This window comes from Lethenteron reissneri, chromosome 31, assembly GCF_015708825.2.
Source record: "Lethenteron reissneri isolate LAM-NWPU_2019-01 chromosome 31, ASM1570882v1, whole genome shotgun sequence".
NCBI classification, from domain to species: Eukaryota; Metazoa; Chordata; class Hyperoartia; order Petromyzontiformes; family Petromyzontidae; genus Lethenteron; species Lethenteron reissneri.
In genome coordinates, this window is record NC_083809.1 from 12,096,003 (window position 1) to 12,167,564 (window position 71,562).

The window sequence follows — 71,562 nt, forward strand, 5'->3', positions numbered from 1 at the left end:
CCCCCCACCCCCCAAAGCCCCCCCTCACTCTTCTTCCCAGGCCCCCTCCCCTTGCACCTTCACCTCGAGCCAAGCCCGGGTCACAGAGTTCCCAAGGTGGTAAAGGCGCAGGCCTGCAATGACTTCTCACGGCCACTGCTGCGGGAGGGAGAGAGCCCCTCCGGAGAGGGGGGGGGGGGGTCAGGGTGGAACTGCTGCGACTCCTTCTTCCACCACCGCGTCTCCCACGCGGGCCCAGAACACCTCGACAAGAAGTGTTCAGCACCCCACCCGTCACCACGCCACACACCTCCTGCCGGTCACACACCAACCTTGTGTGTGGAGCCACTGGCACTGCCACTGAGAAGTCGGGGAGTGTGAGATGGTGATGGGAGTGTGAGTTGGTGATGGGAGTGTGAGTCTGTGATGGAAGTGTGAGTCGGTGATGGGGAGTGTGAGTCTCGTGATGGGGAGTGTGAGTCTGTGATGGGAGTGTGAGTCTGTGATGGGAGTGTGAGTGGGTGATGGGAGTGTGAGTCGGTGATGGGAGTGTGAGTCTGTGATGGAAGTGTGAGTGGGTGATGGGAGTGTGAGTCGGTGATGGGAGTGTGAGTCGGTGATGGGGAGTGTGAGTCTGTGATGGGAGTGTGAGTGGGTGATGGGAGTGTGAGTGGGTGATGGGAGTGTGAGTGGGTGATGGGAGTGTGACTGGGTGATGGGAGTGTGAGTCGGTGATGGGAGTGTGAGTCGGTGATGGGAGTGTGAGTCGGTGATGGGAGTGTGAGTCGGTGATAGGAGTTTGAGTCTGTGATGGGAGTGTGAGTGGGTGATGGGAGTGTGACTGGGTGATGGGAGTGTGAGTCGGTGATGGGAGTGTGAGTCGGTGATGGGAGTGTGAGTCGGTGATGGGAGTGTGAGTCGGTGATGGGAGTTTGAGTCTGTGATGGGAGTGTGAGTCGGTGATGGGAGTGTGAGTCGGTGATGGGAGTTTGAGTCGGTGATGGCAGTGTGGGTCGGTGATGGGAGTGTGAGTCGGTGATGGGAGTGTGAGTCGGTGATTGGAGTGTGAGTCTGCGATGGGAGTGATTCTCGGTGATGGGAGTGTGAGTCGGTGATGGGAGTTTGAGTCGGTGATGGGAGTTTGAGTCTGTGATGGCAGTGTGAGTCGGTGATGGGAGTGTGAGTCGGTGATGGGAGTTTGAGTCTGTGATGGGAGTGTGAGTCGGTGATGGGAGTGTGAGTCGGTGATGGGAGTGTGAGTCTGTGATGGGAGTGTGAGTCTGTGATGGGAGTGTGAGTGGGTGATGGGAGTGTGAGTCGGTGATGGGAGTGTGAGTCGGTGATGGGAGTTTGAGTCTGTGATGGGAGTGTGAGTCGGTGATGGGAGTGTGAGTCGGTGATGGGAGTGTGAGTCTGTGATGGGAGTGTGAGTCTGTGATGGGAGTGTGAGTCGGTGATGGGAGTGTGAGTGGGTGATGGGAGTGTGAGTCGGTGATGGGAGTGTGAGTCGGTGATGGGAGTGTGAGTCGGTGATGGGAGTGTGAGTCGGTGATGGGAGTTTGAGTCGGTGATGGGAGTTTGAGTCTGTGATGGCAGTGTGAGTCGGTGATGGGAGTGTGAGTCGGTGATGGGAGTTTGAGTCTGTGATGGGAGTGTGAGTCGGTGATGGGAGTGTGAGTCGGTGATGGGAGTTTGAGTCGGTGATGGGAGTTTGAGTCTGTGATGGCAGTGTGGGTCGGTGATGGGAGTGTGAGTCGGTGATGGGAGTGTGAGTCGGTGATTGGAGTGTGAGTCTGCGATGGGAGTGTGAGTCGGTGATGGGAGTTTGAGTCTGTGATGGGAGTGTGAGTCTGTGATGGGAGTGTGAGTCGGTGATGGGAGTGTGAGTGGGTGATGGGAGTGTGAGTCGGTGATGGGAGTGTGAGTCGGTGATGGGAGTTTGAGTCGGTGATGGGAGTGTGAGTCGGTGATGGGAGTGTGAGTCGGTGATGGGAGTTTGAGTCTGTGATGGGAGTGTGAGTCTGTGATGGGAGTGTGAGTCGGTGATGGGAGTGTGAGTCGGTGATGGGAGTGTGAGTCGGTGATGGGAGTGTGAGTCGGTAATGGGAGTTTGAGTCTGTGATGGGAGTGTGAGTCTGTGATGGGAGTGTGAGTCGGTGATGGGAGTGTGAGTCGGTGATGGGAGTGTGAGTCTGTGATGGGAGTGTGAGTCTGTGATGGGAGTTTGAGTTGGTGATGGGAGTTTGAGTCTGTGATGGGAGTGTGAGTCTGTGATGGGAGTGTGAGTCGGTGATGGGAGTGTGAGTCGGTGATGGGAGTGTGAGTCTGTGATGGGAGTGTGAGTCTGTGATGGGAGTGTGAGTCGGTGATGGGAGTTTGAGTCTGTGATGGGAGTGTGAGTCTGTGATGGGAATGTGAGTCGGTGATGGGAGTGTGAGTCGGTGGTGGTGAGTGTGAGTCTGTGATGGGAGTGTGAGTCTGTGATGGGAGTGTGAGTCGGTGATGGGAGTGTGAGTCGGTGATGGGAGTTTGAGTCTGTGATGGGAGTGTGAGTCGGTGATGGGAGTGTGAGTCAGTGATGGGAGTGTGAGTCGGTGATGGGAGTGTGAGTCTGTGATGGGAGTGTGAGTCGGTGATGGGAGTGTGAGTCGGTGATGGGAGTTTGAATCTGTGATGGCAGTGTGAGTCGGTGATGGGAGTGTGAGTCGGTGATGGGAGTGTGTGTGGGTGATGGGAGTGTGAGTCTGTGATGGGAGTGTGAGTCGGTGATGGGAGTGTGAGTCGGTGATGGGAGTGTGAGTCCGTGATGGGAGTGTGAGTCGGTGATGGGAGTGTGAGTCGGTGATGGGAGTTTGAGTCGGTGATGGGAGTTTGAGTCTGTGATGGCAGTGTGAGTCGGTGATGGGAGTGTGAGTCGGTGATGGGAGTGTGTGTGGGTGATGGGAGTGTGAGTCTGTGATGGGAGTGTGAGTCGGTGATGGGAGTATGAATCGGTGATGGGAGTGTGTGTGGGTGATGGGAGTGTGAGTCTGTGATGGGAGTGTGAGTCCGTGATGGGAGTGTGAGTCGGTGATGGGAGTGTGAGTCCGTGATGGGAGTGTGAGTCGGTGATGGGAGTGTGAGTCGGTGATGGGAGTGTGAGTCGGTGATGGGAGTTTGAGTCTGTGATGGGAGTGTGAGTCGGTGATGGGAGTGTGAGTCGGTGATGGGAGTGTGAGTCGGTGATGGGAGTGTGAGTCGGTGATGGGAGTGTGAGTCTGTGATGGGAGTGTGAGTCGGTGATGGGAGTGTGAGTCCGTGATGGGAGTGTGAGTCGGTGATGGGAGTGTGAGTCCGTGATGGGAGTGTGAGTCTGTGATGGGAGTGTGAGTCGGTGATGGGGAGTTTGAGACTTAACTCAGAGGTCACGAACCAAAATAACATGAAGAGGCATTTTTTATTCCAATTGAATCCGGTAACAACAGCAACAACAGCAACAACAGCAACAGCAACAACAACAGCAACAATAGCAGCAACAACAGCAGCAACAACAACAAACCCCACTCAATATCTCAAGAGTGGCCATGCAGTGTGATAATGAATCCGAGACGGTGGTGGTGGTGGTCCCGCTAATAAATCACGGTGACGACTCCAGGCCTTGCGGCTGCTGCACCGCAGCTTGCCGGCCCGTGGTCTCTCCCGCTTACCTACGAAGCGGTATTCGCATAACGTGCCGCTGCTGATGTGCGCCGTGGAATCGAAGTGCACCGATGAAGTCCGGCACGGCACACGAGGTAATGTGGAGTGGCCAGCACCACGCCCGGCCACGCACCCACCAACGAACCCTCTGACACGCGACTGTGGGGGCCGTTGGCCCCCGGGGTCCCTCCCGCCTGCATCCCCTATTGTGTTTACGTTACCCCACCTCCCTATTACTCGCTACGGTTTCGCCGGCATTCGGATGCGACGCCCCTACTGTTACAGCCTCGCGCCGCGCTCCCACGCTGCGAGCATACGTGCGCACATCATCGTCAATCAAACGCCGTGCTCGCAGTATAGCCCTGTGCGGCACGTTACCAATGCGCATCCGTATCCGACATGTAACGAACGTATGCACACACACACACGCCGCTCCGTGCACTCCAATTCCACACCAACTACGCAAGTTATGATCGCGCACCTGTATCACACACGGAGTGAACACACGCGACACCCACTCTTGCGCCGCTCTGCGCAGCGCTCGCCGTCTGCTGGCCGCTTGCGTTATGATCGCGCACCTGGGGTACGCCTATTACGCACGCCGCGGGCTTACGCACACACAGTACCACACGCGTTCCCACACGCTCACACTGCACGACAAGATCACGCGAGACCACGCTTCGCTATTAATGATTTATTATCCGCTACCTGGAACTAGATGTTAAATCAGTGAGTCGACGAGGCTGGCCTACGCTGATACCTCTATACCTATTCCCGATTTATCTGCTATGATTCTAATTCACCTTCTTACTCACTGTTAAGTGTCCACGGCGATCCGCTGATCCTTGTGCTCACCGCGTGCCTCGGTGCGTCGCACGGACGTCCGGGTCGCTGGCTAGAGCTGCGTCTGGTCGCCTGGCGCTGGAGTAAGAGAGCGATTTCCCCTCTGCGCTCCTCTATTTATCCTCCCTACCTCCAAAGGGGATGCTGCGCTGAACAATGGGCTCGTGCACCCCAAGCCCGCGCACGGCAGTCCCCAGGCGCTGTTGATATGCTAATCAGTGTGCTGCGTGCAAGGCGTAAATCCTAATTAATCCCTTACCCTCCCTAACAATGGGGCCTGCGCGCTCAAGCGCAATTATCCCAACCCTCCATGACTATGCGCAACAGCCCCTGTGAGCCCGCTATTCATGCTGTCCCGTGCCTCCCCTGCTTGCCCCGTCGACTCGTGGGGGTGTGTGTGGGGGGAAATGCGCCTCAACCGCGGTGGCCGAATGCCCCACGCCGCGACCACACCATATTAAGGCCGGCCGCAGCGCCGCGGTGCCACGTAGCACGGGGAGGTCATCCAATTCCCTGATCGCCGGAAACCGTGAGAATTAATCCCGATAAGGGTCTCTCGGATAAAAACCGGTCGATCAGGTGACCTTCCCTTCCAGCTCTATGGGGGGGGGGGAATGCGTGCGGGTGTGTGCTTATGTGGGGCGGGTGATGGGGGGCAGTGCGGTGGGGGAAGCCGGGCGGCTCCCTGGTTCGGCAGAGCGGCCCCGTCGTTGTGGCACCACATAGCCCCCCGGGGTGCCAGTCCCCGTCCCGGGTTGACTGGAGCACCTCGCCTGGGTTGCCCCCACGAGGTATCGCCGCGGGGTCCGCGGGATTCGCCCGGCCCTTGTGGCTGGCCTCGGGGGTGGCGGCTCCGTCTCCTGGGGCTCCGGCGGTGGTCTCCTCCTCCATTCCAACGGCTCCCCTCGGCCTCTGGCACCTGCGGGCTGGGGAACAAACTCAGAGGCGGTGGGGTTTAAGGGTCGCCGTCCTCGTCGCCCCCGGCCCCGCCCGGGCCCCCTCGGAGCCCGGGGCTCCGTGGGGCCCATGTACTGCGCGAGGCCCCCGGGCACGGGGGGTGGGGGGGACCCCGGGGTTTCGGGGTACTTGGACGGCGGGGCTCCCTCCCTCGGGGGCTGCTCGCCACGGCTTCAGTCGGCGGATGTTGACCACCATCTCCCGGCCCCTCTCTCCTCCCTGAATTAGCACCGTCCAGGGTGAGATCTGCCGTCTCACAATCCAGGGTCCTCGCCAGTAGGTGGTCAGCTTCCCCACCTGTCCGGCACCGACGCGGGGAGTGTACAGCCACACCTCGGAGCCCGCAGTGTAGAAGGGGGGCTCCATACGGGGTCGGGCGCCCTGCTCTTGCCGCTGGTGCGCGGCCTCTCCGTGCGGGTAGGCTCGGCCCCTGGCCCCTCGCAGGGTCTCCAGCAAGTGCTCCACGGGGTGGCTCCCTTCCTCCCGTTGCGGCGGAGGGACACCGAACAGCAGATCTGCGGGCAGGCGAGACTCGCGACCAAACATCATTAGGAACGGGGTCTGTCCTGTAGAGGTGTGAACGGCGGTGGTGTAGGCGAACAGGGCATAGGGAAGGTGTTCGTCCCAGTCCTGTTGATTCGCGGCCGCCATGCGTTTAAGCTTCCCGGCCAGAGTCTGGTTCATCCTCTCTACCATCCCGTTCGCCTGGGGGTGATATGCCGTGGTTCGATCCTTCTGGATCCCGAACTCTCGGCACAGCGCCTGAAATAGTTCGGCCTCGAATTCACTACCCTGGTCGGTAATGACTCGTTCGGGGATCCCGCACTTAAGTACGTAGTTTTCCACGAAGGCCCGGGCCACTACGAGGGCTGTTTTATCCGGGATAGCCACCGCCACGGGGTAGCGGGTGAAGTATTCCACCGCTACGAGAATATATCGGTTGCCCCGGTGGGATCGTGGAAAGGGCCCCTGCAGGTCGATTCCGACCAACTGATTCGTCCGACTGACTCGGAACGGCCTCAGGGGTACCTGGTACCTCGCCGGCTTTTGCCCACACTGCTGACAGGCCCGGCAGCCCTGCACCCAGGCGGCCACATCTTGCGCCAATTTAGGCCAGAGATACTGGCGACGCAGAGTCTCCCGGGTGCGCCGTTCCCCATCGTGGCCCCCGAGTGGGTGGTCATGCACCAGCCGTAGCAGCTGGGGTCGCACCTGGGCAGGAACACAGATGCACCCCGGCTGGCCGGCCTCGGTTAACTCCCGTACCACTCCGTTCTGCACACACAACCGGGCATACAAACCGCTCCAGGGTCCTGGTAGGGCGCTCTTTTCCTCCCGCAGTGCCGCCTCCACTGCCGCCAGATCCGGATCTCGCTGCTGGGTCTGTCTCAGCTGCTCGTCGTTTAGGCCCAGGAAGGCGCAGCCGACGTCCTCCTGGATCCGTCCGATCGGGTCCCGAGCCGCGGGTCCCGCGCTTGCCGGGCGGTCGACGGGATCCTCAGTGCCACCTGTGAGGGTCTCTGTGGCGCACACTGCACTCTCTCTCGCTGGGGGGGGGTCAGTGGCCGCGGCCTCTCGGGGGTCCGTTGCCTGCCGGCAGCGTCCCCCCGTGAAACACGGGCAGGCCTCCTCCACCCTCGTCTCGGCGTACACCGTGGGTCGCCTCGACAAGGCGTCCGTGTTTGCATGCGTTCGGCCAGCCCGATACTCGATTTGCAGGTTGTACTCCTGCAACTGCGCCAACCACCGGGCCATCTGCCCCCGTGGCTCCTTGAATGTAAGAAGAAACTGCAGAGCATAATGGTCAGTGCGTACGCGACATCTCCTGCCGTACAAATACGGCCGGAACTGTTTGCATGCGAAAATCACGGCGTACAACTCTTGGCGGGTCACGCAATAGTTCAGCTCGGCCCCACTCAAGGTCCGGCTGGCGTACGCGATGACTCGTTCCGTCCCATCCTGTACCTGTGACAACACCGCGCCCAGCCCGCTGCTGCAGGCGTCGGTGTCCAAAATAAAATCGGTGGTAAAATCGGGGAAAGCGAGGGTGGGGGCGTGGGTGAGGTGGTCTTTGAGAGTGGTGAAGGCCGTCTGGCAGGCCCCCGTCCACTGATAGGGGTGCTTAGGGGAGGTGAGTTGGGTGAGGGGGCGTGCAATCTCGCTGAATCCCTTTACAAATCGACGATAATAGGTGGCGAGCCCCAAAAATGATCTGATCTCCGTCAGATTCCTTGGCCGTGGCCACTCCACTACGGCGCGTACCTTCTCCGGATCGGTGTGCACGCCTGCCTCGCTGACGCGATGCCCGAGGTACCCCACCTCGCGTTGTGCGATGTAACACTTACGTGGCTTGAGCTTGAGATGAGCCGCTCGCAGTCGCTGGAACACCTCTCGAAGCCTGGACCAATGCTCAGACAAAGATCTACTGAACACTATCACATCGTCCAAGTAAATCAGGCACTGTTCCCACTGCAAGCCCCGCATCACCAACTCCATCAACCGCTGGAACGTCGCGGGCGCGTTAGTGAGTCCGAACGGCAACACTCGAAACTCAAACTGGCCCATCGGGGTGGTGAATGCTGTTTTTGGCCGATCCTCCTCCGTCATCTCCACCTGCCAGTAACCGGACGCCAGATCGAGGGTGGAAAAATACCGCGCTCCTGCGAGACTGTCGAAGGTGTCGTCGATGCGAGGTATGGGGAAGGCATCGCCGAGCGTGACTGCATTTAGTTTACGGTAATCGACGCAGAACCGGGTTGACCCATCCTTTTTCGTTACTAGTACCACCGGGGCTGACCAGGGGCTCGCCGAGGGCTGAATTATGTTATCGCGAAGCATGTCCCCAACTGCCTCTTTGATTTGGGCGCGTTCGGGTGCGCCCACTCGGTACGCAGGGAGTTTGATGGGTCGGGCTGCACCGGTGTCAATTTGATGCTTAACAAGGTCGGTCCGACCCACGTCCGAGTCGTGTTCGCTGAACACGTCGGCATACTCCCGCAGTAACTCGCGCAGCCGATCGGCCTCTCCCTTAGGTAAGTCCGCCCATGGTACATGTAACGCGTCGAGCAGGGGAACGACCTCGGCTCGGGGAGTCGGGCCGACTCGCCAGGCCAGGTCCTGCTCACCCTCAGGACGACCGGGGTCCTCAGCCCAGAGTGCGAACACCGAGTCGTTAGAGTGGCGTGCGTGCAGGGGGTGTACTGTGGCTATCGGGGTGCGCCGTCGCAGTATCGCTGGGGTATTGTGGGGGTTAAACATCCGCATAAACAATCGGTCCCCATCTGCGTTTACCAACGTGGCGGATCCCACAACCCCATACCGTTTTGCCAACTCCGGGTGAGGAGTTAGCATTACCTCCCCTGATGGTCGGAGCGCGGGGTCGGTGGGGGATGTTGCCACCGGCACCAGCATCTCGGTGAGCGGGCCGATGGTGACTGCCGTCGCCAGGATAGCGGCCACAGGTGCAAAGCGGCGGCGCGTTGGTTCTCGTCCCAGGAACGGTATCCGCTCGCCATTGCTCTCCATGGTGGCGCATCGCTGGCGGGGTTGCACGTTGAGTCCCAACCGTTCTAGGAGGTCGGTGCCTGCGATACACTCGTGACACAACGCACTCGACACGTAGAACTCCTGCGTGCACACCTGGCTGCCTATGCGGACCTCTAGGGTGGCTCTCCCCAGCAGCCCCATTCCGGCTCCGCTCGCCGTGTGCAGCGCGCGGTCCGGTGCCTGCAGGTGACGCACGTCGACTCCGATCGCGCTGCAGTGCGCTGCGCTCACGAGCGAGGCCACCGCCCCCGTGTCCAGCAGGATTCGGATACGCACTCCGTTAACCTCTCCTTCCACCAGCGACGTGGCTCCCGTGATCCCCGCCACCAGCTCCCGCAGTCAGTCGCCAGGAGTCACCGTTTCCGTGGGCGTTGTTGCTAGAACCTGTGTGGAGATCACTCGCTCGCCATTATCACTACAGCTTGTTCGTGTCGGGGCTACGTCGATTTCACCCCCCGGTGGTCCCCTCTCTAGGGGGGCCTTAGTGTTTGACCTTAGCTCTTGTCTAGCTCGGGCGACCTGAGGACAGTCCCTCCTGAGGTGCCCTCGCCGATCGCAAACATAACACGTCCGGGGAGGGGTGACGGCTCCGTAGTGGGTCCCCTGCCCGCTCCCTCTCCCTGTACGCAGTTGTTCCAACTCGGACTCTAATTGGGATACCTTCCCGGCCAGCCCCCCTACTGTGGAGTGTAGCTCACCCATCTCAGACTGGATGGTCTTCATATTTTTATTTGCTTCCTCGCGTATATCTCCTATGCCGGTCTGTAGCCCGGCTACCCAACCCGGGGTCGTCTCGCTGGGTCTCTGTGGCTCTCTTTCCCGGCCCCTTACCGTCCTCGCGAGCTCCTGTTCCTCCTCCTCGTCTTCCGAGAACAGGCTCACAATGGCGCGCTCTCGTCCCAGCCCCCGGAGCTGCGCGCGTTCGCTGTGAATTCTTTCACACTTACGTGCGCGCTCGACAAGGGTGTTAAAGGGAAGACGTGGGCAGCTCATGTCTGGCTGCCACCACGCCGTGCGAGACAGGTACCGCTGGATTTTCTCGGCGGCCAGTTCCTCAATAACATCAGTTGCGTACCCCGGGCGTGCGATCTTTGTTAACTCGCGCACATCCTCGGCGTAATCACGTAGATCTTCGCCAGGTTGGCGACGGCGCGCCTCTAAGGCCGATTTTGCTTCCTCCTCGTCATGCGTGCCAAAACGCTGATCGAGTCGGCGCATCAGCTCCTCTAGCTGTGTCTGTGCGCTCGCGGGTAACGCTTCTACAAAATCGGCTGCCCGCCCATCAAGATTCATATTAAGTTGACGTACTGCCTGCGCGTCCGTCCATCCATTAATTTCCTTGGCCCCTAAGAGATTGCGGGCGAATGCCTTCCACGAAGGGGCCCCCCGGCCGGTAAATATTAGTCTTATTTTAGCGTGAGGTAACGCGGGGGTCCGTACCGCTTCCGACACCAATTTGTGGGGGCCGTTGGCCCCCGGGGTCCCTCCCGCCTGCATCCCCTATTGTGTTTACGTTACCCCACCTCCCTATTACTCGCTACGGTTTCGCCGGCATTCGGATGCGACGCCCCTACTGTTACAGCCTCGCGCCGCGCTCCCACGCTGCGAGCATACGTGCGCACATCATCGTCAATCAAACGCCGTGCTCGCAGTATAGCCCTGTGCGGCACGTTACCAATGCGCATCCGTATCCGACATGTAACGAACGTATGCACACACACACACGCCGCTCCGTGCACTCCAATTCCACACCAACTACGCAAGTTATGATCGCGCACCTGTATCACACACGGAGTGAACACACGCGACACCCACTCTTGCGCCGCTCTGCGCAGCGCTCGCCGTCTGCTGGCCGCTTGCGTTATGATCGCGCACCTGGGGTATGCCTATTACGCACGCCGCGGGCTTACGCACACACAGTACCACACGCGTTCCCACACGCTCACACTGCACGACAAGATCACGCGAGACCACGCTTCGCTATTAATGATTTATTATCCGCTACCTGGAACTAGATGTTAAATCAGTGAGTCGACGAGGCTGGCCTACGCTGATACCTCTATACCTATTCCCGATTTATCTGCTATGATTCTAATTCACCTTCTTACTCACTGTTAAGTGTCCACGGCGGTCCGCTGATCCTTGTGCTCACCGCGTGCCTCGGTGCGTCGCACGGACGTCCGGGTCGCTGGCTAGAGCTGCGTCTGGTCGCCTGGCGCTGGAGTAAGAGAGCGATTTCCCCTCTGCGCTCCTCTATTTATCCTCCCTACCTCCAAAGGGGATGCTGCGCTGAACAATGGGCTCGTGCACCCCAAGCCCGCGCACGGCAGTCCCCAGGCGCTGTTGATATGCTAATCAGTGTGCTGCGTGCAAGGCGTAAATCCTAATTAATCCCTTACCCTCCCTAACAATGGGGCCTGCGCGCTCAAGCGCAATTATCCCAACCCTCCATGACTATGCGCAACAGCCCCTGTGAGCCCGCTATTCATGCTGTCCCGTGCCTCCCCTGCTTGCCCCGTCGACTCGTGGGGGTGTGTGTGGGGGGAAATGCGCCTCAACCGCGGTGGCCGAATGCCCCACGCCGCGACCACACCATATTAAGGCCGGCCGCAGCGCCGCGGTGCCACGTAGCACGGGGAGGTCATCCAATTCCCTGATCGCCGGAAACCGTGAGAATTAATCCCGATAAGGGTCTCTCGGATAAAAACCGGTCGATCAGGTGACCTTCCCTTCCAGCTCTATGGGGGGGGGGGGAATGCGTGCGGGTGTGTGCTTATGTGGGGCGGGTGATGGGGGGCAGTGCGGTGGGGGAAGCCGGGCGGCTCCCTGGTTCGGCAGAGCGGCCCCGTCGTTGTGGCACCACATAGCCCCCCGGGGTGCCAGTCCCCGTCCCGGGTTGACTGGAGCACCTCGCCTGGGTTGCCCCCACGAGGTATCGCCGCGGGGTCCGCGGGATTCGCCCGGCCCTTGTGGCTGGCCTCGGGGGTGGCGGCTCCGTCTCCTGGGGCTCCGGCGGTGGTCTCCTCCTCCATTCCAACGGCTCCCCTCGGCCTCTGGCACCTGCGGGCTGGGGAACAAACTCAGAGGCGGTGGGGTTTAAGGGTCGCCGTCCTCGTCGCCCCCGGCCCCGCCCGGGCCCCCTCGGAGCCCGGGGCTCCGTGGGGCCCATGTACTGCGCGAGGCCCCCGGGCACGGGGGGTGGGGGGGACCCCGGGGTTTCGGGGTACTTGGACGGCGGGGCTCCCTCCCTCGGGGGCTGCTCGCCACGGCTTCAGTCGGCGGATGTTGACCACCATCTCCCGGCCCCTCTCTCCTCCCTGAATTAGCACCGTCCAGGGTGAGATCTGCCGTCTCACAATCCAGGGTCCTCGCCAGTAGGTGGTCAGCTTCCCCACCTGTCCGGCACCGACGCGGGGAGTGTACAGCCACACCTCGGAGCCCGCAGTGTAGAAGGGGGGCTCCATACGGGGTCGGGCGCCCTGCTCTTGCCGCTGGTGCGCGGCCTCTCCGTGCGGGTAGGCTCGGCCCCTGGCCCCTCGCAGGGTCTCCAGCAAGTGCTCCACGGGGTGGCTCCCTTCCTCCCGTTGCGGCGGAGGGACACCGAACAGCAGATCTGCGGGCAGGCGAGACTCGCGACCAAACATCATTAGGAACGGGGTCTGTCCTGTAGAGGTGTGAACGGCGGTGGTGTAGGCGAACAGGGCATAGGGAAGGTGTTCGTCCCAGTCCTGTTGATTCGCGGCCGCCATGCGTTTAAGCTTCCCGGCCAGAGTCTGGTTCATCCTCTCTACCATCCCGTTCGCCTGGGGGTGATATGCCGTGGTTCGATCCTTCTGGATCCCGAACTCTCGGCACAGCGCCTGAAATAGTTCGGCCTCGAATTCACTACCCTGGTCGGTAATGACTCGTTCGGGGATCCCGCACTTAAGTACGTAGTTTTCCACGAAGGCCCGGGCCACTACGAGGGCTGTTTTATCCGGGATAGCCACCGCCACGGGGTAGCGGGTGAAGTATTCCACCGCAGCGCCGCGGTGCCACGTAGCACGGGGAGGTCATCCAATTCCCTGATCGCCGGAAACCGTGAGAATTAATCCCGATAAGGGTCTCTCGGATAAAAACCGGTCGATCAGGTGACCTTCCCTTCCAGCTCTATGGGGGGGGGGGGAATGCGTGCGGGTGTGTGCTTATGTGGGGCGGGTGATGGGGGGCAGTGCGGTGGGGGAAGCCGGGCGGCTCCCTGGTTCGGCAGAGCGGCCCCGTCGTTGTGGCACCACACGACACGGCCACGCACTCACTCCGCACAACAGGCGGAAACGTACAACCTCGACGCAGAAAGGCGTCCGAGTCACGACTTAAACCGCGGTGCTTCGTGACGTGAGGCCCCAGGGTGTCCACGGCAGCACGCAGACGCCTGCAGCCTCATCCCCGTGGAGCTCTCGCACAGGGCAGCGCTGCCCTCTACTGAATGTACCAGCGCGTCACTCGGAATAATACATGGATCTCAGAGGTAGCTCTGTGAGATCCATTGCCACACTTGTTTTGGGAAAACGACCAACACGGGAATCATCAGCATCACCGTCAGCTACGAAAGCGACGCTATGGAGAAAACGCGCACAGTGTAACCAAACACGCCGGCGGGTGTCGCCTCCTCCCCCTCATCATCTCCGTCTCTCCACGTAAAACAAGTGCGAGTCTTCCTGACGCCACGGGGCCTTCCGGCAGTGCATCACCTTCAGCAGCATTCATTCAAAGCAAGCAAACTCTCGAGCGGTTTCGACCCACGGTGTCTCATCAGCAGAGTTCGCCTCGCTTGAACCGATGCGAGAGGCAGGGACCGTCTGCTTCACAACATCGGGTGCCTCGTTCTCGGTATGCTTCGTGCGTTACGTGTCGTGACAATTAACGAGCACTGACATGTGGGAGGGAACCGAAGCACCCAGAGAGGACAACCCACGCGGCGTGCCAGGAGCACCAACACTCCATCCCACACAAATGGAACAGAGACCACATTTTGCTGGACCGCCACCTTCTCCTCCTGGGCGAGCCAAGGTACCTCCTCGACGCCCACTCATGGGTAGGGAGTTTCATAGCCCGTCTGTGCCTGATCCACTAACCCTCGCTGCTGCTACCTGCTGCCTACACAGCGCCGGATGCCAGGCAGGAGCCACGAGCAGCATCAGCGCAGCCGCCGCTGACTCAGACTCACACTCCACACCTCCCGTGTGGTGGATAAATGACTCCCCCCCCCCCCACTTGTTGCAGAGTTTCGCGGTTCGAGGCCAGTGGCCGACCTGATGAACCCTTTTTCCATTTCAAAGACGTACGTGTATGTACGTGCACGTCACCGATTCCATTTCCGATGACGTACACAGATAAAATAACTTTATCGGTGCCGAGGCTCCCACGAGGCTATGCGGGAGGGCGCGTGTGGCACAGTTTGACGCCAGCTATCAAAGAGTGCGGCGGTCGTGTCGCTACAGATCTCTGCGGTGAGATCTGCACGTTCGTCAGCTTTAGCCTCGGGTCAGTGGCGAGATGTTAACTACATAGCCTGGTGTACAGGAGGTCGTGATTTCGATCCTGACCTTCAGGCCTGCTGCTGTATATTTGGAGTTTGCTGTGTCTCTCTCCCCGTGGACACGTGAATTTTCCCCCGGGTCCTCTGGTTTTTCCCTCCACATTTAGAATCAACGTACATTTCCACACTCTTTGGTTCTTTCGGTAAAGTCACGTAGGTCGACAAATAAAATAAAACAAAAATAATATATCACGATGTTTCGATCGCAACACAAGCGGTCGTCCTCAGGCGGAAAAAATAATCCAGCAGTGGAGCTGCTGAACCAAGAAGACCACAGGGAGAGAGCAGCTACAACAAGAGGTTATATACGTGGCGAAGGGCAAGCAGGCGGGGTCCGAGCTGGAAAGGAATCCCATCCCCGCACACAAGCACGTTAGCTGTGTTAATGGGGGAGATTATGGAGAGATTATGGAGAGAGATTAGCATGAAATGAGCTTCCGTCGCCGCAGAAGAGTATCGTCCCCGCATATGTGCACAGCAGCAGTGTTGATGGGAGATTAGCACTATGTTGATGGGAGAGGTTAGGCAGAGAGATGAGGGAGATCAGCACGTTAATGTATGATGATAAGCCACTTCGTTGAGCTAAAAGTTGTAATAGCCCGGTCGCTTCTGAGAAAAGAGCTATAACAGCTCGGTGGGCCTTAACTGACAAATAAAAAAAATAGTTTAGAGCTAAAAAATTCATCCTGCTTCTGTATTTGGACTTGAGGGCGGCAAGTGATGAAAATTCCGTCTTGCACGTGGCATCGGACAGTGCACCACATTTGTCCGCGCGTTCTGGCCACCCTCCACGTGTCTCTGAATCCAAAACTTCAATTAGCGAATCATCTTCTAAATCCTGACCGTAATGTTCCCGCGCAAAATCACTCTCGTCCCCTGGAGCAGCTGCTCCCAACCCTGTCGAGTGTGCGGACCCCTTTTTCAACCTCCAAACATTTCGCGGATCGCCACACGCTTCCAGTAGTTATTTGTTTCCTTGGTGAGGACCCTCTGCCTCCCGTCCCGACCTTGCAGTGGCCTCACGGAGCACCAGGGGTCCCGCGGGAACACAGCTCGGGGGTTCTCTCTCTGCCTTGGAGGGTGAACGAAGCGGCAGCCCGCTGCTTCCGATGCCGGCTGGATTACAAATCCCAGTTGTTGGGTTCCGCTTCAACTGGAATTGCTCACGACCCTTCAAACTGTTTCACAACGGCACACATCGTGGTCTTCGATCTCATCTCTTAAATATAAACACGCGTCTAGATTATTTCGATTATTTTTTGCTGCAGTAAATGTTAAACGTGGTAATAAGCTACTTCGCTGAGCTTCTGAAGAAAGACGTTAATAGCTAGTGAGCTTTACCTGGTACAATAAAAAACATAGTGACGTTTTATTTGTATATTTTAAGTGATTTGTTTACGTTTCCTACACTTTGCACTCCTATCGTGTTTTGCTAATGTTTGTTGCTGTAACGTTCTGGCCCCGTGCCCCTACTGGACATCTGCGAAAAATAGCTCATCGGATTCCTCCAGCACAAATACACACTCAGATTCTGATGGTGTTGTTCTTCTCAGGAAACCATTTCGCCTTCACACAGAAAACCCCTCCAATGCTGTAAATGTGCTGAAGTCATCGTTATTTACGCGGCCTGCAATCAGGTCAAGTTTCTTTGATCATTGCATTGATCTTTTTATGTCTCTCTCCGAGACTTCAAAAGCAGTCACTGGAACTCCCTGCAGCTCCCACGCTCGGGTCATCAAGGCGCGTGCATGTATCGTGAGGGCCAGGGTGAATCGTCAACGCAGCTAGTGATTCGGAAGGGATGGTCTGCTAGAAACACACGGCGAAGTGCTTTGCCTCTTGACAACCACCGGACTTCTGTGTGAAGAGGAAATTGGACATGGGCAACTACCCACTTCATTTAATGGTACGCTGAACATTCGAGCATTTGTACTGCGTGCTTTTGTTGAATTACGTCTTCAAGTCGAATCAAAAACGGCCTTCATTTCCACTGGCATTGAATTGCCTGTGAGTCTATCTCAATGAGATGCCACGTCGTGGATACGAGCCATCACCAGCGAGCGAGATGTTAACTACCTCGCCTGGTATACAGGAGGTCGTGGGTTCGATCCCCATCCCTGACGCCTGTTGCTGTATATTTGGAATTTGCGTGTTCTATCTCTCTCCCCGTTGTCGTATGGATTTTTTTCCAGGACATCAGATTTTTTCCCTCCACGTTTAAAACTAACATCACGCGTTTAGAGTATTGGGCTGCTGTACATGTCCACACGATAAGCCGTTTCGTTGAGCTATCATCTGTAATAGCCAAGTCGCTTCTGGAAAAGAGCTCTCTACACTGTAAAAACTGAGACTGGGGTTAATTAATGTTTAGTAAATATATAAGAGTAGCCTATACATAAAAATAATGACTATGTGTAGTTTGGAATCACATTGAGCTGAATTCAACACTTTTCTATTAGTTATTAATTGTATTTTACTCAGTTTTGTTCGAATAAAATCAGCCATCAATAACTGAGTAGAATTTAATTGTATTTTATCAGGAATGTCAAAAATGCCAAAAATTGATTAATTTTACTAACCGGGAGGTTTTTGAATTTAATAACGTTACACTCCCGCCCAAACTCGAGGCATTTTTTCGCGCCACGTGCAAGTCAACCATCTTCTTCAACAGACACGTTTCAGGGACCGCCGTTCTCCCAAAGGTAAGACATGTTTTATTATTTTAGCGAACATTTTTTTAACAAAGGTGTGGTAGCAGTTGAACATTGTTTTATGTTACTGCATATTACCAGCATGCCAATATCAGAATTAACTAGCACAACGTTAGGCCTTTGGAAGTCAGTCTGATTCGACTAAAAGCACGAGACTATAATTTTTGTTCCACACACGAAAAAGTAACGTGCGTGATTAAAACTAGACTATATTCATTCGGATCACAGCGCGTACCGAACCAAAAGTCCTGTACCTGCCGTTACACCTCCAGTATATTATATCTTGGTGTTGATGTACGTACAGTATGCTAACGTTAGCTAGCTTGCCACCAGTCAGTTAGTGTCACCTTTACGTTGTGGCTAGCTTGTTGTGTAGTTGCTAGCTAGCTAGATGATGTGAGTGACAAGAAGTTGATGTGCTAAATTTGAGCATGAAAATTTTAATATTAAAAACAATAAAAAATTATCTTGTAAATGCGATTCTATTGTCCTCATGTGATTAGAGACCTGGTGGCCTTGCATCTGATACATGTGTAGTAAGTAGAGGAGGAGACGATGTCGAAGTTGAGGCACACTCTGTTTATTAACTCCGGGACAGGCACAATAGTTGAAGGGGTATCGGCCCCTTCACCCGTACTATGGGAAACCCACCCTAGTACTAAGCCCTCTGTCCTGTCCCCCAGTCCTCCTCTACTGGGCTACGGGAGGCTGACTGATCTGGCCCTGGCAAGCACAGATCTCGGCACCAGCTAACCAGCCTTGCCCTGATAAGGGCAGCGGTCTGGAAGCTCTTGGGCCGCGCCACTGGCTTACCCGGCTCGGCCCTTATAAGGACGGCGAGACCGGGGAGTCCCAGGGCCTAATCTCCGAGTCTTGGATCTTCACTGGTCAGCTTCGTGTCGAACTGAACTCGAGCTCTTTGGGTTCCACCTTTTATAGGGATCGCCTCCGAGGGCTGGGGGCGTGGGCAATAACTGATGCGGACGTCGGTGTGACCCCCCGTGTATGTGAGTGCCGACAGCCCTGTGTTTGTTGTCCGCCGTTTCTCCCGTAATAACCCCTACATCACCCCCCCCTGTACAGCTCGCAGCCGTCCCGGCTGCAACAATCCCTCAACCCCCAAGAATAAAGATTAACACCGTCAATACACGTGTGCCTCGTAACAGTAACAATACCAAGAACAAGCGTAACATCAACCGATGGTTCCCTATAAAAAAAAACCCCACCCGGAACCGCAACACATATACAGAACGGTATAACAGCACATGCGTACATTGAAGCACAATAGCAAGCAAATCTGCAGGCGACCAACACACCATCAATCCCGTCGTAACTTTTCAACCACAACACAGTTATTCCCTCTCATGCAACGACCGCATCGCACACAGCACCTCGCAGCACAATACAGCCCAAAAAAAACATTTTTTTTCTTTCTTTTTTCAATTAAGCCCATCGCGCACGGTGACCCACGAGATGGTACAGCACAGGATACCCGACGCTCCCACGTTAATAATTAACTTTACCATCAAGATAACAACTCCACGCAGCAGCGCACACACTCCCTTTGAAACTCAGCAACCACAGCAGACTCTCCGTCCATTCCCAACACACGCACACACTTACATGGACAGCAAGCAACAAGCAGATAGCGTGGTCATCGTTATTACACACACATACAACCATTAAAAAAACATATATACAATGAGCGGGTTCCGCAGCAACGGAACACGCGCGGAAAGCTAATCATAACAACCGGCGCGTTTTGGCGCGAGTCCGTGCAGCGGGCCCGTCACAAGGGGCCGGCTTGGTAGAGTCGGTGGCAGGTGTCGCATCAGCAGGTGCCTGGTCGTCCGGTTTCCCGGACGTGCCAGCGCCGCCCCCCACGGGGGAGGCTGGCAGCCAAGAGGGCTTCAGTCCTGGGGCTCCTGAAGACGGGACAGTCATTAGTGGATCAGAGGCTGGCATCGATCCCGCCCCCCCGGAGTCAGAGGACTCCCCACATGTTCGGCCATTTACGTGGGAGGAAGCGTGCGGAGCAAAAAATGGCTTTAACCGTGAAGGGTGCACAAACCACCGACGCTTCCCCCACTTAATGCGCACACATTGAGGCCACACAACCTGCACAATTTCAACGGGGCCCCTCCATGGTCGCAACAACTTAGCCGAGGTGGCCAATGGCACCTGGGGGCAGTGCAACCATGCTCGGTCGCCCGGGTGCCATTCGTGCGTGTGAGTCCGGCGCGACCGCAATCTCTAGTTTTGTTTCTGGCGAGAGTCAGAGTTTTGCATGGCCGCCTGCCGTGCCTCCGCCAAGCGAAGGATGTTAAATTTAACATGGTCGGCGATTTTCGACTTAGCATGAGGCGCGGCAATCGTCAGCTGAGTCGCGACAGGCGGGTCAACCTCGCGACCATACATCAAAAAAAATGGCGAGAACCCGGTCGCCGCGTGAGGAGCCATCCTGTATGCCGCCAGGACTCCCCCGATCCGTAGATCCCAATCGTTTTGGGACTCAGATACCTGGTGGGATAGCATGGACGTAAGAGTCCTATGCAAGCGTTCCACCATCCCATCCGTTTGTGGATGGTAAGGCGAGGTACGAACTTTCTTTGTACCCAGAAGGCCACATACCTCGTGTAAAAGGGTACTAGTGAAATTCTTTCCCTGATCGGTCAACAACCGTTCCGGAGCGCCCTTGTCGAGGACGTAGCCCTGAACAAAAGCCTCCGCAACGGCCGCTGCGGACTGGTTGGCGAGGGGCCAAGCCATAGGCCATCGCGTGAAATATTCCACGCCAACCAGCAGGTACTTATTACCCCTCGGCGTGGAAGGAAACGGTCCCAAAATATCAAGGGCGACCAGCTCGTTAACCCGGGTGACCGAAATGGACTGGAGCGGTGGACTGGCTCCCTTCGCCGGCGGCTTCCGTTGTGCACACTGGGTACAGGACCGCAGCAGATCGTCCACGTCTCTTGCCATGCCCGGCCAAAAGTAGTTAAGCTGGAGCATGGCAAGTGTTTTGAGGGTACCCAGGTGCAGGAGCCGTTCATGAGCAGCCCATACAGCCCTACCCCTCAACGTGGAAGGCACCACCAGCCTGTGACGGCGGATCGTCCCGTCCCAATGCATGAGTAAGCCCTGGCACCACCCCCATGAGTCAACGCCCGACTTCCCTTGACCTGATCCTTCCGCGCGACGTCGTAGCGCCAGGAGGGTCGCATCCTCCATTTGGAGGCGACCCCACTCAGCACTCGACAAGCCAAGTAGGGAATCACTCCCACCCTCCGAAATAGGACCAGCGTCCGAAGGAGTATCAACTGCGGCCGCAAGAACCCGATCCTGGCCGTCACTTGCCGATTTGCAACGGCCCGAACCCAAGAAACAAGTGCAATCCGGGGCGATCGGCAGGCGTGATAGGGCATCGGCATTGGTGTGGCGAATCCCCTTCCGGTAAGTTGTCTCAAAATCGAAATCCTGCATGATCTCGAGCCATCGGGACAACTGCCCCGATGGCTGGTTAATTCGTAGGGCATACTGCAACGCTGCATGATCTGTACGGACGGTGAAATGCCGGCCGTACAGATATGGCCGGTACTGTTGGATAAAGAACACGATAGCCAACAGTTCGCGGCGGGTGACGCAGTACCGCTGCTCGGCCGGGGACAGTACTCTACTACCATAAGCCACAACGCGCTCCACGCCACCCACAATTTGTGACAGCACGCCTCCAATCCCGGTATTGCTTGCGTCCGTGTCGAGCACGAACGGCATGGAAAAATCGGGGTAGCTTAACGGCGGGGCCCCCACCAGGGCATCCCGAAGAGAGACAAAAGCGGCGTTCTCCACCGGCCCCCAATGAAATTTGACCCCTTTTGACGTCAAGGCATGTAGTGGCTTAGCGATGGAAGCAAAGCCCGCAACAAACCGGCGGTAATATGAAGCAAAGCCGATGAAGCTTCTAACCTCCCCCACCGAGGTGGGAATAGGCCAGGAGCTGACACAACGCGTTTTGGCGGGATCGGTTGAGATACCTGACCGGCCGACGATGTGACCCAAATATTTAACAGATTCGCGCAGCAAATGGCACTTTTGTGGCTTGAATTTCAAATTAGCAGCGCGCATCTTGAGAAAGACGGCCCGAAGCCTATCAAGGTGTTCCTCGAACGTCTTACTGAATACGATAACGTCATCCAGGTAAATCAAACACACCTCCCATTGCAAGCCAGCGAGGACCAATTCCATCAGGCGCTGGAACGTCGCGGGAGCAGAGTGTAATCCCATGGGTAAGCGATTGAATTGGAAGAGGCCGTGCGGCGTTCGGAAAGCTGTTTTGGGCCTAGATTCGTCGTCCAAGGGAAGTTGCCAAAATCCTGAGAGCAAATCCAAAGTGGAAAAGAATCGCGATCCCGCGAGGGCATCCAGCGATTCGTCCATTCGAGGAAGCGGATAAGCATCGGCCACCGAGATCTTATTTAATCGCCGGAAATCAACGCAGAACCTTAGGGACCCATCGTAGGCTTTTTAACCAACACTATGGGTGCACCCCAAGGGCTGGTCGAGGGAGAAATGATGTCCGATTTCAACATGTCATCTACAGCCGATTTGACATGATCCTTTTCGGCGGGACTTAACCGAAAAGGATTTTGGCGGATAGGAGCGTTGTCACCGGTGTCAATATGGTGGCGTAGCAATTTGGTACATCCGATATCGTATTTGTGTTTACTGAAGACGTCGGAAAATTCTCGCAATAAGGCGCGTAATCTAGCACGTTGTGCGTCGGACAGGTCAGGTGACTCAGCACACAACGCATCCAGCCAACCCTCGTCAGCGTCTGAGGCTAATCGCGTTTGAGAATCGGTGGCCACCTGGCCAATGATCGGCGTTTCCGCAGGTACCGGAACCGCATGTGCGAACACGGTACCTTGCGAAACCACTGCCGTCCGTGTCCCGACATTGAGGACCGCGATAAACGGGTCCCCATCCCCTTTAACAATAGTCTGGGCCGTCACCAGATCTGGCCCACTCACCCCGGCTCTAGATGGTCCCAAAATAACGCCCCGGTCAGAGACCCCTTTATCGAACGGTCGACGCAAGCGCAGGGGTACCAACATCTGTGCCCCCGGGGGTACACGCACCGTCCGAGCAACAAGCGCCTGTACCGTAGCACAGGCAACACGCAAGGCAGGGGTGGCAGGTAGGAACGTCATACGTCGGCCCGATGGAAGCTCGATGCATTGCTGGTCAATCAGAATTTTGATGGGCAATTTGGCCAAAAAGTCTGTCCCCAACAGGCACGGAATAGCCAGCGAGGAGGAGACGAACACCGGGCCAGATAGTTTAATGTCCCCTATCGAAATTTGCGCTCGAATTTGACCGATAATACCCAACGAGCCCCCATTCGCAGCGTAAAACGGTATATCGACAGGGAGCAACGGGCGACTCTGAACGGGCAGGATATTATAAATCAAATCCGAAATGATAGTTGCCGAAGCTCCCGTATCGACCAATAGCCGTACCTCCACCCCGTCAATATGCCCCGCGACAACGGACGACCCCGCCGATGCAGCCACAACTCGGTGAGCCAACTCGGACCATTGGCCCGGTTGGAGCGCCCTCCCCGACATGCCGCGACCCGACGCACCAGCACCCAAACCCCGAGAATCGTGTGTCGGACCTTGTGATAGGAAAGTGGGTGTGTGTGCAGGCCGAACATGTGGGGTGCCATGACTTGCCCGAGGATGCTGCGAAGGCTTGTGAGGAGGGCCGTCCGCAGCTCCAGGTCTCGCACCGCGCTGTCGAGGAGCCCGGCATCCGGACGCCACGTGGCCCCGGAGGCCACAATTATAGCAGACGACGAGCGTTCCAGAGGACTTGGGCTGGTCTCGGTGGCTTGGAACGTCCCGAGCCGGTCGCTCGGCAGATCGCCATCCTGCAGAACGATCCGCAGCGAAGGCTCCCTCCATTCCGGAAGAGGTCGCCGCCACGGTGTGTCGTGCAGCTGCTTTGTTCGCCTTCCTCCGCTGGGAGATGAGATTGGCGTGAATGTGCCTTGCAGCCCGCAGTGATGACATATCCGCATCGTCCTGCGCTAAGATGGTGAAGTCCAAATCGTCAGCCAGCAGCAAAATTTTCTCGGCCACCATCGCATCGATCCCCTCTTCATCCATATGCGGGAAAGCGTCCTTCGCCAATGACAGCAGGGCCGTGCGATAAGCGAGTGGCGATTCCTTGTCACCCTTCTGCCGTTCATAGAAGAGCTGGCGACAATCGGAGGGCGGCCCATAAACGGTGGCCAGCAGCTGCAGCGCCGACTGAATGGTGGAGCGAGCCGACTTGGGTGCAGCAGTGAGGGTGCCCAGGGCGTCGCCGTCCAGTAACGCCGGGAGAGCACACAGCGCCTCGTTGTCCGACCAGCCTGCCATCTCTTGGTGGGCCAAGAACCGGCGCTGGAACCCCCCCCAATCGCCGTCGCTTGCAACAAATACCTGCAGGGCCGGCAGGCGTTGCTGGAATGTCGGCTCCGTCTCCGATCCTCTTGCAGCATCCGTAGCGCGTCCCCGTACTGTATGAGCAATGGCGGACTCTAATGGGTGTCGCGCCGTCAGTGACGTGTTGGTCGGGGCTTGGTCGGTGCTGGCGTCCGCTGGTGGTGACGTTGCAACCCCTGATAGGCCGCCACCGCGACCCGCCTCCGCTGATGACGTGGCGGCTGCTGGCTGGGCACCGTCCCCCGCGTGACGAGCTGGGACTCCTCCCTCCGCCCCTACTGTCTTCGTGGCGGGAATTTCGAGTCGCCCCGCTGTTGTAAAGGCGGGAGTTTCTGGCGGGCGTTGTCCATCTTTCCGCCGCGTCGCTCCTCCCGGCCCCAGGCGAGTTATTTGTTCCAGCATAGCGGCCGCTGCATACAAGAGCTCTGCCAGCCGCGAGTGAGCCAACGCCAACTCGTCAGTCGACGTCCCGGCCCTCTCCGACGACCCCGCCGATGTCGGAGCCGGCAGCTGTTGTGCAGGTACGTCGGCGGCGATGTCTTGCACTGCCCCTCCCTCGTCGTCATCCTCTCCTGGGTCTTGGGCACAAGTCTTCCGTCTCGTATCCATGCTTGGACCACTTCCAACACCAGATGTAGTAAGTAGAGGAGGAGACGATGTCGAAGTTGAGGCACACTCTGTTTATTAACTCCGGGACAGGTACAATAGTTGAAGGGGTATCGGCCCCTTCACCCGGACTATGGGAAACCCACCCTAGTACTAAGCCCTCTGTCCTGTCCCCCAGTCCTCCTCTACTGGGCTACGGGAGGCTGACTGATCTGGCCCTGGCAAGCACAGATCTCGGCACCAGCTAACCAGCCTTGCCCTGATAAGGGCAGCGGTCTGGAAGCTCTTGGGCCGCGCCACTGGCTTACCCGGCTCGGCCCTTATAAGGACGGCGAGACCGGGGAGTCCCAGGGCCTAATCTCCGAGTCTTGGATCTTCACTGGTCAGCTTCGTGTCGAACTGAACTCGAGCTCTTTGGGTTCCACCTTTTATAGGGATCGCCTCCGAGGGCTGGGGGCGTGGGCAATAACTGATGCGGACGTCGGTGTGACCCCCCGTGTATGTGAGTGCCGACAGCCCTGTGTTTGTTGTCCGCCGTTTCTCCCGTAATAACCCCTACACATGGACCTTTTTCTGCCTCAGGTTTTTGCTTATGGAATGGAAGTGTAAGATCTGCAAGTCTTTGTCTGCCACAAAGGGAAATCTACTAAAGCATTACAGACTACAACACGCAACATTTGGTCGTGGGCAATCTCAGCCATGCCAATATGACAGTTGCCCTTGCACATTTAACACGCAGAGTGGCCTTCGCACACATTTGTCCAGATACCATTCAGATGAAGAAAGTATACGGTCAGGAAACATCTCTGCTTTTAAGTGTTTAGTTTGCACTGCTTGTTGTTCTATAGAGAAGGACTACTTTCAGCATATTGGAAATCATCTGAAGAGCAACGAAACTGTCTTTTGTGTATTTGAAGGATGCAACTTGCCCGCCTTGTACGCGAGCTGCCGCATCGCAGGTGCACGCGGTGGCATTTGATGAGAGGCGCGCAAGCCCAGCCGCCAGGCCGCCTTCTGCGCGCACCTTGCAGACACCAGATACATTCGCTGCAGGCACAAGAAGCTGTCCTCTGCGTTCCTCCCCCCCCCCCCCCCAAGACTGCGTGGCTTGCCCTGCTGTGCCGCATGAGCAAACGATTTCCTAACCCCCTCTTCTTTCAACTAGGAAAAAAATCTAATTCAGTTTTTTTTTAAATCTCTGAAAGCGTCGTGCTTGTCTCCAAATGACGCTGGAGCTGCACGGACTTCACACTTTTCGTTCGCCGGCAACTTCGTAGCGTAGCAACGCATCGCGCCCTTGGTCCCCGTGGTCACCAGTCCGTGTGAAGGCCGGGTTAGCCCCAGCCCCCACCCCCAGCCCCCCCCAGCCCCCAGCCCCAGCCCCCACCCCCAGCCACCCCTCACCCCCAGCCCCCACCTCTAGCCCTAGCCCCCACCCTGATCCCCCAGCCCCCACCCTCACCAGGTGAGTCGGCACGGCGGCTCCCCGCGGGGCAGCCCCTTCCAGGGGGAGGGGAGGGCGAGGCCCCCACCCCCCACTGATGGCTCATTAACGTTAAGTGCCCCCCCCCCCATGTCCCATGAGAGACACCACGCGGGTATAACAAACAACAACAATGACGAACACAACATGCACAACAAAAAGAACAAACAACACACAACAACATCAACGCACAACCACAACATCAAAAAACCACAACATCAAACACACAACAACGTCAACATACAACCACAACAAACAACAACAACAGACGACTGCAAAATAATTGGCAACAAATAAAACAACAACTAACCACAAGTCGAGTCGGGTGCTTTAACCAGAGGCTACCCCCCACCGCCCCCCCCCCCACAACCGCCCCCCCCCCACAACCGCCCCCCAACAACCGCCCAGGCCACGTAGCCACAGTCCCTGCTCTCAGGCGTTGTCTGGGCCGGGCCTGGTTACAGTTGCCATGGCAGCCGTCAACTCGATTGGTCCTCACGTCTGAGCAAAGGTGAGGAGGAGAGGAGGGAGGTGTGGATGGGAGGGGGAGGAGGGGGAAGCGATAATATATCACCATCATCACCAACATCACCAACATCATCAGCATCATCACCATCATCAGCATCATCACCATCACCATCATCACCAACATCACCATCATCACCAACATCACCAACATCATCCAACATCACCAGCATCATCAGCATCATCACCATCATCACCATCATCAGCATCATCACCATCATCATTATCAACATCACCATCATCACCATCATCACCAACATCATCAGCATCTTCTTGGTTCTTTCGGTAAAGTCACGTAGAAGGAAAATAATAAAATAATAAAATAAAACATTATAAAATAATTCTCACGACGTTTCGGCCACAACGCAAGCAGCCGTCTTCAGGTGGAGAACAGGTCTGTCAAGTAGACAGAGTCTGAATGGCACGCCCCAGGCTTGGAGCGACTATTTATGCTGGGATGGAGGGGCGAAGAGCGTCTTGACAAAATAATTTGCATATTAAGAGGAATTTAGCATATTTATGGAAAATGCAGATATGCGATTAGTACTACTTGTGAAATGCGTAGGAGGTTTGGCGCGGGGTTTAAAGTCATTATGCCCGTGCATTTTGCAGGATTAGCAGTATCGAAGGGAAGGAGTAAGGTTAGAATTAATAAAGGGAAGGAATGTTAATAATATGGCGCCGGAAATCTTTTTTGTGACCCCAGCAATGTAGGGTGGACCCCCTAATGGAGCATCTTCACCGGTTAGAAACATTTAGGCTGGCCTGCCTACGATCCATCATCGGTTTAACCAGGCTGGATTGTGTGAGGAGCTCACAAATCCTTGAAAGATCTGGAAAAAGTCCCATCGGTGAGCTTCTCCGGCAGGCAAGGCTGCGTTGGCTGGGTCATGTAGCCCGCATGCCCAGCCACCGCATGCCTAAACAGCTTTTATTCGGCCGGATAGAGGGGGCGAAACTGGCGCGGCACGGGTTGGAGAAAAGATGGAGTGATGTGGTACAGGAGGATGTGGAGCTGAGTGGACTTACTTATGACTGCTACCAGCGGTGTCAAGATCGGCCTCTGTGGAGGAGGCTCGTGAAGGAAGCTACTGGGCAGTTGGAGACAGTCGCCCTCCAACAGCAATGGAGGGCGGAGAAGCGATACTCGCAACAACGAGTGGAGCGCCGGGTGGCTAAAGTACAGCAAGTTGGCGCAGTAGGGGGCACAGGTAGTGCATCAGCCGGTGGCACCTGGGTCTGCCCCATGACCTCCTGCCAGCGGGCGTTCGACACTTCACGTGGCCTCAACGTGCACATAGCCTGGCACGAGCGTTGTGGTAACATCACCGCCACTTAGTGGCGAATGGCGGTTGTTGTTGTGAGTGAGTGAGGGTGAGTGCGGGTGAGTTAAAGTGTGGAGAGCGGTAGTGTAGCGGTTAGTGCGCTGCGCGGGTGAGTGAGTGAGGGTGAGTGAGGGTGAGTGAGTGAGGGTGGGTGAGGGTGAGTGAGTGAGGGTGAGTGAGTGGGTGAGGGTGAGTGAGGGTGAGTGAGGGTGAGCGAGTGAGGGTGAGTGAGTGAGGGTGAGTGAGAGTGAGGGTGAGTGGATGAGTGAGTGGGTGAGGGTGAGTGAGGGTGAGTGAGTGAGTGAGGGTGAGTGAGTGAGTGAGTGGGTGAGGGTGAGTGAGTGAGGGTGAATGAGTGAGGGTGAGTGAGTGAGGGTGAGTGAGGGTGAGTGAGTGAGGGTGAGTGAGTGAGTGAGGGTGAGTGAGTGGGGCAGTGAGTGAGAGTGAGTGAGGGTGAGTGGGTGAGGGTGGGTGAGTGAGTGAGCGAGGGTGAGTGAGGAGTGAGTGAGTGAGGGTGAGTGAGTGAGTGAGGGTGAGTTAGTGAGTGAGTGGGTGAGGGTGAGTGAGTGAGGGTGAATGAGTGAGGGTGAGTGAGTGAGGGTGAGTGAGGGTGAGTGAGTGAGGGTGAGTGAGAGTGAGTGAGGGTGAGTGAGTGGGTGAGGGTGAGTGAGTGGGTGAGGGTGAGTGAGGGTGAGTGAGGGTGAGTGAGTGAGGGTGAGTGAGTGCGGGTGAGTGAGTGGGTGAGGGTGAGTGAGGGTGAGTGAGTGAGGGTGAGTGAGTGAGTGGGTAAGGGTGAGTCAGGGTGAGTGAGTGAGGGTGAGTGGGTGAGTGAGGGTGAGTGAGTGGGTGAGGGTGAGTGAGGGTGAGTGAGGGTGAGTGAGTGAGGGTGAGTGAGTGCGGGTGAGTGAGTGGGTGAGGGTGAGTGAGGGTGAGTGAGTGAGGGTGAGTGAGTGAGTGGGTAAGGGTGAGTCAGGGTGAGTGAGTGAGGGTGAGTGGGTGAGTGAGGGTGAGTGAGTGAGAGAGGGTGAGTGAGGGTGAGTGAGTGAGTGAGTGAGGGTGAGTGAGTGAGTGCGTGAGAGTGAGTGAGGGTGAGTGAGTGGGAGAGGGTGAGTCAGGGTGAGTGAGTGAGGGTGAGTGTGAGTGAGGGTGAGTGAGGGTGAGTGAGAATGAGTGAGTGGGTGAGGGTGAGTGAGTGAGGGTGAATGAGTGAGGGTGAGTGAGTGAGGGTGAGTGAGGGTGAGTGAGTGAGGGTGAATGAGAGTGAGTGAGGGTGAGGGTGAGTGAGTGGGTGAGGGTGAGTGAGTGGGTGAGGGTGAGTGAGTGAGGGTGAGTGAGTGAGGGTGAGTGAGTGAGTGAGTGAGGGTGAGTGAGTGAGGGTGAGTTAGTGAGTGAGTGGGTGAGGGTGAGTGAGTGAGGGTGAATGAGTGAGGGTGAGTGAGTGAGGGTGAGTGAGGGTGAGTGAGTGAGGGTGAGTGAGAGTGAGTGAGGGTGAGGGTGAGTGAGTGGGTGAGGGTGAGTGAGGGTGAGTGAGTGCGGGTGAGTGAGTGGGTGAGGGTGAGTGAGGGTGAGTGAGTGAGGGTGAGTGAGTGAGTGGGTAAGGGTGAGTCAGGGTGAGTGAGTGAGGGTGAGTGGGTGAGTGAGGGTGAGTGAGTGAGAGAGGGTGAGTGAGGGTGAGTGAGTGAGTGAGGGTGAGTGAGTGAGTGAGGGTGAGTGAGTGAGTGAGTGCGTGAGAGTGAGTGAGGGTGAGTGAGTGGGAGAGGGTGAGTCAGGGTGAGTGAGTGAGGGTGAGTGAGGGTGAGTGAGGGTGAGTGAGAATGAGTGAGTGAGTGAGGGTGAGTGAGTGGGAGAGGGTGAGTCAGGGTGAGTGAGTGTGAGTGAGGGTGATTGAGGGTGAGTGAGTGTGGTTGAGTGAGTGAGGGTGAGTGAGTGAGGGTGAGTGAGAGAGGGTGAGTGAGTGTGAGTGAGGGTGATTGAGGGTGAGTGAGTGAGGGTGAGTGAGTGAGGGTGAGTGAATGAGTGAGGGTGAGAGAGGGTGAGTGAGTGGGTGAGGGTGAGTGAGTGAGTGAGTGAGGGTGAGTGAGTGAGTGGGTGAGTGAAGGTGAGTGGGTGAAGGTGAGTGAGTGAGGGTGAGTGAGGGTGAGTGAGTGAGTGAGGGTGCGTGAGTGAGTGGGTGAGTGAGGGTGAGTGAGTGAGGGTGAGTGATAGTGAGTGACGGTGAGTGAGTGGGTGAGGGTGAGTGGGTGGGTGAGGGTGAGTGAGAATGAGTGAGTGAGTGAGGGTGAGTGAGTGGGAGAGGGTGAGTCAGGGTGAGTGAGTGTGAGTGAGGGTGATTGAGGGTGAGTGAGTGTGGTTGAGTGAGTGAGGGTGAGTGAGTGAGTGAGGGTGAGTGAGAGAGGGTGAGTGAGTGTGAGTGAGGGTGATTGAGGGTGAGTGAGGGTGAGTGAGTGAGGGTGAGTGAATGAGTGAGGGTGAGAGAGGGTGAGTGAGTGGGTGAGGGTGAGTGAGTGAGTGAGGGTGAGTGAGTGAGTGGGTGAGTGAAGGTGAGTGGGTGAAGGTGAGTGAGTGAGGGTGAGTGAGGGTGAGTGAGTGAGTGAGGGTGCGTGAGTGAGTGGGTGAGTGAGTGAGGGTGAGTGATAGTGAGTGACGGTGAGTGAGTGGGTGAGGGTGAGTGGGTGGGTGAGGGTGAGTGAGTGAGTGAACAGGGGGAGGGGTGTCAAGAGGGGAGGGGGAGGAGGGGTCAATTGGGTAAGGGGGGGATCAAGGGGTGGGGGTGGAGAGGTCACGTGGCTTCCGGTCTGACGTCAGTCTCCATGGTAACCGTGGACGTGATGGCCGCGCACCTCAGACACGCGAACAGGTAAGAGAGAGAGCGCTGTGGGTGAGAGCGAGCGCTGTTAGCGAGCGCCTATCATGGGCAGCACGGGGTGGGTGGGGCGGGCTGCGCCCCACGCCGTCTTTGTCTCTCCCGTGTTCACGGTCACACAAGCTGCCGGCTAATTTACGGCCGAGTTGACCCAGAGGAGGCTGACGGTGTGGATTGAGGACTCATCATCATTGCAGGACTTGATTCACACATTCACTTACACACTCACGCACTCACACACACACTCACGCACTCACACACTAACACACTCACAACAACAACCGTCATTCGCCACTAAGTGGCGGTGACGTCACCACGACGCTTGTGCCAGGCCAAGTGCACCTTGAGGCCACGTGAAGTGTCGAACGCCCGCTGACAGGTCACGGGGCAGCCCCAGCAGGTGCCACGGGTCGACTGACCGAGATGACTGGCTGATGCACCACCTGTGCTCCCTACTGTACCAACTTGCTGTGCTTTAGCCACCCGGCACTCCGCTCGTTGTTGTGAGCTTCGCTCCTCCGCCCTCCGTTGTTGTTGGAGGGCCACTTCCTCCAACTGCCCAGTAGCGTCCTTCACGAGCCTCCTCCACAGAGGGCGATCTTGACACCGCTGGTACCAGTCATCGGCAAGTCCACTCAGCTCCACGTCCTCCTGTACCACATCACTCCATCTCTTCTCTAGCCCGTGCTGCGCCCGTTTAGCCCCCTCGATCCGGCCGAACAAAAGCTGTTTAGGCATGCGGTGGCTGGGCATGCGGTGGCTGGGCATGCGGTGGCTGGGCATGCGGTGGCTGGGCATGCGGTGGCTGGGCATGCGGTGGCTGGGCATGCGGTGGCTGGGCATGCGGTGGCTGGGCATGCGGTGGCTGGGCATGCGGTGGCTGGGCATGCGGTGGCTGGGCATGCGGGCTACATGACCCAGCCAACGCAGCCTTGCCAGCCGGAGGAGCTCACCGATGGGACTTTGCCCAGATCTTTCAAGGATTTGTGAGCTCCTCACACAATCCAGCCTGGTTAAACCCAGGATGGATCGTAGGCAGGCCAGCCTAAATGTTTCCAACCGACGAAGATGCTCCATTAGGGGGTTCCACGTTTCGCAAGCGTAGAGAAGGGAGGAAATGACCGTGACCGAGAAGACCTGAAGCTTCGTGCGGAGTGACAGAACAGGTAGCTTCCACACAGCGTTACGCAACTGATGAAAAGATATTGCCGCTCGACTGATTCGGAGTGAGACCTCTGCTGTTAAACTGGAACCGGTCATAAGCACACTGCCCAGGTATGGGAAACTCTCCACTCTCACCACAACTGCCCCATCACCGATTGGGAGTTGTGGGGGTGGAGTGTCCGATGGTACAAAATACCCAGGCAGGTGCTTAGTTTTGGTGGGGCTGATGGTAAGGCCCCACCTCTTCGTGGCAAGCTCCAGTCTCAGCAGCAGCGTCTCCAACTCCTCTTCTGAATGAGCAGCTATTACCAAATCATCGGCATACATAACGTGGTTGACCAATAGGGAGCCATCCCTTGATCGCACCCGGGCGTCGATCAGCCTCCCATTATATCTGTACCAAATGGAAATTCCCCCGGTACAGCTATTGAAGGCTTCACGAACTACGCAGTCGAAATACAGTGATCCCTCGTTTATCGCGGTTAACGGGGACCGGAACCCCACGCGATAGGTGAAAATCCGCGAAGTAGGATTGGCCCCCTAGGAATTTCCATATATGTGTGTGTAGGTACCAGAATGTTTAAAATATGTATATTGTACTTTATATATATATTTTACTTAAATCTATTTAATCATAAAACCTTAATATTATACATTTACTCACTCACATATATTTTACTTAAATCTATTTAATTATAAAACCTTAATATTATACATTCACTCTCTCTCTCTCATACGATACGTATTATGGTGTTCTACACTCACCAGTTAATTTCGAACACAACACTAAGATACGCGAGACACAGTTGACAGCGTGAACGAGAGTGGCGAGATACAACAAGGGAAGAAGCTGGGAGAGGATGCGATGATGCGCAGCCAATCAGCTCACGGGATACTGTACATCCACTCGTGCTCTCATTCGTCGATCTCGCGCCGGGAACCAATCACGTGCCTTGTCTGAGTGCCCGTGGGTATGTACAAAGCCTCTGAGAGAGTTTCTCTCTTTGTCTGGCATCCTGGGAAACCGTTTTTCTCACGCATCACGATGAAACAACGCTGCTTTCCGCAATACGGCTGCCGATATGGCGGTATTTTTTAATTTTAATTTTTCGATGAATATTTTTGAAAAATCCGCGATGCACTGAGGCCGCGAAACTTGAACCGCGAAGTGGCGAGGGATTACTGTAGATGTTAAATAATGTGGGAGCCAGAGAGCATCCCAGTCGCACCCCAAGGTGTACAGGGAAAGGCTCCGACTCCTGGCCACGTAGTTTTACCCGGGCCCGCTCACCATCATGAAGGTCCTTAATGATCGTGAGCAGAGGGTCAGAGACTCCGAAAGCACGAAGAACAACCCAGAGCCCAGGCCTACTGATGGTATCATAGGCCTTGACCAGATCAATAAAGAAGAGATGTAGGTCTTGTTGGAATTCCCTACACCTCTGCTGTAGCAGACAGACAGAAAATATGGCATCTGTGCAGGACCGCCCTTTCCTGAAACCGCATTGGGGTTCTGCAAGCCTCTCCTCAGCGTGCCTAGCAAGGCAATGTTGAATAATCCTTGCCAGGACTTTTCCCGGCACACTGAGGAGTGAGATGCCCCTGTAGTTGTTACAGTCTGTGCGGTCCCCCTTCTTAAAGAGGGGGACCACCAGGGCATCCTTCCAATCCTACACACTCACTCACACACACTCACTCACACACTCACTCAGACGCTCACTTACACACTCATCCACTCACTCATACACTGACACACACTCACTCACACACTCACTCACACACTCACACACTCACTCACACACTCACACACTCAATCACTCTCACTCACCCTCACTCGCTCACCCTCACTCACCCTCACTCACTCACCCTCACTCACGCTCACCAACCCACTCACGCTCACCCACTCACGCTCACCCATCCACTCACGCTCACCCACCCACTCACGCTCACCAACCCACTCACGCTCACCCACCCACTCACACTCACCCACCCACTCACGCTCACCAACCCACTCACGCTCACCCACCCACTCACGCTCACCCACCCACTCACACTCACCCACCCACTCACGCTCACCCACTCACCCACCCACTCACACCCACCCACTCACGCTCATCCACCCACCCACTCACGCTCACCAACCCACTCACGCTCACCCACCCACTCACGCTCACCCACCCACTCACACTCACCCACCCACTCACACCCACCCACTCACACCCACCCACTCACACTCACCCACCCACCCACTCACGCTCACCAACCCACTCACGCTCACCCACCCACTCACACTCACCCACCCACTCACACTCACCCACTAACACTCACCCACCCACTCACGCTCACCAACCCACTCACGCTCACCCACCCACTCACGCTCACCCACTCACGCTCACCCACCCACTCACGCTCACCCACCCACTCACGCTCACCCACCCACTCACGCTCACCCACCCACGCTCACCAACCCACTCACGCTCACCAACCCACTCACGCTCACCCACCCACTCACGCTCACCCACCCACTCACGCTCACCCACCCACTCACACCCACCCACCCACTCACGCTCACCAACCCACTCACGCTCACCAACCCACTCACGCTCACCCACCCACTCATGCTCACCCACCCACTCACACTCACCCACTCACGCTCACCAACCCACTCACGCTCACCCACCAACTCACACTCAACCACCCACCCACTCACGCTCACCCACCCACCCACTCACGCTCCCCAACCCACTCATGCTCACCCACCCACTCACGCTCACCCACCCACTCACACTCACCCACTCATGCTCACCATCCCACTCACACTCACCCACCCACTCACACTCACCCACTCATGCTCACCATCCCACTCACACTCACCCACCCACTCATGCTCACCAGGCTGAAGTTCACCCTCACCCCTCTCTCTGCCTGCTCCCCCGGCACGCTCCACGCTGGAACTCGCTCTCCCATCGTCTCGTCTCTCCCCAAGCGCTCACAACAACAACAACAAGAACCGCGTTCGGTGCTGTTCGTTACTGGCCGCTGCACGTTTCGGACCCTGTGCTCAGCAAGTGCATTGCAAAGACCACGCTGCTGCGCTGTATGCTCTAGTCCAGTGGGCTCATGTGACCTTCTCTAGCCACAAGAGGCCGCTACATCCACCACTTTGTTAACACTAAGAATGCATTTCTTTTATGGAGTCTAAAAACGCAGCGGTTCTTAACATGGGGTGCGAGATTCCCTCTCTGGGGGTGTGCGAGACACGGGCAGATCTTTGTTCGAAGGTAAATCATCGAAAAGACAAATTAAAGCACGGCGCAACGTAAGTGACAACTTTGTTTTGATCAACTCCTCCTCTGCGTTATCTTTTAACGTGATACATTGTTGAACGATGGAGAACCAAAGGGACGCAAGGCTGCAGCACAGCTTAAGACACACCGCGACACCAGGACGTGGAGGGATACAAACACGGCCGGGGCGGCGGGGTGGGGGTTGAGGGTCTCTACGTGCGAGCGCTGCTCAGGGTCTCTCCCCGCCCCCTCCCCCTGCCCCCACCCCCGCCCCCACCCCACCCCCTCTCCCTCCCCCACCCCCTCCCCACCCCACCCCCTCCCCCACCCCACCCCCTCCCCACCCCACCCCCTCCCCCTCCCCACTGCGACTGTAGCTGACTGAGCCCCTCCGAGCTCGGCACCCCGTGGAGGAGGAGGAGGCGGAGCAGGGGGATGGCGGCACTGCGGACATCGCAGCGCGGAGGGGACTCGAACCCGGCCACGGTGGGTGCAGGGAGTCAAGGAGGGTGCAGGGAGTAAAGGGGGGTGCAGGGAGTCAAGGGGGGTGCAGGGAGTAAAGGGGGGTGCAGGGAGTCGAGGGGGGTGCAGGGAGTCAAGGGGGGTGCAGGGAGTAAAGGGGGGTGCAGGGAGTAAAGGGGGGTGCAGGGAGTCGAGGGGGGTGCAGGGAGTCAAGGGGGGTGCAGGGAGTCAAGGGGGGTGCAAGGAGTCAAGGGGGGTGCAGGGAATCAAGTAGGGTGCAGGGAGTAAAGGGGGGTGCAGGGAGTCAAGGGGGTGCAGGGAGTCAAGGAGGGTGCAGGGAGTAAAGGGGGGTGCAGGGAGTCAAGGGGGGTGCAGGGAGTCAAGGAGGGTGCAGGGAGTAAAGGGGGGTGCAGGGAGTCAAGGAGGGTGCAGGGAGTAAAGGGGGGTGCAGGGAGTAAAGGGGGGTGCAGGGAGTCAAGGAGGGTGCAGGGAATAAAGGGGGGTGCAGGGAGTCAAGGGGGGTGCGGGGAGTTAAGGGAGGTGCAGGGAGTCAAGGGGGGGGCAGGGAGTCAAGGGGGGTGCAGGGAGTCAAGGGGGGTGCGGGGGGTCAAGGGGGGTGCAGGGAGTCAAGGGGGGTGCAGGGAGTCAAGGGGGGTGCAGGGAGTCAAGGGGGGTGCAGGAAGTAAAGGGGGGTGCAGGGAGTCAAGGGGGGTGCAGGAAGTAAAGGGGGGTGCAGGGAGTCAAGGAGGGTGCAGGGAGTCAAGGAGGGTGCAGGGAGTAAAGGGGGGTGCAGGGAGTCAAGGGGGGTGCAGGGAGTCAAGGGGGGTGCAGGGAGTCAAGGGGGGTGCAGGGAGTCAAGGAGGGTGCAGGGAGTAAAGGGGGGTGCAGGGAGTCAAGGGGGGTGCAGGGAGTAAAGGGGGGTGCAGGGAGTCGAGGGGGGTGCAGGGAGTCAAGGGGGTGCAGGGAGTAAAGGGGGGTGCAGGGAGTAAAGGGGGGTGCAGGGAGTAAAGGGGGGTGCAGGGAGTCGAGGGGGGTGCAGGGAGTCAAGGGGGGTGCAGGGAGTCAAGGGGGGTGCAAGGAGTCAAGGGGGGTGCAGGGAATCAAGGAGGGTGCAGGGAGTAAAGGGGGGTGCAGGGAGTCAAGGGGGGTGCAGGGAGTCAAGGAGGGTGCAGGGAGTAAAGGGGGGTGCAGGGAGTCAAGGGGGGTGCAGGGAGTCAAGGAGGGTGCAGGGAGTAAAGGGGGGTGCAGGGAGTCAAGGAGGGTGCAGGGAGTAAAGGGGGGTGCAGGGAGTAAAGGGGGGTGCAGGGAGTCAAGGAGGGTGCAGGGAATAAAGGGGGGTGCAGGGAGTCAAGGGGGGTGCGGGGAGTTAAGGGGGGTGCAGGGAGTCAAGGAGGGTGCAGGGAGTCAAGGGGGGTGCAGGGAGTCAAGGGGGGTGCGGGGGGTCAAGGGGGGTGCAGGGAGTCAAGGGGGGTGCAGGGAGTCAAGGGGGGTGCAGGGAGTCAAGGGGGGTGTAGGAAGTAAAGGGGGGTGCAGGGAGTCAAGGGGGGTGCAGGAAGTAAAGGGGGTGCAGGGAGTCAAGGAGGGTGCAGGGAGTCAAGGAGGGTGCAGGGAGTAAAGGGGGGTGCAGGGAGTCAAGGGGGGTGCAGGGAGTCAAGGGGGGTGCAGGGAGTCAAGGGGGGTGCAGGGAGTCAAGGAGGGTGCAGGGAGTCAAGGGGGGTGCAGGAAGTAAAGGGGGGTGCAGGGAGTCAAGGAGGGTGCAGGGAGTAAAGGGGGGTGCAGGGAGTCAAGGGGGGTGCAGGGAGTAAAGGGGGGTGCAGGGAGTCAAGTGGGGTGCAGGGAGTAAAGGGGGGTGCAGGGAGTCAAGGTGGGTGCAGGGAGTCAAGGGGGGTGCAGGGAGTAAAGGGGGGTGCAGGGAGTCAAGGGGGGTGCAGGGAGTAAAGGGGGGTGCAGGGAGTCAAGGTGGGTGCAGGGAGTCAAGGAGGGTGCAGTGAGTAAAGGGGGGTGCGGGGAGTTAAGGGAGGTGCGGGGAGTCAAGGAGGGTGCAGCGAGTCAAGGGGGGTGCAGGGAGTCAAGGGGGGTGCAGGGAGTCAAGGGGGGTGCAGGGAATCGAGGGGGGTGCAGGAAGTCGAGGGGGGTGCAGGGAGTCGAGGGGGGTGCAGGGAGTCAAGGAGGGTGCAGGGAGTCAAGGGGGGTGCAGGGAGTCAAGGAGGGTGCAGGGAGTCAAGGGGGGTGCAGGGAGTCGTTAGTAATCTCTCGGAGGAGGGAATCGGAGTGTGTCTCTCTTAGTTAAATGACAAGTCGTCTGGGGGGCCCCTAGGTCCACTCGGCCTGTAAGAGTTATTATCTCGCGTGGACGTCGTGGCAGATCCAAGGGAAGGAAGGTGGGGACAGTGCCTCTTGACACAGAGTATCGGTGTGTGTATTGCTCATGTACCAGAGAACATGTTGCATGACTTGGTATCTCCCCTCCGGGAAGTTTATAGCTCTGCCCCTGTGTGGTGCTATTGGTGGTGGTGCTGGTGATGATGGTGGTGGTGGTGGTGCCGCTAATGATGGTGGTGCTGGTGGTTGTGGTGCTGGTGATGGCGCTAATGGTGATGGTGGCGCTGGCGATGGTGGTGGTGAGGGTGGTGGTGCTGGTGCTGTTGGTGATGAACACCAGCTTTTAACAGCCATTGGCCTTGTCTGGTGCTGACCTCGCCACCACCCCTATCAGCTGTGCCCGACGGCGGCCTTAATAGGCTCTTGCTAACAACGCAACGGGCATCCTGTGCGTGCCGCCACCTCTCCAGGTGAAGGAGCTCAGCTCGGCGATCGTTGCCATGGCGATGCAGGACCACATCGCCCGCGACCTGGGCCTGACGCAGGCCCTGACTAGGCCCAGGATGCCCCGGGGCCCGAGGCTTCGACAACGAGGGCAGGGTGGTCCTGAGGGGGGTCCCAGTCGGGAGTCTGGTGGGGGTCCCGGGGGGGGCCCGAGCGGGCGCCCCGATGAGGAGCGGGAGTACGTGCTGGGCCCCAGAGCGCCTCCGCTCACTCTGGGTGGGTGACCTCACCTTGTCACAACGACAACAACAAACTCACCCGTTTGCCAAACTCACCAGTTTGCCAAACTCAAACTCACTCGCTCAGACTCACCCACTCAAAATCACCCACTGAAACTCACCCACACAAACTCACACACTCAGACTCACACACTCAAACTCACCACTAAAACTCACCCACTCAAACTCACCCACTCAAACTCACCCACTTAAACTCACCCACTCAAACTCACCCACTCAAACTCACCCACTCAGACTCACCCACTCAGACTCACCCACTCAGACTCACCCACTCAAACTCACCCACTCAAACTCACCCACTCAAACTCACCCACTCAAACTCACCCACTCAAACTCACCCACTCAAACTCACCCACTAAAACTCACCCAACTCAAACTTACACACACAAACTCACCCACTCAAATTCACCCACTCAAACTCACCCACAAAAAATTCGCCCACTCAAACTCACCCACTCACACTCACCCACTCAAACTCACCCACTCAAACTCACCCACTCACACTCACCCACTCAAACTCACCCACTCAAACTCAGCCACTCAAACTCACCCACTCAAACTCACCCACTCAAACTCACCCACTCAGACTCACCCACTCAGACTCACCCACTCAGACTCACCCACTCAAACTCACCCACTCAAACTCACCCACTCAAACTCACCCACTCAAACTCACCCACTCAGACTCACCCACTCAAACTCACCCACTCAAACTCACCCACTCAAACTCACCCACTCAGACTCACCCACTCAAACTCACCCACTCAACTCACCCACTCAGACTCACACTCAAACTCACCCACTCAAACTCACCCACTCAAACTCACCCACTCAAACTCACCCACTCAGACTCACCCACTCAAACTCACCCACTCAGACTCACCCACTCAGACTCACCCACTCAGACTCACCCACTCAAACTCACCCACTCAAACTCACCCACTCAAACTCATCCACTCAAACTCACCCACTCAAACTTACACACTCAAACTCACCCACTCAGACTCACCCACTCAGACTCACCCACTCAAACTCACCCACTCAAACTCACCCACTCAAACTCATCCACTCAAACTCACCCACTCAAACTTACACACACAAACTCACCCACTCAAACTCACCCAACTCAAACTCACACACTCAAACTCACCCACTCAGACTCACCCACTCAGACTCACCCACTCAAACTCACCCACTCAAACTCACCCACTCAGACTCACCCACTCAGACTCACCCACTCAAACTCACCCACTCAAACTCATCCACTCAAACTCACACACTCAAACTCACCCACTCAGACTCACCCACTCAGACTCACCCACTCAGACTCACCCACTCAAACTCACCCACTCAAACTCACCCACTCAAACTCATCCACTCAAACTCACCCACTCAAACTTACACACACAAACTCACCCACTCAAACTCACCCAACTCAAACTCACCCACTCAAACTTACACACACAAACTCACCCACTCAAACTCACACACACAAACTCACCCACTCAAACTCACCCACTCAAACTCACCCACTCAAACTCACCCACTCAAACTCACCCACTCAAACTCACCCACTCAAATTCACCCACTCAAATTCACCCACTCAAACTCACCCACTCAAACTCACCCACTCAAACTCACCCACTCAAACTCACCCAACTCAAACTCACCCACTCAAACTTACACACACAAACTCACCCACTCAAACTCACCCACTCAAACTCACCCACTCAAACTCACCCACTCACACTCACCCACTCAAACTCACCCAACTCAAACTTACACACTCAAACTCACCCACTCAAACTCACCCACTCAAACTCACCCAACTCAAACTCGCCCACTCAAACTCACTCACGCAAACTCACCCACTCAAACTCACCCAACTCAAACTCACACACTCAAACTCACCCACTCACACTCACCCACTAAAACTCACCCACTCAAACTGACCCACTTTAAACTCACTAACTGTAGTGGTTCGCACACTGCGTTAGAAACCATGCAACCCAAGTCCATTTCCCGCTCACAACCAACACCAGTGATGCATATCTGTGTTTGCCCTGAGCCTCCCATAGGTCGACTCCGTATTAGACGAGTACCACGTGCAGTGTGTAAACCTCAGCACCGGGCAAAGGTGGGCGGGCGTGGTTTTTGTGCTGGCCGCACCACCCCTTCACAAGTGCTCCATGCTGCTTTTCAATAGGCGCTCGCTAAATCTACAGGGGGGGGGGCATCTTTGTCTTGTGCGTGCCCAGCGCAGCGCCTGTGCCTGGTGCCGGCGCCGCAGGGCGCTGCGCTCTCCCAGGAGGAATGGCGCTCCGTGAAGTCACGCTCCGCCCAGCGCGACCTCTTCTCCCTGCCCTGCGTGATCTGCCGTGACGAGCTGGGGGCCCACACGCAGGTGCCCCCTACCCCCCCCCCGTGAGCCTGCGCCCCCCCCCCTGTGACCTCCACGTGACCCCTGCGTAATCCCCCGTGACCCAGCGTGACCCCCCCTTGACCCCGTATGACCCCTGACCCCCGCCCGTGGCCCCCCCACCCCCATGACCCTCTGCCACCCTGCAACCTGTACCCAGTCACCCGCCTTCGCCACCAGCGGGATTCGTAATTGAATGTTTCGGGTCAAAAATATGTGTTGTTAAACCCCTCCTCCACCCGACACAGACGTAGTTTACCAACTTGCAACAAATTTAGATTGTTTTATTATTATTTTATTATTTCCCTTCTATGTGACTTTACCAAAATAACCAAGAATATCAACTTGCAACAATTCCATCAAAGCCCTTTGTGATGAAAAAATTGGTTCAACACGTAGGCTTTTGTGACTAATGTTATCCATAATAGAGGTTTTCTTGGTTTTGATCGCGCGAATATAAATGTGTCATTGAACCCGCCACCACCCGGCACGGACAATTCGTCAGATTTGTCACGTAAACAGAACGTGGCGATGAGTTACGAGTTCAGCACACCGCTGTGTTGGCGAGTAAAGCCACAACATTTACAATTTGAGTACTGTGACGCTTCTCTGGGGATTACAACAGCCAGCCTCATCAGGCGATTCGCCAGAATTGTGAAGAAGTCCTCCTCCTGTTTCGGTCTTGAATAAGGGAGTAGAGGTGGTGATGTCACCACGGTGGACTTATCAGGGGCGAATATTTTCAGAGCATGTTTTGCCACAGGTCTGTGTGGTTAATGCACACATGGTGCCTTGCAATCAGGGTTTCTATTTGGTGTTTGAACACCTGAACAGCGCCTGTTTTATTTCCAGAAATGGGTAAAGCCTATTCTCATTTATTTTCATTTTGATGCTGGCAAACAGAAAAAGGTCCCATAGATAAAACCCTTTCTGCCTTCGGGAGGGGAGTCTACCTGTGACGGCTTGGTGTGTGTGGTGAGCGTCTCATTTGCTGATCTCCTCACCCTCACCACCCTCCTCACCCTCCTCACCCCAGGTGCTGCTGTCCTGCTCCCACGTCTTCCACCAGGTAAGACAGCGGTCCTCACCGGGCAGCCGTGCTGCCCCTGCTGCTGCTGCTGCTGCTGCTGCTGCTGCTGCTGCTGCTGCTGCTGCTGCTGCTGCACGTGACTGCTGCCTGTAGTCCAGCGCTGTGTGGAGGTGGCGGCGGCGGCGGGGGTTGGCGGATCACGCGCAGATTGTCGCAAAACTCACTCTATTCCCACGGGTGGGCTGGGCGTCGTGAAGGAGCCATACCCGGCTCGCCCAGGAGGAGACGGTACAGCAGAGCGAGGAATAATCTCCGTCTGTCGCGTCTGCGTGGGATAGAGCGTTGCTCACTAACGCGCGTGCATTTTCTCCGGGTGCTCTGATTCTGCTCCCACGTGTACAAACACTCGTCATTAATTGGCTGAAAACGTCGTAGTCTACGCGCGCCTCTGTGTTTGCAGATTGCACAGCGTTGTGAGCTGTAGTTAAATACATGCTGCTGCTATAACAACTCAATATTATTATCACCACGGTTACCCATGTGAAATGTGTTACCATGCCTCAGCTCCATTCACCACTGCTCCTCAACGCGCCACTCACCATCCCCGCTGCTCACTGCCCGCACAAACAACATCCCTCGTGCAAAAAGATAAATACAAAACTCCCCCGTGTAGCCCCTAACGTACTGTTGGGGCAAGTGCTATTAGCAAGCGCTTATGAAGGCCGGGACAGTGTACGAAGGAGTGTGTGGCCACTACCGTGCCCGGCCGCCTTTGTCCACCCAGTGGTGATGTTTACACACCGCAGCAGGTACTCATTTGAGACTGAGTCGACCTAGGAGAGGCCCAGGACCGGTTCAGATCATCATCGCTGATGTTGGTGGCCGTAACCATGAATCGAACTCGGGTTTCCGGGTTTGTAGCGCAGTGTGCTAACTGCTGCGCCACGACTCCCCTCGCCCAACACTCGGACACCACCACCGCACACCACGCATCTCTCCCTACCCATCACCACCACCACCCCCACCGCACACCACGCATCTCACCCTACCCATCGCCATCACTACCACCACCGCACACTCCATACGGATCTCACCCCACTCTCCGGACCGTGACTTCCAACTCACAATGGCCGCACTATTTACTAGCGCGGCCGCCGAGTGTGATGATGGTGTGTGATGATGACGTATGATGATGACGTGTGTGATGATACTGACTGTCATGATGCTGTGTGTTGACACTGTGTGCCGATGCTGTGTGATGACACTGTGATGATACTGTTTGCGATGACGTATGTGATGATGATGTGTGTGATGATGACGTGATGATGATACTGAGTGTGGTGATGCTGTGTGTTGACGCAGTGTGTGATGCAGTCTAATAATGTTAATCATGTTACATATCCACCACAACCACACTGAGTCGCGGGAGGGTCCTACCTGCTGCAAGATATTTTTTCAGCCATTTAATGACTAACTAATTATGAAACCGGAGCACCCACTTGCAGGATGGGGTAACACTCAGTACAGATGTTAACAGATGGTGATTAGTCCATTTGCTCAACTGCCTTCTGGTGAGCCACCGATCCTAGCCGCTGGAGTGCTGGATTACAGGATGCGTGCATCGCCATCACCGCCCGGGCACATGTGGTGGTCCAGTCTAGTATTAGACTCGATTATTAGAGTGTAGTATTAGAATCTAGTATTAGAGTCTAGTATTAGAGTCTCGTATTAAAGTCGAGTATTAGAGTCTCGTATTAAAGTCGAGTATTAGAGTGTAGTATTAGAGTATTAAAGTCCTGTATTAAAGTCTAGTATTAGAGTCTAGTATTAGAGTGTAGTATTAAAGTCTAGTATTAAAGTCTAGTATTAGAGTCTAGTATTAGAGTCTAGTATTAGAGTGTAGTATTAAAGTCTAGTATTAAAGTCTAGTATTAGAGTGTAGTATTAAAGTGTACTATTAGAGTGTAGTATTAAAGTCTAGTATTAGAGTGTAGTATTAGAGTGTAGTATTAAAGTCTAGTATTAGAGTGTAGTATTAAAGTGTACTATTAGAGTGTAGTATTAAAGTCTAGTATTAGAGTGTAGAATTAGAGTGTAGTATTAGAGTGTAGTATTAAAGTCTAGTATTAGAGTGTAGTATTAAAGTCTAGTATTAGAGTGTAGAATTAAAGTGTACTATTAGAGTGTAGTATTAAAGTCTAGTATTAGAGTGTAGTATTAAAGTCTAGTATTAGAGTGTAGTATTAAAGTCTAGTATTAAAGTTTAGTATTAGAGTGTAGTATTAACCAATGTGGCCTGATGGAATCGAACCGCCAACGTCCGCAACAAATGACAAACGCGCTACCACTGGTCGGCACCCCCCCCCCCAGACACTCCACGTGAGTCACTCTCACCGCAGACCTCGCCCCCCCCCCCTCCCGTGCCCCCCAGGGATGTGTGGAGGCGCTGGAGCGAGTGGCGCGCTGCCGACGCTGCCCCGTGTGCCGCGTGTCTCCCTATGAGGCTCGCGTCGTGCACGAAGCCTCCCACCTCTACCGCCACAAGTGTGCCACGCGGTGCGCTCAGCAATCACAGCCACAACCACCACAACCAACACAAACACCACAACCACCATAACCAACACAAACACCACAACCACACAGCAAACAAACACCACAACCACCAAAACCACAACCACCACAACCACACAGCAAACACACAACAACACAGACGAACAATTCCTGCGACGTTAACAAAAATATCTGCTGATGCCGTCACATTGGCAGTAATGCACAAGCACAGCGCACAGCGAACCTCGGCACGCGCGGTGATGGAAACGGCCCCTCTTCTTCTTCTTCACGGCACTCGAACAAAGCTGGCTGAGTCTGGCGATCTCTGTCTCTCTAGGCCAGCTTAAGCCTCCCGTACATCACGTGACGCATGTGCGTGACCACCGCATTTCTGTGTGTGACGACAGTTGCTAGTCAATACCAACAACAACACCACCACCGACTTAATGATGTTGCTGATGATGCTGCTGCTGCTACTCACTGCTGTTCTGCCATTGATGATGATGCTCGTGATACGACTGCTGCTAGTGATGATCCTGATGCTCCTGATAACGATGATAATGCTAGTGATGCCTCCCCTGGTACTTCTAACCATTCTGCTACTTCTTCTACTACTACTGATGATGCGTGTGCTGCTGCTGCTGCCGAGTAGGCTGCAGGCGTGGTGGAAAGGCGTCTCTGCTGCTGCTACTGCTGCTTCTGCTGCTGCTGAGTAGGCTGCAGGCGTGGTGGAGAGGCGTCTCTGCTGCTGCTACTGCTGCTTCTGCTGCTGCCGAGTAGGCTGCAGGCGTGGTGGAAAGGCGTCTCTGCTGCTGCTACTGCTGCTTCTGCTGCTGCCGAGTAGGCTGCAGGCGTGGTGGAAAGGCGTCTCTGCTGCTGCTACTGCTGCTTCTGCTGCTGCTGAGTAGGCTGCAGGCGTGGTGGAAAGGCGTCTCTGCTGCTGCTACTGCTGCTTCTGCTGCTGCTGAGTAGGCTGCAAGCGTGGTGGAGAGGCGTCTCTGATGTGTGTGTGCTGCTACTGCTGGTACCGAGTAGGCTGCAGGCGTGGTGGAGGGGCGTCTCTGATGCTGCGTGTACTACTGCTGCTGCTGTTGCTACTGCTGCTGGTACCGAATAGGCTGCAGGCGTGGTGGAGGGGCGTCTCTGATGCTGTGTGTACTACTACTGCTGCTGCTGTTGCTACTGCTGCTGGTACCGAGTAGGCTGCAGGCGTGGTGGAGGGGCGTCTCTGACGATGTGTGTGCTGATACTGCTGCTGGTACCGAGTAGGCTGCAGGCGTGGTGGAGGGGCGTCTCTGCCCGGGCGCGGTTCCGCCGCCTCCGCGAGTCCGTGCCGCCCCGCGACCCCGCGCTGCGCCGCCGCTTCTACGAGAACAAGGTGCCCTGCTGATGATGATGATGGTTACACTGCTGCTGATGATGATGATGGTTATGCTGATGATGATGATGGTTACACTGCTGCTGATGATAATGGTCACGCTGCTGATGATAATGGTTACGCTGCTCCTGATGATGGTTATGCTGCTACTGCTACTGATGATGGTGATGATGATGTTGATAATAACCATTTATTTTTATATGGCGAATGTGTGACCCCGCGACCACGTGACCCCGCGACCGTGTGACCCCACCACTTTGTGACCCCACGACCTGCGACCCTGTGACCCCGCAAGCTGCTGGTGCTGGGCGAGCGTCTGGTTCGTGCGTGCGACTCCGGCGTGGACGCCTTCCTGCGGGAGATGGAGGTGGAACGCGAGCGGCGAGCACAGCAGAGCGAGGGGGCGAGCGCCAGCTGGGACTGGGAGCGCATCGAGGCCACGGTGCTCACACAGTACTCCCCCTCACACACACAGTCACACACACACACAGTCACACACACACACAGTCACACACACACACAGTCACACATTCACACAGTACACCCCCTCACACACACACCCCGTCACAACAACAACAACCGCCATTCGCCACTAAGTGGCGGTGACGTCACCACGACGCTTGTGCCAGGCCAAGTGCACCTTGAGGCCACGTGAAGTGTCGAACGCCCGCTGGCAGGAGGTCACGGGGCAGACTCAGCAGGTGCCACGGGTCGACTGACCGAGATGACCGAGATGACTGGCTGATGCACCACCTTTGCCTCCTACTGTACCAACTTGCTGTGCTTTAGCCGCCCGGCACTCCCATCGTTGTTGTGAGCGTCGCTCCTCTGCCCTCCGATGTTGTTGGAGGGCAGCCTCCAACTGCCCAGTAGCGTCCTTCACGAGCTTCCTCCAAAGAGGCCGATCTCGACACTGCTGGTACCAGTCATCAGTTCATGTTTCTCCAGCCCGTGCTATGCCCATTTAGCCCCCTCTCTACAGCCAAACAGAAGCTGCTTGGGCATGTGGTGGGCTACATGGCCCAGCCAATGCAGACTTGCCTGCTGGAGAGCGCATCAATGGGACTGTGTCCAGATCTTTCAAGGATCTGTGAGCTCCTCACACAATCCAGTCTGGTTAAACCCAGGATAGATCGTAGGCAGGCCAACCTGAATCTTTTAAACCGGTGCAGATGCTCATTTAAAGGGCTCCACGTTATTAGAGGAGGGCATAAATGTGGCCAGGTAGCTTCCACACAGCGTTACGCAGCTGATAAAAAGTTAATGCTGCTTGATTTATTTGGAGTGAGACTTCCGCTATCAAACTGGAGCTCATTATGTATGTATGGTGAACTTGTTTCGCACCGTACGGAGCCAGCTTTGCTAATCGGAGGTGCGGAAATCACACCACCCAGATACGGAAACTTCTCCACTCTGTCCCCAACTGCTCCATCACTCGTGGCGAGTGGCGGGGGTGGAGTGTTTGATGACACCAAATACTCAGACACGTGCTTTGATTTCTGTTTTGATAGTCATGCCCCATCTCTTAGTGGCATGCTCCAGGTTCAACAGTTGCATCTCCAACTCCTTCTCAGAGTAAGCAGCAATTACCAGATCATACGCATACATTACAAATTTGACCAATATGGAGCCATCCCTCGACTGCACTTGGGCATCGATCAGCCTGTCATTGTATCTGTACTGGATAGAAACTCCACTGGTACAGCCAGGAAAAGGTTCTAGAAATAAGTGGTCAAAGAAGATGTTAAATAGTGGTTGGGCCAGAAGACATCCCTGTCTACACCCACATGGGAACCAAAAATGCTCCGACTCCTTGCCACACAGCTTTACCTGGGCCTGCTTACCTTGATGAAGGTCCTTAATGATTGTTAGCAGACGGTCAGGGACTCTCAAAGCACGAACAACAGCTCAGAGCCCTGGCCTATTAATTGGAATCATACGCCTTGACCAGGTCAGTCCCCGACACCTCTGCTGTAACAGACGGACCGAGAAAATAGGTGTCCGTGCAGAACCGCCCCAGTCTGAAATCACAAAACTCTCCTCAGTGCGCCTGGCAATGCGACGTTGAATAACCATCGCCAGGACCTGTTGCGGCCTCACAGAGGAGGGAGATACCCCGGTAGTCTCAGGATCTGGATCACTCATTGTATCTCCTCTGCAGATGGCACATTAGTCCACCACGCATAGGGACTGTAGCCCCAGCAGGTTCACAAACCTTCCTTGCCCCATGATGATGTTTGATCTGAGCGGTTTCCCCTCTCCCAAAACCTCAACACAAACTCTCAGCAAACCTACAAACTTGTTCCTGGGGTCAGAGATCAGGTAATTGTTCTTTCCCTTCAGGATGGTTATAGATGTGCTGCTGAGAGATACTGTATTTTTTATTGAATCAAAGAGTGATTTGTGATCGCGTGCTACATGCACACACAACTACAACCACGGTCGTTCACCATTAAGTGGCGGTGACTTCACCATGGGGCTTGTGCCATACTCTGTGCATTTGGAGGCCACGTGAAGTGTCGAAGGCCCGCTGGAAGGAGGTCATGTAACAGACCCAGGTACCATGCGTTGATTGATTGAGATGCCTGGCAGGTGCACCACCTGTGCTCCTCCCTGTGCTAACTTTTAGCGTTTTAGTTCTGATCATTGTTGTGAGCGTCGCTCATCTGCCCTCCGTTGTTGGTGGAGGGCGGCTGCCTCAAACTGCCCAGCAGCGTCCTTCACGAAGACAAAGACCTCCCGTGTAGCCTTTAACAGACTTTTGGGGCAAGTGCTGCTAGCGAGTTGCACCTATGAAGGCCAGCACAGCACATGAGGGGGTGGGTGGCCAGTACCAGGCCCCACCACCTTTGTCTCCCTAGTGGCGAAATTTCCATACCACACTAGGTACTAATTTGAGGCTGAGTCGATCTAGGGGAGGCCCAGGACCGGCTCAGCTAATCGCCACTGGTGTTGGCCGTGAGCAGGAATCGAACTCGTGTCGTCAGGTGTGGAGCACAGTAACACACACGAAGACAGTGACAAAATGTAAGAACTTTGTACCCATCCCATTAACAGCTTGGTTTAACATTTCAGCAGCATTAGTTCAACACAAAACTCTCGTGTCTTCATCAGACGAGTCGGGCTGTGTGCTCGATCCAAGGAAGACTTCAACCAATGTGCCACAAAAACTCCTCACCTCTGTGTGGAGTTGAGACGTGAAGGAGGCGAATTGTACCTGCTTAGTTATCTCGTTACTTCATTCTCCACAGCGATACTGCGGATTATTGAGTATTTCGCATAACACCGTGCACCACCCGCAGCGCGCGGCACGGGGAGGGGGGTAGAGTGGACGGTGGGGGGATGAGGGAGGGGGGCAGATAAAGAATGCGTGGGGAGTGATAGGGAAGCATACTCTTCAACCCATACTGTTTACCCAGATTCTGTACAGGAAAATTTAGTTTTCAGGTCCATACGGCGTACAGCCGTTTCAATATGGGCAACATGCCTATTTGTTTGTTTCTCCCTTGTAATGGGAGTTTGTAGGTTGAACGTTGAGATTTATAAGGGCACGGGGTGATCATTAAGGTCTGAATGTGTCTGTAATAAGGTAGGGCACTGATAAGGGATTAGCAGATATGGGGAATGGATGGGAAAAGAGCGGAGGAAGGGGAGCGCAGGGTGCCGGGAGAGGGGGGGCCGAGGAGGATGCTGCTGCATCAGGGACTCGACGCTGCTGCCGGCCGAGGGGGGAGTGGAGTCTGTTTTTCACAGGGGCCAGTGGGAGGGAGACGGGTTCCCTTGGGGTGGCCACACGGGAGTCACGTGGTGCACGGGCGGCTTGAGCTGATTCGCACACAGATGAAGGCACGGGCATGGCTCGGTTTACGCCCAGGATGCCTTCCTGAAAACCAGAACGTAAAGAGAAAGTACTTGAATTGAAGCAAAGAGATGGGATGGTGGATCGTAGCGTGGTGCGGTACCTAAACAGAAGATGCTCAGTAACCCATTGCGCATTTGTACCGTACGACCATCGCTGTGAAAAGTGCACGTTATTGATATATTAAAATGTATTATACTATACGTGGTTATTATTTTATAATATATAAAAAATTCCACTTGTATAAACATAGTCGCCAGAATACGGTATGTGGGAAAGCCAGGCTGGGACGGTGACGCGCGAGCGCCACCTGGCGTGTGTGGACGTCGCGTGCAGCGTCAACACTGCCGGTGAGACTCGGCTCGACAGAGGGCTGCTGCTGCTGCTGCTGTCTCTGGTGTAGACCAGTTTCAAAGACAATGCCATATATTATCCATTTAACACGTGGGCTTTCGCGACAAATATCCATAATACAGGTTTTTTTGGGTCAGATCGCGTAAATATAAATGTGTCGTTAAACCCGCCACCACCCAACACAGCCAATTAGAAAGGTTTTGTGACGTACACAGAACGTGCCAATTCGTCACTAGTACTGCACACCGGTGTGTTAGAGAGCAAAGCCACACCATTTACAATCCGAGTACTATGTTTCGCCAGTAATTACATCTGGCTTCATCAGGCGACAGTCAGATTTGTGGCTGTCGCCTGACAGCCACAAGATGAATGGATATTCAGACGACACAATCCGTAAAGCAATCACCCCAACCGTTGGGAAAGAACCATCTGAGGACCCAATCAAAACCCATAACCTTGCCATACATAGCAGGAGTCACCAAAATCATGAGCAAACACAAAATCCAGGTTCGATTTAACACAGTACATAAAATTCGTGATCTCATCCCATCTGTGAAGGATGTGATCCCTGACATGCAATACCCCGGCGTCTCCAAACTAAGCTGTGTCTGCGGCAGTAGTTACATTGGGGAAACTAAGCGACATGTCTCGGACCGTGTTCGTGAACATAAGGCAGATCTGAAACACGGTAGGACCAATACCTCGGCCGTGGCTGATCATTATTTTAATGCGGTGGGCTCACACGAAATAGATTTATCCAATACGAAGGTACTTTGCAAACCAACTGGCTATCAACAAGATTCGTTCATGAAGCCATCCAGATATATAGACACAATTTCAACCGAGAAGATGGGTATAAACTGAGCAATCATTAGAAGGACGTTATTAACCAGTTTAAGTCAAAACTGGCTGTGATGTTTCCACTCCGTCTTCGACGCCGCTCTCCGATCTCACATTAACACACCAGCTGGCAAGCACGTGGCCCTCACTCTTCCATTCCTCGCCTCTCTCAGGCACTGGCGCGGGACCCACGCCTCTGCCCCATCTGCCTCACCTCGCTGTGGACGCCGGCGCAGGAGGCTCCGGCTAGTGCCCGGCCTCTCCGGCAGCATGGCGGTGTCGGGGCCACCAAGGGGAGGGGCCGGGGGAGCGCAGCTCCCCAAAGAGGGGGGGCGGCGGTCACGGAGAGACGGGAACAGAAGCCGGGGACGCGGAGAGGGGCGGCGAGGGCCGCTGCGGCCCCGATCCCGGCGTGCCCCCCGGCGTGCCCCCCGGCGCGCCCCCCGGCGCTGACCCCAGCGGGAACGCCCCCGGTGCTCCTGTCGTGTGCCCACGTGTACCACGACGCGTGCCTCGAGGCGCTGGAGGGGTTCTCTGTGGGAGTCCTGCGCCTCTGCCCTTTGTGCCGCGCTCCCTACAGCAAGAGGCTCCTGCGGGACCCCCGTGAAGGGAGGCAGGGGGGGTTGCTACCACGGGACCCCCCCCCCCTCGATGATGCAGTGACCACACTCATCCCGCATCAAATCATGCAATCAGTGGCAGAGTGAGCGGCTCGCAGGTAGCAGCCGCTAAGGCTGTGAGTTTAAATCTGTTCGGGGGCATAGGGGGGGGGGCGTTTGACTCGGTCCAACTGCACCCAGGAGGTCACGCTCGTCCACCCAGGGGGGTCATCCTCGTCCACCCAGGGGGAGAGAGCCTCAAGTCGTCCCGCCTGGCGATCCACATCCACCCATGCTCATCTTCATGCTCATCTTCCAGATAATCATCATCTCCATCATCAGCATCACAATCTTGATTTATCCTGGAAGATTTCCGATGCGTTTGAAGATCTTTTTTTCACAGATGTCCAATAGGGGTTCGCGGGTCAGCGAGAAAAAGTAATTAAGTCGCTAAAAATAAATTTAATATGTTCGTTCGTTTCTCAATCCGCTTGTCATGGTGAGGGTCGTGGTGGCAGCGTGTTGAGTAGTGGCGGTCCACACCTCCCTCTCCCTGGCGACAGACTCCAGCTGTTCCGTGGGGAATTCCCAGGCCAGCAGAGCGACATAGTCCCGCCAGCGTGTCCTGGGCCCATTCTCAACACCAAATGCAAGCTTGGGACAAGGCAGCACACCAACAACAGTCCCTCAATTTCATTGCACGTTAAACTTGAACTAACGGTGCACGGGTGAGATTCAACATTACAAATCACATTTGCAAGCGTGGCTGTATCGGTATCATTAATCCATCACCGTAGAGTTGACATCATTCGGCTCAATCCAACAACATCGGCATCGCTTTAGCGTCATCATCATCTCAACCGGATCATAATTATAATCAGGAGCAAGTCATCGGGGTATGATGGCAGTACAGCAAGTGGGTACATTTCCATCTACACACAGATGACCCCCACTTCACACTTGGGAGGTTTCTCTGGGCGCTCCGGTTCCCTCCCAGCTGCATAAACCCTCGTCCACGGAGCTGGCCAAACATGCCAGCACAGGGCCCCAGAGCTTGGGCAATTGTTGGTAGCGTCAGTCCGGATCCGCCTTCCTCCTCACTTGTCGTGTCCCACGCCTCCGAACCATTCTCTCTCTCAAAGTGAACCAATACTGTGCACGCTAGTTTCTAAATTACTATCAAGATCGACTCAGCCTCATCATCGTCGTCGTTATCATCACCGTCTCTCCAGGGTGGGTAAAGTGAGCACCACCACGAGAGGCTGAATCGCTCGGTGAAGAGAAGTCAACGTTGGCTGGTGTCGCGTTCATTAGACCTTGACTCGGCCTCGCCAAAGTAATGTGGATCTTGTTCCACTGGCTCAGGACCGCTCAGTATATGTAAGTCTGTGGGCCTCGATGTAAGTTTATGAGTGTCTTATGTAAGTCTATGGGTCTCGATGTGAGTCTAAGTCTTATGGCCAACACCAGTGACAATTATTTGAATCGGTCCTGGGCCTCCCCTAGGTCGACTCAGCCTAAAATGAGTACTTGGTGCGGTGTGTAAACATCGCCACTGGGGAGACAAAGGCGGTCAGGCGTGGTGCTGGCCACCCAAGCCCTCATGTACCGTGCCGGCCTTCATCGTTACTCGCTAACAGTATTTGACCATACAGTCTGCTAAGGCTATCCAGGGATCTTTGTATTGTGTGTCTATGCAAGTCTGCGGGTGTTTGTTAATAGACTATTTCCAGGTGAAATGCGGCAACGCCTCGACATCCGCCAGGGTGCAATTCCTGAAAATCTGCGCGAAAGTAGAATTGGCGAACGTTGGTGCGATGTTTATGTCTGGGGAGAGGGGTGGGGGGTTGAGGCCCGCGTCCGACTGAACATACGGGAGAAAATGAAAATGTTTGGTAGCATTAATCCTGCCTTGTACACATAAATATAACATCCATACACTTATTTAAAGTGTGCATAATACTAATTAGTAATATGACAAAACACATCAATAAAGTACAGTGTGAATCTAGAAATAGTTTTTTACCGATGTTGATTCTGGGGGCGTGATGATGATTCTACTCTGGCGGTCATCGTCACCCTTTGCCCCACACTTACCCAGATCGCCCTCTCGTGTGTCTCTTCGTTACCCCTTGCCCCACACTTACCCAGATCGCCCTCTCGTGTCTCTTTGTTACCCCTAGCCCCACACTTACCCAGATCGCCCTCTCGTGTGTCTCTTTGTTACCCCTTACCCCCACACTTACCCAGATCGCCCTATCGTGGGTGTCTTCGTTACCCCTTGCCCCACACTTACCCAGATCGCCCTCTCGTGTGTCTCTTTGTTACCCCTAGCCCCACACTTACCCAGATCGCCATCTCGTGTGTCTCTTCGTTACCCCTTGCCCCCACACCCAGATCTCCCTCTCGTGTGCCTCTTCGTTACCCCTTGCCCCACACTTACCCAGATCTCCCTCTCGTGTGTCTCTTTGTTACCCCTAGCCCCACACTTACCCAGATCGCCATCTCGTGTGTCTCTTCGTTACCCCTTGCTTCACACTTACCCAGATCTCCCTCTCGTGTGCCTCTTCGTTACCCCTAGCCCCACACTTACCCAGATCGCCCTCTCGTGTGTCTCCACAAATCCCACTTCACTCGTCTACCACGCAATGGCACCAACAGCAGACACCGCACCATCACCACCAGCAGGTCTAAACTAAAACTAAACTACGTGTTTCTTTTACCAGGTGAGGCAACACTGCGCTATATAATTGTATCTCTTTTCCAGAAGCGATCTGGCCACAAATGATAGCTCAACGAAGCAGTGGCGTATGACGTGGACATCTATAGCAGGCGAATACTCTAAACGCGCGATGTTTATTCTAAATGTGGAGGTGAAAACCCGTGGGACCCGGAGAACAATTCACACGACCACGGGCAGAACACGCAAACTCCAAATATACAGCAGCAGGCATCGTCAGGGTCGTGATCGAACACACGCGCTCCTGTAGACCAGTCGAGGTATTTAACATCCTAGCCACCGCGGCGTACAAGTCTATCCAACAACTCCACCGTTTGAGCTAAACCCATCACCTCTGCCCTGTCGTACCCTTCGCCTCCTCCACTCACTTAGACTCCACGATCGAAACTCACAAAAAAACACCGCAGGGCAAATGGGCGGATTGGTGGAACACTGTCGCAGCATGACACACCGGTCCTCGTTAAACGGTCTAAACTCAAACTTTGAACCGCCAAATCTGTGTGTCGGTCTTGGATTGAGTGAGCCGCAGACTCCACAACAGAAGTCGCCTTAAATTGAGCGGCTGCTGTCTCATTGGAATGTGCGGGTGAGTGTAAGGGTGAGTGTAAGGGTGAGTGTCAGGGTGAGTGTCGTACTCACGTGCCCCCCCCCCCCACGCGGCCATCGCCGCCGCTGTCGCGCCCAACAGCAGCGCGCGGATTAACGCGCCCTGAGTGATGACTCCCTGGGGGGCCGGGGGTGCAGGGTGGGGGGTAGACACAGACAGAGGCTCGTGTCACGCCGTGTCTAATATGGACACGGTCATCAGAATACCGCGTCTCGCGTGGACTCGCACCACAGGGACCCACGTCTCGTGTGGACTCACACCACTGGGACCCACGTCTCGTGTGGACTCACGTCTCGTGTGGACTCACACCACTGGGACCCACGTCTCGTGTGGACTCACACCACTGGGACCCACGTCTCGTGTGGACTCACACCACTGGGACCCACGTCTCGTGTGGACTCACACCACTGGGACCCACGTATCGTGTGGACTCACACCACTGGGACCCACGTCTCGTGTGGACTCACACCACTGGGACCCACGTCTCGTGTGGACTCACACCACAGGGACTCACACCACAGAGACCCGCGTCTTCAGAGGAAGCGTCCTTGTCGATAGCGTCTGAAAGTTCACCACCATTGAATCGGGCGGGCCTGGCTCTGCTGATGAGACACTGATTGTCGAGTCCCGTCCAGAGCGTTGCTTGTGCTCAATCAATCTGGGAATAATACGCTCCCAGTGTGTGTTGGTGTAGAATATTCCTGTTGTGTGGACTGATGGATACATCCTGAAGCGTTCAAAATTGCGCTCAAAGGCAAAAATAAAATAAAAACCCCGTATAGCCTGAACAGACTGTTGGGGAAAGTGCTGTTAGCGAGCACCTATGAAGGCCGGGACGGTATACGAGGGGGTGGGTGGCCAGCACCACGCCCGACCGCCTTTGTCTCCACAGTGGCGATGTTTACACAGAGCACCAGGTACTCATTTGAAGCTGAGTCGACCTAGTGAAGGCACAGGACCGGTTCAGATAATCGTCACCGGTGTTGATCGTGAGCAGGAATCGGACTCGGGTCGCCAGGTTCGCAGTGGAGCGCGCTAACCATTACACTACCGCTCCCCACACGCCTGCACACACAGTCCTACACACACACACGCCTACACACACAGTCCTACACACAAACACCTACACACAGCAACAACCGCCATTCGCCACTAAGTGGTGGTGACGTCACCACGACGCTTGTGCCGGGCTAGGTGCACGTTGAGGACTCGTGAAGTGTCGAACGCCCGCTGGCAGGAGGTCAAGGGGCAGACCCAGGTGCCATGGGTCGAGTGACTGAGATGATTGGCTGATGCACCACCTGTGTCCCCTACTGTGCCAACTTGCTGTGCTTTAGCCACCCGGCGCTCCGCTCGTTGTTGTGAACGTCGCTCCTCCGCCCTCCGTTATTGTTGGAGGGCGACTGCCTCCAACTGACCAGCAGCGTCCTTCACGAGCCTCCTTCACAGAGGCCGATCTTGACATCGCTGGTACCAGTCATCGGCAAGTCCACTCAGCTCCACGTCCTCCTGTACCACATCACTCCATCTCTTCTCTAGCCCGTGTCGCGCCCGTTTAGCCCCCTCGATCCGGTAGAACAAAAGCTGTTTAGGCATGCGGTGGCTGGGCATGCGGGCTACATGACCCAGCCAACTCAGCCTTGCCTGCCGGAGGAGCTCACCGATGGGACTTTTCCAGATCTTTCAAGGATTTGTGAGTTCCTCACACAATCCAGCCTGGTTAAACCCATGATAGATCGTAGGCAGGCCAGCCTAAATGTTTCTAACCAGCGACGATGCTCCATTACACACACACCTACACACATCACGCATCTACACACACACGAACATACCACACACCTATTCACACATACACACACCTACACACACACACACCTACACACACACCTACAGACACACACCTACACACACACCTACAGACACACCTACACACACACACACTTACAAATACACCTACACACACACACCTACAAACACACCTACACACACACATCTACACACACGCCACACACCTACACACACACACATCCACACACAACCACACCTACACACACCTACACACACCTACACACACCTACACACACACACACACGTACACACACCTACACACACACCTACACACACCTACACACACACCTACACACCTACACCTACACACATACACCTACACACACCTACACACACACACACCTACACACACACACTTACACACACACCTACACACACACCTACACACACACCTACACACACACACCTACACACACGCACCTACACACACCTACACACACCTACACACATGCACACCTACACACACGCACCTACACACACACACACCTACACACGCACACCTACACACACACCTACACACACACACACCTACACACACACACACCTACACACACATACCTACACACACACACCTACACACACACCTACACACACACACACCTACACACACACACCTACACACACACACACCTACACACACACATACACACACACCTACACACACACCTACACACACACACACCTACACACACCTACACACACTTACACACACACACCAACACGCTCTCACTCTCCTTCCTCTCTCCCGCTCCACGCCGAGAGCTCACAGCGCCCTCTCGGCGGTTTGCTGCCCCCGCTTCGTTGCACCAATCAGCGTCGCGGGGCCGTCATCAATTAACCCCCCACGCCCCCCGCCCCTCCCCACCTGCCTCGCTAATGGGGTCCGCTCGTGTTTGTGCAGGTGTGCGTACGCGCCAGGTGATGGAGAAGCGAGGGGCGGGGCGGTAGGGGGAAGGGCGGTTGAGGGGACGGGTAAAGGGGATATGGGCTTGAGGTTAGTAGGGGGGGGGGTGACCCCTACGGGGGAGGGGTGAGAATGCTGGGGGGGGGGGGGTCACGTGGGTTCTCGTTAATGAGGAGCGCGCGCTGGAATGCGCCGGGGTGGAACGATTTTGATGAATCACCAAGCGGGTGACGTCACCCGCCGCAGTGAGGACGTCAGCCCAGCGGGTCTCGCCCCCCCCTCGTGCCTTCACGTCCCTTCCCCAGCGGGGCGCGAATACCTCGACATGGGGGGGGAGGAGGTGGGGGTGGGGGGTCGCCCTGGTTGCGGCAGCGGGAGGAACATCCAAATGTGCGCGGGGAACGTCAACTCCACGTTGCTGCGGCAACTCGCAGATCGATGCGACACGTGGAGCACGTGGCTGGCGGACACGACACCACGTGATGTCGATGATTATGACGATGCACCACGTGAAACCAACGATCTTGTTTTTGTTGTATTTTTGGTTCGGCAAAAGGGTGCGAGTTTTTATGCCAAACTGTATTCTGATGCCCTCCATCATCCAACGAGATTGTCCACGTGTACACCGGTAACATTATTATTATTATTTGACACGCGTGCCGATGTAATGGTCAGGATTGTAATGGTAATGGTCAGGATTGAGATAGGGAGGTAATTGGAAGGGTCATCTGTAGCGCCACCCGCTATGTATGTTGAACTGCTTTCGCACCGTACGTAGCCAACCGTGCTAATCGAAGGTGCGGGAAAAGGACAACAACCGAAACACAAAAAGCAGTTCTAAAGGAATTAGTTTTCAATCGAGATTTAAAAGTGCATCGCTCCAGTGGCTTCCTAATATCGCAAAGAAGAGCGTTCCAGACGGCCGCAGAAGCGCATCTGGAAGCGCGTGACGTAGTGACAGTCTTTGTTCGTTGCGAGGGGTAAACACTCTATCCCGTACAGACAGAAACGAAGCTAGTTTTATTTAACCAGGTAAGGCCAACTTGAGCTATGTAGCTCTTTTCAGAAGTGACCTGGCCACAAATGATAGCTCAAGGAGAAGTGGCTTATCGTGTGGACATTGATAGCAGCCAAATCCTCTAAACGCGTGCTTCTAAAATGTGCAGGAGGACCTGGAGAAAAATCCACGCGACCACGGGAAAAGAGACACCACAAACTCCAAATATCAGCAGCAGGCGTCAGGGTTGGGATTGATCCCACGACCTCCTGTACACCAGGCGAGGTAGTTAACATCTCCTAGCCACCGCGGCCCTCACACTGATGTCTTATTGGTGAAAGTGTCCCCCGTCTGAAATCTAGTGATGACCACTCCGACTGCTCTACACCCTTGTTTGGTTACACAGCGTTGCTGCTCCACGTTTGTGAAACACCGTGGGCCCTGATCCACTGATTCGTTCATAGGCAGAGTTTGACTTCTATGGGGGGGGGGCACGGGTTCGCTTTGTCCCTCGCAATATGACTCGAGGAATCGCGGGTGCGTATAATTAATTTACTTTTAATCTTAATTGTAAACTCCTGAAAATAAATTCATTGAGGTATCCACTCTGGGCGGGGCTTTGCCCCCCACCCCTCCCACCCACGCAGACTCCGCCCACGGCTTCGCCCCCCCGCCCCCCGCTTGATTCGCCTGTGAGGGCAATCAGAGCCCTGACTGGCACACGCGGCTCTCTTCTCAGTTGCGCCTGTTGCTCTCGCGTCAAATCTGCGCCGCTGTTGCTGCTCTCTTCCTGTTGGATTCGCGTGCGTTTCATTCTCGATCGTTCACCGCCCCGTTTGCTGTGCCACGCTCCTGGAGAGGACCCTCTGCTCGTGATCTCTGCGATGTATCCGTGTTTTTTTTACTTTTCTTGCTTCTGCGCTCACGCACCACGGGATCTCCCGTGTGAACAAAAACAATTGCCGGGTAACTGACTAAACAGGACCATCATCCGTGGGTAACGAAACGAGATACGTTTTCCAAAATGTGAGATACGAACTCGGCGACCTGCCTTCAGATGTCTCGGGGCACGGCTACCGTCAGTGGCGGCGAGTCGTAGCTGAACCCGTCCTTGGAACAAAAGCGAGAGGAAGGAGAGGGTGGAGAGAGAGAGAGGGGAGAGAGCGCGATGGAGAGAGAGATAAGGAGGCGAGAGAGTGAGTGACAGAGAGAGAAGGGGGGGCACATAAAGCAAAGCAATGGAAAAAAACCGAAATGATGAACGAAGCAAAGTGCCGACTACACCGAGCATCTTCTTGTTTCCTCTGGTCGTAAAAAAAGAGAGAGAGTGGAGGAGGAGAAGAGAGGGATGGGGGGAGGGGACCGCGTGAGAGAGGCGGGGGAGGCAGGTGATGAACACCCCCACGAGGTGAGAGTCCGCGCGCGCGGGATGAGATGAAATGGAACTGGGTCGCCCCGGGGGAGCGTGGGGGCGGTGCCCTGGAGGCGAATGGATGGGGAGGGGGGAGGCTGCGGTGAGGTTGACGGCAGTGGCGAGGCGTGGAGGTGGGGGACGAGGGGGAGGGGAGGGAGCCTCCTGCTGTGATGGGGAGCGCTGCTGGGGGTCTCCGCGTCCCCGACTCACGGCGATGATGTCAGCGGGAGGGCAGAGACGCCGCGCGTGCTCATCTCGACGTGAGGGGCACGGCCCCCCAACCCCGCGAGCATCTGGGGTCCCTCTGGGGGTCCCTCTCCCCGTGAACTTCACTCACCGAGTCGAGGTCTCGGTCTCTCTCAGACGCCCACTGCGTCGTCTCATCCACCACTGCCACCACCACTACCACTACACCGCATGTCACAAGAAACAAAGACAAAGATCCCCCGCGTAGCCTTAACAGACTGTTGGGGCAAGTGCTGTTAGCGAGCACCTATTTAGGCTGGCACGGCACACGAAGGGATGTGTGGCCAACACTGCGCCCGGCCGCCTTTGTCTCCCTCAGGTCGATGTTTACACACCAGTCCAGGTACTCATTTGAGGCTGAGTCGATCGAAGGGAGGCCTCGTACCGGTTCGGATAATCGTCACTGGTAGTTGGCCGTGAGCCGGAATCAAACTCGGGTCGCTGGGTTCGTGGCACAGGGCGCTAACCGCTACACCACCGCTTCCCTCTGGTCACACCAAGACACTCACTCACCCAATCACTCACCCACTCACTCACCCACCCGCTCACTCACCCACTCACTCACCCACTCACTACCCACTCACTCACCCACTCACTCAGTTACCACTCACCCACTCACTCACTCACCCACTCACTCACCCACTCACTCACCCACTCACTGACTCACCCACGCACTCACCCACTCACATACTCAGACAACAACAATCGCCGTTAATCTCTAAGTGGCGGTGACGTCACCACAGCGATTGTGCCAGGCGCTTTGAGGCCACGTGAAGTGTCGAAAGCCCGCTAGCAGGAGGGCGCAGAACAGACTCAGGTGCCATGGGTTGACTGGCCGAGATAGCTGGCAGATGCACCACCTGTTCTCCCCACTATGCCAACTATGCCGGCTTTCAGAGGCGCTCGCTCACAGCACTTGACCCAACAGTTTGTTAAGGCCACACGGGGGATCTTTGTCGAGCGTGCAGGCGGTGCAACTGCACCGGGACCCGCGATGAGCCAGAGCGGCCCAGACCCTGAGCTACAGAGAGGAGACATTTGAAACTATTTTTTTTTCACCAGGTAATACCCACTGAGCCACGTAGATATTTTTTGAGATATTTTTCTTTTTTTTCATAGCTGAACGAGAAGTGGCTCATCACGTGGAAATGTACAGCAGCCAAATTTCCCTTAACGCGTGCTTCTAAATGTGGAGGGGAAAATCGGAGGACCCGGGGAAAAACCCACACGACCACGGAGAGAGCGAGAGACACGCAAACTCCAAATATGCAGCAGCAGCAGCAGCCGTAAGGGTCGGGATCGAACCCACGACCTCCTGCACACCAGGCGAGGGAGTTGACATCTCCTGGCCACCCTGGCGCCAGGAGGGCATCGGACAGGGGGGGGGCTGCGTCATCCCCGGCTGCAGGCCCCCCCCCCATCCCCCCGCTCTTCTGCTCGAGGGGTGCACGGACAGACACAGCGGCAGCTGGGGGGGGGGGGTGCTGTCGGTGGTAGTGGGGGGGGGGGTGCAGGAGGGTCTGTCAGTTGTGGGGGGCGGGTCAATACTAGAGTGAGGGGGGCGGTGTGTCGTCAATACTAGAGTGGGGGGGGGGGCGGTGTAGCGTCAATACTAGAGTGGGGGGGGTGGCGGTGTGGCGTCAATACTAGAGTGGGGGGGGGCGGTATGTCGTCAATACTAGAGGGGGGGGGGGCGGTGTAGCGTCAATACTAGAGTGGGGGGGGGCGGTGTAGCGTCAATACTAGAGTGGGGGGCGGGGGCGGTGTGTCGTCAATACTAGAGTGGGGGGGGGGACGGTGTAGCGTCAATACTAGAGTGGGGGGGGGGGTGGTGTAGCGTCAATACTAGAGTGGGGGGGGGGGCGGTGTGTCATCAATACTAGAGTGGGGGGGGGGCGGTGTAGCGTCAATACTAGAGTGGGGGGGGGCGGTGTAGCGTCAATACTAGAGTGGGGGGGGGGGCGGTGTGTCGTCAATACTAGAGTGGGGGGGGGGCGGGGTAGCGTCAATACTAGAGTGGGGGGGGGGCGGTGTGTCGTCAATACTAGAGTGGGGGGGGGGGGCGGTGTGTCGTCAATACTAGAGTGGGGGGGGGGGGCGGTGTAGCGTCAATACTAGAGTGGGGGGGGGGGGGGCGGTGTGTCATCAATACTAGAGTGGGGGGGGGCGGTGTAGCGTCAATACTAGAGTGGGGGGGGGCGGTGTGTCGTCAATACTAGAGTGGGGGGGGGCGGTGTAGCGTCAATACTAGAGTGGGGGGGGGGGGGGTGTGTCGTCAATACTAGAGTGGGGGGTGGGCTGTGTAGTGTCAATACTAGAGTGGGGGGGGGGGGGCGGTGTAGCCTCAATACTAGAGTGGGGGGGGGCGGTGGAGCATCAATACTAGAGTGGGGGGGGGCGGTGGAGCGTCAATACTAGCGTGGGGGGGGGCGGTGTAGCGTCAATACTAGAGTGGGAAGGGGCGGTGTAGCGTCAATACTAGAGTGGGGGGGGGCGGTGTAGCGTCAATACTAGAGTGGGGGGGGCGGTGTAGCGTCAATACTAGAGTGGGGGGGGCGGTGTAGCGTCAATACTAGAGTGGGGGGGCGGTGTAGCATCAATACTAGAGTGGGGGGGGCGGTGTAGCGTCAATACAAGAGTGGGGGGGGGGTCGGTGTAGCGTCAATACTAGCGTGGGGGGGGGGGGCGGTGTAGCGTCAATACTAGAGTGGGGGGGGGGCGGTGTGTCGTCAATACTAGAGTGGGGGGGGGGCGGTGTAGCGTCAATACTAGAGTGGGGGGGGCGGTGTAGCGTCAATCTAGAGTGGGGGGGGGGCGGTGTAGCGTCAATACTAGCGTGGGGGGGGGGCGGTGTAGCGTCAATACTAGAGTGGGGGGGGGGCGGTGTGTCGTCAATACTAGAGTGGGGGGGGCGGTGTATCGTCAATACTAAGTGGGGGGGGTGGTGTAGCGTCAATACTAGCGTGGGGGGGGGCGGTGTAGCGTCAATACTAAGTGGGGGGGGGCGGTGTGTCGTCAATACTAGAGTGGGGGGGGGGGGCGGTGTAGCGTCAATACTAGAGGCGGGGAGGGGGGCGGTGTAGCGTCAATACCAGAGTGGGGGGGGGCGGTGTAGCGTCAATACTAGCGTGGGGGGGGGGGCGGGGTAGCGTCAATACTAGAGTGGGGGGGGGGGGGCGGTGTGTAAGCGTCATACTAGAGTGGGGGGGGGCGGTGTGGGCGTCAATACTAGCGTGGGGGGGGGCGGTGGTGTCGTCAATACTAGCGTGGGGGGGGGGGCGGTGTGTCGTCAATACTAGAGTGGGGGGGGGGGCGGTGTGTCGTCAATACTAGCGTGGGGGGGGGGGGCGGTGTGTCGTCAATACTAGAGTGGGTGGAGGGCGGTGTGTCGTCAATACTAGAGTGGGGGGGGGGCGGTGTGTCGTCGATACTAGAGTGGAGGGGGGCGGTGTGTCTTCAATACTAGAGTGGGGGGTGCGGTGTAGCGTCAATACTAGAGTGGAGGGGGGCGGTGTGTCGTCAATACTAGAGTGGGAGGTGCGGTGTAGCGTCAATACTAGAGTGGGGGGGGGGGGGGCGGTGTAGCGTCAATACTAGCGTGGGGGGGGGCGGTGTAGCGTCAATACTAGAGTGGGGGGGGGCGTTGTGTCGTCAATACTAGAGTGGGGGGGGGGGGGCGGTGTAGCGTCAATACTAGAGTGGGGGGGGGGCGGTGTAGCGTCAATACTAGCATGGGGGGGGGGGGCGGTGCAGCGTCAAAACTAGAGTGGGTGGGGGCGGTGTAGTGTCAATACTAGAGTGGGGGGGCGCGGTGTGTCGTCAATACTAGCGTGGGGGGGGGGGCGGTGTGTCGTCAATACTAGAGTGGGGGGGGGGGCGGTGTGTCTTCAATACTAGAGTGGGGGGGGGGGCGGTGTAGCGTCAATACTAGAGTGGGGGGGGGGGCGGTGTGTCTTCAATACTAGAGTGGGGGGGGGGGGGGCGGTGTAGCGTCAATACTAGAGTGGGAGGGGGGGGCGGTGTGTCGTCAATACTAGAGTGGGGGGGGGCGGTGTAGCGTCAATACTAGAGTGGGGGGGGGGGCGGTGTGTCGTCAATACTAGAGTGGGGGGGGGGCGGTGTGTCGTCAATACTAAAGTGGGGGGGGGGCGGTGTAGCGTCAATACTAGAGTGGGGGGGGCGGTGTGTCGTCAATACTAGAGTGGGGGGGGGGGGCGGTGTGTCGTCAATACTAGAGTGGGAGGGGGGCGGTGTGTCGTCAATACTAGAGTGGGGGGGGGGCGGTGTGTCGTCAATACTAGAGTGGGGGCGGCGGTGTGTCGTCAATACTAGAGTGGAGGGGGGTGCGGTGTGTCGTCAATACTAGAGGGGGGGGGGCGGTGTGTCGTCAATACTAGAGTGGGAGGGGGGCGGTGTGTCGTCAATACTAGAGTGGGGGGGGGCGGTGTGTCGTCAATACTAGAGGGGGGGGGGGCGGTGTGTCGTCAATACTAGAGTGGGGGGGGTGCGGTGTGTCGTCGATACTAGAGTGGGAGGGGGGGCGGTGTGTCGTCAATACTAGAGTGGGGGGGGGCGGTGTGTCGTCAATACTAGAGTGGGGGGGGGGGCGGTGTGTCGTCAATACTAGAGTGGGGGCGGCGGTGTGTCGTCAATACTAGAGTGGGGGGGCGGTGTGTCGTCAATACTAGAGTGGGGGGGGCGGTGTGTCGTCGATACTAGAGGGGGGGGGGGGCGGTGTGTCGTCAATACTAGAGTGGGGGGGGGTGCGGTGTGTCGTCAATACTAGAGTGGGGGGGGCGGTGTGTCGTCAATGCTAGAGTGGGGGGGGGGCGGTGTGTCGTCAATACTAGAGTGGGGGGGGGCGGTGTAGCGTCAATACTAGAGTGGGTGGGGGGCGGTGTGTCGTCAATACTAGAGTGGGGGGGGGGCGGTGTAGCGTCAATACTAGAGGGGGGGGGGGGGGGGTGTGTCGTCAATACTAGTGTGGGGGGGGTCGGTGTAGCGTCCATACTAGAGTGGGTGGGGGGCGGTGTGTCGTCAATACTAGAGTGGGGGGGGGGCGGTGTAGCGTCAATACTAGAGTGGGTGGGGGGCGGTGTGTCGTCAATACTAGAGTGGGGGGGGGGCGGTGTAGCGTCAATACTAGAGTGGGGGGGGGGCGTCATATCGTTGATTGGCCTTGTCTCGCCCTCCCGTCATTGAGCCCTGCCACCGCGGGAGTTCGGCTCGGGGCACAAGAACGCGACTTCGTCTCCCCTCGCTCCCGACGGGTCATCATCAACCCCCACCGTCCCCCCGCTCCCCCCCCCCCTTCTCCTCCCTACCCACCACCGCCGCATGGGTGAGGAGGAGGGGCTCGCAACCCGGGTTGTGTTCGCCGTGGCCGGGGATCGAGCTCAGGTGGTCCCGGGTTTGTAGCCCCGCGTATGTACGGCGCGAAAGAAGTCCAAGGCGCGTGCGGCCAGCACACGACGCAGTGCAGTCGTGACCACTGAACGGACGAGGTGGAATATCGATTCAGCTGTGCGCCCGCTTCATACCGACTCCATCGCCACGCCCGTTGGAGAAGGCGGCACAGCAAACAAGGTGGACTCCGCCTGTCCGTCTGTACGGGATAGAGCGTTGCTCCCTCGCACGCGTGGCCCACATGCATACGCACTCACTCATTGGCACCTTCATGTATAGAGGCTCTCTCTCTTTCTCTGAGTCGTCCCATCTCTCTCCGAGTCGTCCTCTCTCTCCCTGTAACAGTGAGGGGTGGGTAACGTGCGGCGGCGTTGCGTCATACGTGACGTCATCATCACTGTCGGGCAACGAAGCGATGGGCATTGTGACGTCACCAGCCTTCCACGGCTACATGCGGCTCGGATTGAGGGCAAATGTCGAGTGCCTTTACACATATTGCGTCCCCCCCCTCCCTCCGCAGTTATTTCAGGGGGGCGGGTGCGTGGGTGGGTGGGGTGGGGGGAGTGGGGTCGGGGTGGGGGGGTCGGGGTGGGGGGACGCCAATGGGGCGCCACGGTGGCTAGGCGATGTTGTATCTCTCGCCTGGTCTACAGGTCGCGGGTTCAATCCCAACCCTGACGCCTGCTGCTGTATACTTGAAGTTTGCGTCTCTCTCTCTCATCAAGGTGGCTAGTAGATGTTGACTACCTCGCCTGGTCTACAGGAGGTCGCGGGTTCGATCCCAACCCTGACGCATGCTGCTGTATATTTGGAGTTTGCGTCTCTCTCTCTTGCACCTCGTGGTCGCGTGGACTTTTACTCTGGGTCCTCTCGTTTCTCCCCTCCACATTTAGAATCAGCACGCGTTTCGAGTAGTTGGCCGCTATACATTTACACGCGATAAGCCAACTTCGTTGAGCTTTCATTTGTGGCTCATGGTGATGCTGGTGATGACGATGGCGCTGATGGCTGAGTGGACTATGAGTCTGTTGTTGCTCACCTCCAAGGCTCTCCGTGGGTTCGCCTCGCAACATCGACAGACACTGATATCGTGTTCACTCTCCAACGAGCTCCCGGAGATCTGCGGCTCGCCTTCCTCTAAGGACTCCGAGGTCAATGCTCTGTGCCCGCAGGGCTGGTCTGGCTTTTGGCAGCTCCCAAGCTTTGCAACGCATTCCCTTTGCTCATGAGACAATTAGAGCCGTTCAGAGCTATCTTTCTATTTCTTAGAAACTCACCTCTTTACCCGCTCGTTCTGGCCGTTTCCCCAGCTGCTTCTGTGTATTTCCAAAGGTCACATTGGGATCTACGGTTGAAATGTGTCACTTTACAGATGTAAATTCTTATTTTTATGATGGTGATGGTAATGGTGGTTGTGATGATAATGATAGGGGTGATGATGGTGGGAGCAGTGGTGTAGCGGTAAGCGCGTTGCGCTATGAACCCGGCGACCCGAATTCGATTCTCGCTCACGGCCAACACCAGTGTGGATTTCTGAATCTGTTCTGGGCCTCTCCGAGTTCAAATGAGTACCTGGTGCGGTGTGTAACCATCGGCGGGCGTGGTGCTGGCCACCCACCCCCTCGTGTGCCGTGCCGGCCTTCACAGGTGTTCGCTAGCAGCACTTGCCCCAACATTCAGCCAAGGCTATACAGGGGGATCTTTGTCGTTGGTGATGATGGTGGTTATGGAGGTGTGTATGATGATGGCAGTGATGGTGGTGATGATGATGGTGATGATGGTGGTGGTGATGGTGGTGGTGATTGGTAATGAACAGAAACCCCAAGTAACGTTTAAAATGCTTCGGGGCGCATTTTTCGCTTTGGAAATCGCGGCCTAATTAGCTAATTAGGGGAGCACTCAATCTCGGCCAATGAAAGCGAGGCCCGGGGGTGGGGGGGGTGGAGGGGGGCACCTGTCAGGAGGAGTGATGAGCTCAGAGGGAGGGAGGGGAGGGAGAGCACTGGGTCACTGGGCCACGTGAGTCCAGGACGCCGCGAGACGTCCCCTGCCACTCTCCCTGTGATCTCCCTGCCGGCACGAGGACCAGGCGACATCCCGAACTCAACTCGTCACGGCCTCAGAGCCTCCTCGCTCCCATATCCTCTACCCCTCACCCCTCTACCCCTCACACCTCCTTACTCCTTTACCTTCACCCTCACCTCCTCACCCCCCCGCCTTCGCCCCGTCCACCCCTCACCCTGTGACATCGCCATGGAGAAGTCTCGGAGTTTCCGCATTGAGGCTCTGCTGGGACGCGGCCCACGGGGGCTCGCGGGGGGCTCCGGAGGTCCGACGAGCCCGGGGGGCCCCAACGGGACTGTCCCCGCCCCGCGGGGCCTGAGGGCTCGCGGTCCCTGCGGGCCCCCCTCGCCCCTCTCGCCCCCCTCGCCCCTCTCGCCCCCCTCGCCCCCCTCGCCCCCGTACTCCGTGGACGCGCTGCTGGTGCCGAGAGCCGGGCTCTTGCAGCTCGCGGTGGAGAGTGCCCACCACCACCACCATCAGCACCACCACCACCACCATCAGCACCACCACCACCATCATCAGCACCACCACCAGAATCAGCAACATCATCACCAGCAGCAGCATCTCCAGCAGCTCTACCACCAGCAGCAGCAGCATCAGCTCCAGCATCATCAGCTGCAGGGCGTGTTCGCGATGTCGCTCTACTCGGAGATGGCCCGGCGCGCTCTGCACCCCGCGCCGCCCCCCCACCTCGACGCGCGGCTCCGTGCCCCCCACCCCGGCGTGGCGCTGCCCCCCCGACTCGCGGAGTGCACGGGTGAGGCGGCGCGGGGGGTGAATGTGGTTGTGGGTTTACTCTCCAACACACCGCGGTGTGCTGAACGAGTAACGAATTGGCACGTTGAGTTGACGTGACACATAGCCTTGGCTGTGTCGGATGGTGGCGGGTGATACGACACATTTATATTTGCGCGATCTAACCCCCCAAAAAAGCCCCTCTATGATTGTGGGAAATGAGTTCGACTGCTGGAGGGTGCAGTGGGATACTGGGTCGAGGGAGGCTGAGACTCCTGAATAGGCTGGGGTAGTGAATGGTGTTGGGGTAGTGAACAGTGGTTGGGGTAGTGATAGGGGTTGGAGTAGTGAATAGTGGTTGGGGTAGTGATAGGGGTTGGAGTAGTGAATAGTGGTTGGGGTAGTGATAGGGGTTGGTGTAGTGAATAGTGGTTGTGGTAGTGATAGGGGTTGGGATAGGTGTTGTGGTTGGGGTAGTGATAGTGGTTGGAGTAGTGAATAGTGGTTGGGGTAGTGATAGGGGTTGGAGTAGTGAATAGTGGTTGGGGTAGTGATAGGGGTTGGTGTAGTGCAGGCATGTCCAAAGTCCGGCCCGCGGGCCAACCACGGCCCGCGGTCAGATTTCATACGGCCCGCAGCTTCGGTCTTATAAATCATAAAACTTTAAAGATGTTATTCCGCCTTCCGCCACATGGTGGCAGCACCATTCTAATGCTCTCTAATTTTGCATCCGTGCCGCGAACCCTTCTCGAATCATTTCTGCCATGGCGACTGCAAAAAAAAGAGAAAAATTGACAGTGAGGGCCGCCGCTTTCAGGAGCGGTGGGAATTACAATACTTCTTCACTGGAAATCGAGGCAATTGTGTTTGTCTAATTTGTAAAGAGACGGATGCCTTGTTTAAGGATTTCAACGTAAAGAGAGAGGGCAAAATTCACTTGTTTTAAAGTTTAATGATAACAGACCACTTTGCATTACATATAACTCCTGTTTAAAATGTTTATGAGGCAAATATATTTAGCTCATGGAAATTTAAGGTATTCTATACAGTTTGTTCAATGTTATCTGACTGAATGAAAGGCAGAATTGTGTTTTTAGAGTTGTTCACGTTTGCCTGAGTGGCTTATATTTGGTTACATTGTCATTTGAAAAATAAAGGTAATTGTGACAATGATCATTGTTTTATAACAGTGTGTATTTTCACGTAAATTTTGTGGTAAAAATGTCGGAAGGAACTATTGGCCCCTGGGCATCTTCACTTTATAAAATTTGGCCCTCTTTGCAAAAAGTTTGGACACCCCTGGTGTAGTGAATAGTGGTTGTGGTAGTGATAGGAGTTAGGATAGTGGTTGTGGTAGTGAATAGTGGTTGTGGTAGTGATAGGGGTTGGAGTAGTGAATAGAGGTTGGGGTAGTGATAGGGGTTGGTGTAGTGATTGTGGTAGTGATAGGGGTTGGGGTAGTGAATAGTGGTTGTGGTAGTGATAGGGGTTGGGATAGTGGTTGTGGTAGTGAATAGTGGTTGTGGTAGTGATAGGGGTTGGGGTAGTGAATAGAGGTTGGGGTAGTGATAGGGGTTGGTGTAGTGATTGTGGTAGTGATAGGGGTTGGAGTAGTGATAGTGATTGTGGTAGTGATAGGTGTCGGTGTTGGCCTGGTTGTAGCTGGGAGGCAGATCAGGCAGTATCAGGATGATGATGCTGAGCTAGGGGAGAGGAGATGGGGGTTGTTGTTATTAAGGGAGGAACGGAAGCTGCAGGTTCGTGAAGATGACTGCTCTGTGTGCTGCAGTGGGAGGTGGTTCCAGTGGAGGGGAACAAAGAGGGAACAGGAACGAGAGAGAGAGAGCAGGGTGAGGGAGGCACAGGGAGGGGCTGCAGAGACTGGGGGAGTAGAGGGTGGGGGTCGAGGACCCTGGCTCTGCCAGGAGAAGGGGGTACAGCAAAGTGTGGACTCATCTCCATCGGTACGGGATAGAGTGTTGCCCCCTCGCACTCCGAGGTTTTCTGCAGGTGCTCCCACGTGTAATAAACATCGGCAGTTAACACGGTGATCTATAGAGGACCCCAGAGCTTGGGTAATTGTTGGTACCGCCGGCTCCTCGCCGCCTGGCTGCTGCTGCTGCTGCGGCCTTTCCGATCATCGTCTATGATTCCGCCTCCTGGGGCCTCTTGAGTCGTTCTCTCTCTCTCAGTCGTCCCCCCTCTCCCTATGAGTCGTTCTCTCTCTCTGAGTCGTCCCCCCTTCTCTCTTTGAGTCGTTCCCTCTCTCTCTCTCTCTGAGCCGACCCTCCCCTTGCGCCCCCCCCCCCCCCCGCCTCCGACGCCACCCCACAGTGCACGTCCAGGCTGGGGGGCTGTCGGGAAAGTGCCGGAGACCCCGAACCGCCTTCTCCTCGCAGCAGATCGTGGCGCTGGAGCTCCACTTCGGGCAGAGCAAGTACCTGTCCCGGCCCGAGCGCTTCGAGGTGGCAACCTCCCTCATGCTCACCGAGACGCAGGTGAGTCGGGCGGCTCTGCGAATGGATTCAAGCGAGCGTCATACAACCACTAATATTGTTTATGTATTTGCCGCTTGGAACAATTGCTGGTGTGTTTATTGGTAGGCACATCCCTCCCTGTGCGCTATGGGCCCCAAGCTCTGAACTGGGGGGGGGGGGGGGACATTGAGATACAGGGGACATTGAGATATAGGGGACATTGAGATACAAGGGACATTGAGATACAGGAGGACATTGAGATACAGGAGGACATTGAGATACAGGGGACATTGAGATACAGGGGACATTGAGATACAGGGGACATTGAGATACAGGAGGACATTGAGATACAGGGGACATTGAGATACAGGGGGACATTGAGATACAGGGGACATTGAGATACAGGGGGACATTGAGATACAGGAGGACATTGAGATACAGGAGGACATTGAGATACAGGGGACATTGAGATACAGGGGACATTGAGATACAGGGGGACATTGAGATGCAGGGGACATTGAGATACAGGGGACAT

The 71,562-nt window shown here is 56.3% G+C and overlaps 1 protein-coding gene across 1 annotated transcript; it reads left to right on the plus strand.

The window, feature by feature from the left end:
* Positions 1-30,537: 30,537 nt before the first annotated feature.
* On the plus strand, positions 30,538-53,594 carry LOC133349807 (RING finger protein 32-like). The gene is made up of 9 exons (XM_061563583.1): positions 30,538-30,576; positions 35,411-35,519; positions 38,288-38,537; positions 40,819-40,964; positions 42,016-42,048; positions 44,441-44,565; positions 45,829-45,937; positions 46,233-46,379; positions 51,164-53,594. The coding sequence occupies exons 2-9, from the start codon at positions 35,469-35,471 to the stop codon at positions 51,695-51,697; spliced, it is 1,395 nt and encodes a 464-aa protein (XP_061419567.1). The 5' UTR covers positions 30,538-30,576; positions 35,411-35,468; the 3' UTR covers positions 51,698-53,594.
* Positions 53,595-71,562: the final 17,968 nt, after the last annotated feature.

Excerpts from the sequence above, each read along its gene's own strand:
- LOC133349807 (XM_061563583.1), top strand. The coding sequence starts at position 35,469 with ATGGCGGCACTGCGGACATCGCAGCGCGGAGGGGACTCGAACCCGGCC. Across the intron at positions 44,566-45,828 it reads CGCCACAAGTGTGCCACGCG|GCTGCAGGCGTGGTGGAGGG; the intron begins GTGCGCTCAGCA and ends GGTACCGAGTAG. Across the intron at positions 46,380-51,163 it reads GGGAGCGCATCGAGGCCACG|GCACTGGCGCGGGACCCACG; the intron begins GTGCTCACACAG and ends CGCCTCTCTCAG.